General features: G+C 38.2%; 1 long non-coding RNA gene across 1 annotated transcript; it reads left to right on the top strand.

The window, feature by feature from the left end:
- Positions 1-18096: 18096 nt before the first annotated feature.
- Positions 18097-45468, top strand: LOC126955470 (uncharacterized). The gene is made up of 3 exons (XR_007725936.1): positions 18097-18435; positions 37634-38266; positions 44905-45468. It is a non-coding gene; the product is annotated as an uncharacterized LOC126955470 (long non-coding RNA).
- Positions 45469-72089: the final 26621 nt, after the last annotated feature.

Here is a 72089-nt window from a genome sequence, read left to right as displayed (position 1 = left end):
TTAAACCAGAATGATTTCTGGTTAAATTAATAAATATTACTCCACTGTGACCTGTGATCCTATTTTGATTAGGTGTCTTAAACCTTTGATATTTTGAACAAACTTCCCAAAATCAAATTCAAAGTTAAATCTTTCTTACTTTGAACTAACTTTGGGACAATTCGGAAGGACTTTGAATGTCTGAAGAAGACATTTTAAATCAATTAAGCTTATTTGATGTGTTAAATTACAGGACAGGCATCGTCAAATAAGAAATGATGTTTGAGTTATATGTATATGGATTTGCTGTTAACAATGGGTTCCAAAAAGTGTATGAAATTCCTGGAAACTTAATATGTTATCAACCATAATTTCTGTTATTTTGTTAAAATGTTGTATGCCACTGAAATAAACAAATTTCCTTTTCAGTTATAACATTATTATAATGAACTCTCATCAGATCTCTAACTATGGCCATTTTAAGTCTTGTCCTCCACAGACCATGAATTGCTTTAATCCGATGCTTTTCTGAAAGCTTTCTTTTTCTGGCGACTACCATTCTACAGTGATCCATTTTCAAGGGAATTTACGTAAAAGACTTTGACAAACACAAGTTTTGGTAACTTTAAGATCATACTATTAGACAGAGTAAGCATTTTTAGATCTTCAGTAAAGAAATTGATGGATTTGTGAAATTGTTAACCAAAATCAGGTAGAACAAGAATTAATTACATGATACTGAGATAATGAAGAATTATAGGCTTTCATGACTATTTTGAAATTTGAAACACTGCTGGTTCATTTAATGTTTTGTTTTCTGAATTTCAGAAAACTTTTTAAAAGCTTTTTATAGTTACTGAAAATTTGATAAAGTATATTTTTGTAAAAATTGAAATATTCACTTTTTCTTCCTACCTGATCCCTCTAGAATATGGCAACTTGTGAGTATTCTTATTTTTATGGGAATGTAGTTATTTGTATAAGTGCTATAAGAATCTTCTCTTTTTATAATAGGATGCAGTTGGAAATAATTGGTTATATTACTAAGGCTTTACTGGGATGTAATATTTGAACATGCACATAGATGTATCTACAGGTACTGCAGATGAAGTCTGAGGTCTGCTGAAGATTGACTTCCTAGTCACGAGGGTTCTAAAAGTCTAATCGGAGATTCCTAATCAAAAGTTCTAGCAAAAGCGAACTTTACAAAGTCCCTATGTGGTCAATCACAATTCTTGCTGCACTTACATATCAGGCAAAGTTTAACAAGACTAGACCTGTTTTGCAAACAAATTTGTCTTACTCTGATTATTTTGGGTAGAAATGGATACAACTGTAAAAAGAAGAACGTTTATGAAGAAAACTATAGTGCACCTCGCATTATATTTTAGCCCTACTCATTGTTTTTAGCTTTTTATTGCCTACTGGTAGACTGGACTGGATTCTGAATTCTAGTTTCCTCCAATATCTGGCTACAATTCTCCAAGTAAGAATAAGAATGCTTTCTTCCTGAAGCCCTCTAAGCTGGAGTGGGACAACTTGATGTACATTTTTTGGAACAAATCTCAAGCCTGGTGTGTGGACTACACGGAGAGTTCACCAAATTGCCCCATGCCATTGCCAAGGACCCTCAAACTGAAAACCAGGAGAAGCAGCTGACAACTTCATGCTGTGGCAGCTTCCCCAGGACCTGGGAGAAAGTCTCCCAGTCACAGTGAGAGCTGGGCCCCTCTTAGTTTCTCCTTGCTGATGCAGAGCTTTTTTCCTGGGCAGAATAATGCTGTAGGTAGAATTGCACCATCAGGAGCTTCTGCTGGTGATTTGATGAAATACTGGATCTGTCAAACCAAACCCAAATCTTTACATGACTTAAGGGGCCCTTTAGTCCACCCAGCGGGTAATGTTAGCAACATCCATAATACAACTGTGTTTAAATTCTCACTGTGTTTAAAATCGGCCCCTTTTATAGAGTAAGATTTCTAGATCGAATTGTTCTCACTCTCTACTTTAATTTAACTGAGTCATGGGATAGCAGATGATTGAACTGCTACCGACCAGCTGAGCCAGGAGGATGAGTCTGTGCAGTTGCGGACACTTCTTGTTGCACATAGATAAATACATTGGGTATCACAGAGACTGCACTGCAAAAATGAATGAACAAGCTCCTTGGTTAAAATGAGTAGATTTGCCATCTGGCTTATTCTTTGGCTTAACTGATTTCAGCTGGTTGGGTTCATGGGAACCCTGACTAAGGGACATACTCCAAAGTTTTAATTTTACCTTCTGAGAGTCAGAATGGTAGTCTCCCTGGTATTCTGTATTCACTTAAAAAGTCTTGAATGTCTACATGCAGCCACCTGCTAAATGCCAAGTGGTCTCTCTCTGGCTGAAATGATGAAACTTCCAAAACTGCATGATAACAAGGACACCAGAACCTATGAATAATGTGCTGACACTAAAAACCAAAACTGGTGGTGAGTGAGAGTAGCGCTGATGCCCTAAGTTTCGGTCACACTCTCAGTGAGAGCCGTTTGGGCTAAACTCCTGCTCCAGGCCCAACAAACCAAACCAGAACAGAGTTACTCATACCGACATTGCAGCATCAGCCAGCCGACCCTAAGCTGTTTTTCTGACTTTCCAGGAAAGCAGGTGAGAGATCATCTGAGACAGGTCAGTTTTAGCAAGTCCCCTTAGCTTTAACCTGACAATGAAGGTAACTTTGAAATGACAAATCCACATTTTGTGTTTTGTTTCTGCTTTCATCAGCCCTTTCCTGTCTGTGAAGCCAAATTCCTCACCCAGCTGATCAGAACACTCCCTGTATTTTGTAGAATGAGGTCTTGCCTGATTCCAGAATTGCACGTAAAAACCAGTTAAAATCTTTAAACTAAACCCGTTGTAATTTTCTCTTTTGACCAATGGGTACACAATTCACGACCAGGATGTGGCTATTTCTAGGTCGCTGTAGAAGAATACAATGTGGTAGAGGCCTAAGGGGGCTCCAAGGCTTATAATGCTCTAATGCGAAAGCTGGATTGTGGACGTGGGGGTAACTATTTTATTCTACATCAAGCTCAATATGTACATTAAAAATGACCTTATTTTACATATGATTTATCTTATTATAAAGCCTATTTGTGTTGTTATTTAAACTGTGATTACTATCGTATGTTTTTAACATAAATGATTCTGTTAAGTGCTGCATGGGCCTGCTTCTGATATATTCAATATATGTGGCTAGAAAAAAAATTATAGGTAATTTTTATAGAAACTTTGTTTTTGAGCAGAAATAACCCTAAAGGGATATAAAATTCTAGACAAAATAAAGTACTGAAATTATACACTGATTCATATTTTACCCTTTGCATATTCTAGTACCATTCAAAATGTAATTGGCATAATTAATGAATAGTCTGATAGAAGCAGTATCAGCAGTAAAAGGAAATGGTTTCATGTACTCCCTTAAAGCTCTGGAAACTCTATGAAAGTGCTGCTTGCAGAAAGGAGAGATGAATGACCTCTGGCCTTACCTAATGTTTGCGCTTGATTGCTTTATAAAAATTATGCCTTTGAGAAAGGCTTAAGGCAGTCATAAAATTGTAACCACTCCCAAAAAATTCCAAAATTAAAACACAATCCGCTCCAGAAGCATAATTAAATTAGCAATAAACCATAGCTACATAAATCTCTACAGGAAGTGGCTTCCGAAGGCCGAATAAAAGAAATCCTGCTGATAAGTATGTTCTCCTACTTCAAAATTTTACTAGTATAGGCTTCTTCACTTCACCATTGCAGGAAACAATTTGATTCACGTTAAGGTGAGGAAGTGCTCCACTAGTTAAGGTCTGCTCCTTGGAGATGGGGACTCTGGGGAGAAGGGGTGTGTATACAGAAAAAGTAAATGGTGGTAAGTTGCAGCTGTCATATCTTCAAAAAGGAAACTGAAGGAAATAGTAGCTGTTCACCTGCAATTGGTATATATTTTCTGAGCTAAAAGTGAATTATGTCTTCCCCTCTACTCTTATGGAAGTCAAAATTTTTATCATTACAGCTCACTGCAGCCTCACACCCCTGGGTTCAAGCAATCCTCCCACCTCAGCCTCTCAAGAGGGTGGGACTAAAGGTACATGCCACCGCACCCTGGTTGACTTTTGTATTTTTTGTAGAGACAGGTTCCACCATGTTGCCCAGGCTAGTCTTGAACTCCTAAGCTCAAATGATCTACCTGCCTTGGCCTCCTAAAGTGCTAGGATTACAGGCGTGAGCCATGGTGCCCAGCCGGAAGTCAACTTTTTTTAAAAAAGCATCATTATCAGTGTATAGCATTATCAATGCTCATTTCTTTTGAAAAATCATGGTTCCCAATACTATTATTATTTTATCTTGTGTCTTGGTTGTGCCTTTTCCCAGTTGTGGAACTTTTGGCTACATACTTAACCTCTCTAAATTTGTTTCTTCATCAGACAAATATTAATAATGTCTAATTTACAAGAATTGTATGGTTGCAACATACAGGAAACCATCTGATGCTTCTCAAGTCACACCTGTGGGCAAATTGAGGGAGCTGAGAGTTGAGGTGTTATTACAAATGTACACCTCTCACGTGATTCACTAAATGTTTGAAAGTATTGAGTGGTAGTACACCAAGTAGCTCCGGGGACATGTACAGTCAGAGTTAATGGATCTTAACGCTCTCTCTTTTGAGTGTGACTCAGCTGGTTTCCATGTCTTCGTGCACTCATTCTGACTGACTCAGACCCTCAGAGACCCAATTCGTAATTCCTAGAAGCTGAGTCTAACTGGAACAGCTTAGTCATAAAAACCGGCAGCTTGGGATCATTTATATAAGCTTAAGTTCCAGATGTTTAAACCTAAGGGTGAGAAGGAAAGTGGAAGTGGGATTATGGGCTGAGTACTAAACAATTACTGTAAAGTACGTAGCAGTTGCTCAGAAAATATTTGTTGCTCTCTCACACTTGTTATAATTCACTCAGTGAGTTTCTCAATTTGCACCATAGATATCTATTGCTTTCTGCATTCAATAGAAATTGGAGGAGTTTACTGAAGTTCTAAATCATCTTGGGTCCTTTTACCTAATACCTTGATATTGGGCTAATCTATGGTAGGGTAATATTGTTACTTTCTTGCTAATACTTAGATAACAAGAAGCTCCCTCATATAGCATTGTGATGTAAAATGCTTTTTAAAAATATAAAGCAATATTCAAGGTTAGAAGTTACTGTTGTTAGTAATAGATGCTATGGAAAATGTAAAATATAGAAAGGAACATCTCTGATCTATAGGAAGTAAGTAATAAAGTTAAACGAGAATATCTAGGAGTTTAGACTTTCTGTCCAGTGATTTCTCCTAAACGATACTTTCTCAAAATAACTAAAAACTATTAAAATCATTAAACAAGGATTGCCACGTGATATGTAGGGAAGAAAATATGACTTTCATTTTTAGTTCCTAAATGTCTTCTAATTAAATTATGTATGGATTAGACATTGAAAACTGCTAAAAAATTGAGTCATTGAATAATAACACAGAAAGTAAAGCAGTGTAGTGATACCTAATGCTTCTGATTATTATTGTCTTCAAGTAAATATTTTCAAGTTTTACTAATAGTTTTCTAAACAATCATTGCCCTGTTTTTGTCTATGATATGATTATATCAAGAATATCTAATGGTTTAATAAGATAAGAGTTGTCATGACTGGCGGTTATATGGTTTGGCTCTATGTTCCCACCCAAATCTCATGTCAAATTGTAATCCCCTTGTGTTAGGGGAGGGGCCTGGAGGGAGGTAATTGGATCAAGGGGACAGATTTCCCCTTTGCTGTTCTGGTGATGGTGAGTAAGTTCTCTTGAGAGCTGATATTTTGAAAGTGTGTGATACCTCCTTTCTCTCTCTCTCTCTCTCTCCTCTCTCTCTCTCTCTGGCTCTGCCATGGTAAGATGTGCTTGCTTCCCCTTCCACCATGATTGTAAGTTTCCTGAGGCTTCCCAGCCATGCTTCTATACAGCCTGTGGAACTGTGAGTTAATTAAGCCTCTTTTCTTCATAAATTACCCAGTCTCATGTAGTTCTTTATAGCAGTATGAGAGTGGACTAATATAGAAGGGCTCATAATTTATGGTGAGCAGAATCATAAAATTTAACATCAATTATATAGATTTTCTAAAACTCTGATACCTATGGATATAATTATATACATATTTTAAAATGGAACATGAAAGACTTTATCCAGTAAACTGGTATTGCAATGGCTCGACAATAAAAACAAGTGCTTTCTTATCACTTTAAAAAATCAAGTTTTAGATGTTAAGATGAAAACAAACCAAAGGAAAAAGACGATAGGAACACACTCAAGTAAACCAGTAAAATCAGTTACAAGAATCAGCAACATGTTTTAAGTTAAATAGATATTTTCATTCAGCATTTAACCAAGGAAACAAAAGAGAAATCAGCTATGTATTTATTTGTTTTTTATTCAGTTATGATCACCTCTGTGTTAAGTGCTGTATCTGATGTTGGTGATGCAAAAATATAGGCAAACTTTGTGCCTTCTTCCATTATGATAGAAAAGGAAAAGGGAGGAATGAGAATTGGCGCTAGTCAGTTTATCATCTCCTGCTAAGAAGTTGAATGGTTCAATTTCCAAACTTATTACTTTGTCTAAAATGTTCACTACAATGTAACAGAAGTGGTGAAAGGAGATATTCTTTCATTGTTCTTGCCCTCAGGGGAATAAAGCTTCACTCTTGAATTATTAATACGTATCTTTTAGCCATTCTCTTCTCCTCTTAACATAGATACATGTTTTATCATAAATAGATGTTTTATCATAAATTTTATCATAAGAGATATTTTACCATAAGCAGATGTTCAATTTTATTCAATGCTTTATTGTTATCTAATGAAATAATCTCAAGATCATATATTCATATGTGTATTGATATGGCGGGTTACATTGATTGATTTTTGAATGTTAGATCAACTTTCATTCATGAATGAACCCTACTAGAATATGCTGTACTGTAATTTCCATATATTGCTGGATTTGATTTGCTAACATTTCTTAAGGATTTTTCTTTGTATGTTCACAAGAGATATTGGTCTGTAGTTTTCTGTTTTTGTAATGCCTTTTTCTGATTTTGTATAAGAGTGATACTGGCCTTTTAAAATGACTTGGAGAGAGTTTCTATATCCCTTATTTTCTGAAAGAGATTGTGCAAATACTATTTATTTCAGAGCTTTCCAGAAAAGTCTGGACCCAGACTTTAATGTGTGGAGAGGTTTTGAACTAAGAATTTAATTATTTCAATGGATTTATGGTTATTCAAGTTATCTATTCTTTTTAAATTAAACTTTGGTTGCTTGTATATTATCTTTTAAAAAGCCTGTTATTTTCACCTAAGTTATCAACTTTAGTAGCATATAGTTGTTTTCCTAATATTCCCTTATGTTTTCTAATGTCTATTGGATATATAGTAATACACGCTGTCTCATTCCTGTTGAAAGCAATGTGCACCTTCTCTCTTTTATTCTTGGTCAATCTAGCTGGAGGTTTCTAATTTTATTGATCTTTTCAAATAACTAGGTTTTGATTTTGTTAATGTCCTCTATTGTTCTATTGTTTTCCTATTTAAAAACTTTATTGATTTCTGCTCTTATTATTATTATTATTTTATTATTGCTGCTTGTTTAATTTGGTCTTTCCTTTCAAATTTCTTATCATGAATGATTAGATCATTAGTTTGAGTCATTTCTTCTTTATTAATATACATATTTCATGCTAAAATTACTAAGTATTGTTTTATTTAGCTGAGGCCCACAAAGTTTGATATGTTTAAGTTATATTCAATTCAAAATATTTTCCAATTTTCTTTCTGATTTCTTTTTATCAACAGACTATTTAAAGTGAACTAATTTCAAATATTTGCTGTATTCCAAATACCTTTCTGCTACTGATTTCTAGTTTTAGTTCCATTTGGTTTGAAATCATACTTTGTGTGATATTTAATTATTTTAATTGTATTAAAATTTAACTTATAAAACCATAATGATCTATTTTGGAGAATTTTCTATGTGCGCTTTAAAAGAATCTACATTCTCTCCCTCTAAAATTGATCACACAATTGGAAGTAAAACACTCCTCAGCAAATACAAAGCAACAGAAATTATACAGTCTCTTAGACCACAGGGCAATCACATTAGACTTCAAGATTAAGAAACTCACTCAAAACTACACAACTACACAGAAATTAAAAACCTGCTCCTGAATGACTTCTGGGTAAATGATGAAATTAAGGCAGAAATCCTTAAGTTCTTTGAAATCAGTGAGAACAAAGAGACAACGTACTAGAATCTCTGGGGTGCAGATAAAGCAGTGTTAAGAGGGAAATTTATAGCATAAATTTCCACATCAAAAAGCTAGAAAGATCTCAAATTATCACCCTAACATTACAACTAAAAGAACTAGAGAACCAACAGCAATTAAACTTCAAAGCTAGCAGAAGACAAGAAATAACCAAGCTCAGAGCAGAACTGAAGAGAAATAGAGACATGAAAAACCCTTCAAAAAATCAACAAATCCAGCAGGTGGTTTTATGGAAAAAAAATCAATAAAATAGACCTCTAACTAGACTAATAAAGAAGTAAAGATAAAAGATTCAAATAAACACAATCAGAAATGATAAGGAGGATACCACCATTGACCCTGCAGAAATACAAACAACCATTGGAAAATACTATAAACACCTCTATACAAATACACCGGAAAATCTAGAAGAAATGGATAATTTTCTGGAAACATGCACACTCTCAAGACTGAACCAGGAAGAAGTTGGATCCCTGAATAGACAAATAACAAGTTCTAAAATTGAGGCCGTAATAAATAGCCTACCAACCAAAACAAGCCCAAGTTGAGCTGGATTTACAGCTGAATTCTACCTGATACAATTTCAGTCCAATATCCCTGATAAACATCAAAACAAAAACCCTTAATAAAATACTGTCAAACAATCCAGCAGCACCTGCCAAACTGAATCCAGCAGCACATCAAAAAGCTCATAGATCATCATCAAGTTGGCTTCATCCCCAGGAGGCGAGGCTGGTTCAACACACACGAATTAGTAAATGTAATTCATCACATAAACAGAACTAAAGACAAAAACCACATGTTTGTCTCAATAGATGCAGAAAAGACCTTTTGTAAGATTCAACATCCCTTCATATTAAAATCTCTCAATCAACTAGGTATTGAAAGAACATAACTCAAAATAATAAGAGCCATTTATGACAAACCCACAGCCAACATCATACAGAATGGGCAAAAGCTGTAAGCATTCCCCTTGAAAACAGGCACAAGACAAGGATGCCCTCTCTCATGACTCTTATTCAATATAGTATTGGAATTTCTGACCAGAGCAATCACGCAAGAGAAAGAAATAAAGGATACTCGAATAGGAAGAGAGGAAGTCGAATTGTCTTCGTTTGCAGATGACGTGATCCTGTATCTAGAAAACCCCATTGATTCAGCCGAAAAGCTTCTCAAGCTGATAAGTAACTTCAGCAAAGTCTCAGGATACAAGATCAGGCTTATGCTACCTCCCGGGCTGGAGAGCAGTGGCATGATCTCGACTCACAGCCTTGACCTCCCTCCTCTCCTTGACAATGAGAACACAGGGAGGGGAACAACACACACTGGGGCCTGTTGGGGGAAGGCGGTGGGGGGGAAGAGCATTAGGGGAAAGAGCTAATGCCTACTGGGCTTAATATCTAGGTGATGGGTTTACAGGTGCAGCAAACCATCATGGCACACGTTTACCTGTGTAACAAACCTGCACATGTACCCCAGAACTTAAAAAATCAAAAATAATAAAAAAGAATGTTTATTCTGCTCTTGGTTGTATTGGTCCATAGGTTCTCGTCTTCTCTTTATTTGTTATTTTTTTTCTACCTGTTCTATCAATATCCAAGAGAGTACTGTTGATATATCTAATGATAATGGCGGATTTGCCTATTTCTCCGTTCATTTCTTTTAGGATTTTAAGAACTGCATTTTTGAAGCTCTGTAGTTAAGTTCACCAATTCCTAAGGTTGTTAAATCTTATTGGTGAACCAGTCACTTTTTAGTTATATAATGCCCATCTTTTTTCTTGAAAAGCATATTTGTTCTAAGATTACTTTGTTTTATATAAATATTAATATTAATATTTTTTGATTAAAGATTATATTGTTCATTTTTTTCCAACCTTTATTTTTCATGTCTACATGTCTTTGTATTAAAATCAGCTTCTCATAAACAGGATATTTGCTTTTATGTAGTCTGACAATACCGACACTAAATGGTTGTTTTTAGATTATTTATACTTAATGTAATTATTGACATTATTGGCTATCGGTAAATCTACCATCTCATTCTTTTGCACCCACTTCAGGCGTTTTTTGTTTGTATTTCCCTCTTCTCTGTCCTTTGGAAGTGAGCATTTTTCATTCTCCATTTTATCTTACTGTTTGCTTATTAGTTTCACTTCAGTTGTTGCATTAGTATTTATAATATGCAGCTTTGACTTATCACACTGCACCGTCAAGAAACGTTATACTACTTCACATGTAGCGTAAGAATATTACCGCAATACATTTCAATTTCCAGTCATTCGTTCTGGTCTTTTTGTCATGTATTTTATGTCTGCCTGTTACATATTCCCAAAACCTTGTTTTTCTTTCTGTTATTCATAGTCAATTATCTTTTCACATTTACTCTCAATTTTTCTATTTCTTGTGTTCTTCACGTCAATCTAAATTTGTATCACATATATTCTTTCTGTCTAAAGAACGTCCTTTACAATTATTGTATTTTCCTTTTTGAGATGGATTCTCGCTCTGTCACCCAGGCTGGAGTGCAGTGGCGCCATCTCAGCTCCTGCAACATCCTCCTCCTGGGTTCCAGTGGTTCTCCTGCCTCAGCCGCCCGAGTACAGGTCCGCCCGCCTCCAGGTCCCAAAGTGCTGGGATTACAGGCGTGAGCCACCACGCCCGGCCTGTCCTTTGATTTTCTTGTATTCAGGGCTACCGGCAGTGAGTTCTTACAGCCTGTGTTTGTCTAAAAATGTCTTATTTCACTTTCAGTTTTGAAAGGAACTCTCAGTGGATAAGGAGTTCTTGATTTATATTTGTTTTTCTCTCAATATTTTACAGACATCACTATAGTTTTCTAACATGCGGTTTCTGACAAGAAAGTCTTTGCTCTCTTCGAATATGTCTTCTGCCCAATTCTTTAACAATTTATGAGAATTGAAGTTTTTTTTTTAATCTACTTCAATGGTGGCTGCCCGTTCCTCCCATAGTCCGCCAAATGTGAACCAGTTCGCGTTGTCCATCTCTTCTTAAATAAACTTGTCACTCTTCAGAATTAAGTTCAGCTGATTATCTTGTGAAATTTGCTATCTAATATGTTCAACAAAAAGTTCTAATTTTGTAGATTATCTAGTATTCTGTCATTGTTAGGGTGGAAAAAATGTTCCTTGCAGCTTTTTACTTCCCTACTATAAGGAAAACTTATAAATCTGTTTGATGGCCTTTTAAATCTGCACAATCGTAAGTCAAGGATATTGACTATGAGTGAGGAGGTTTCTGATGGCATAAAAAAATTTTAAGAGTTTGAAAAAGCTTGTACATTGCTATTGTAGATATAGGAAGAAAAAGCCTAGAGAAATATGAAAATCTGTCAAACTAAAGCAATGTGCTTGGTGTGAATATTGTGAATTTGCCATGACATTGATCTATATCATTTTGAAATTTTCTCCACATCACTCTGTTTTAAAGAGGAAGTAGGAGGAATTAAAGTAGTGGGGAGCAAAGGGTTAATTCAGGTATGAAGTTTGAGTCCAGTTTTTAGAACAATTAGGTAAAAAAGTTTGAGTATATTGATTGAATTAATGTAATAAAGTATTAACATGCTAAAAAAGCAATTGAAGACAGAAGATAGCTGATGGTTTGGAGAAAAATATAGTAGTCAAAGAATCAGTGGCAGAAATAAAACGTCTCAAGATCATTAGAGTTTAGGAGGACAAATACCTAGGGCACTAATGTTAGATGAATTGCCTGTGTGGCTACGTCTACCAGCTAGAATAGGATGCAAGAGGCAAACGCCTCAGTAAATGAGAACATATGACAAGGGAGTGCACTCAGAATAGTATCTTCATGGGGATGGAAAAGTGGTGGCCTGGTAGTGGCTCAGAATGCATGAAAGACACATGTGCACTTTCTGAGTTGTGTGCAGAGTGGCAGAATTCGGTGCATACATTTGATTCTCAGTGCAAAGAGGTGGAGGAAACATTCAGTGAGGACACTGAGAGTTCCAGAGTGCTACAAAGTCATTAGCCACGTAAAGCAGCAACCCTGGCTAGCTGATGATCAGGTATCGCCATGTGTGAAAAGCAGCACCAGCATCTTGTGCTTGTGTGGAAATTTCACTTCACTCGAAGGCAATTGGCTTTTCATATAGTATTCAAGTGGCAGATAACAGTGACATTTTCCTGGTCTAGGAGCTATTCTCTTTCCTTAAATTGACTTTCCATATTTCAGATATAATTTTAGAATGTTCTGATAACAAATATTAACCATCAAAGCACTATATTATTTCTGCTTTTCAAATGCATCCCATACTTGTTTTTACCTTACTGCAATCCCTAATCTAGGTAATTTTCAAAGATTTCTTCTTTCTTTATTATGAGAAAAACTCTTCAATTGACATAGTTCATCATATTTTCACTAATTCAATCAAGCATTACCTCTTACATATTTCATATTACATTCAATATAATATGTGATGTAATCAGATTTCTGGGACCCTGGATAACTTTCAGAGCCACATGTGCCTACCGCCAAGAGCACGTCCACTGCTGCCAAATGCTAGCGTGTCCCTGATGAGAGTGAGCACAGCTCCAGAGCAAAAAGGGTCTAATATTTTGTTGTTGTTGTTGTTGCTTTAGTTTGTTTTGTTGGTTGGTTTTTAGTTATTGCTATTATTATTATTATTATGAGATAGGCTTATTCTACCTTCTGGGCTGGAGTGCAGTGGCATGATCTTGGCTCACTTTTATTTTTTATTTACATTTTATTGTGGCCTTGACCTCCCAGGCTCAAGCAATCCTCCCTCCTTAGCCTCCCAAGTAGCTGGGCTGGGACTACATGCATGCACCACCACACCTGGCAAAATTTTTTATCTTTTTGTAGAGATGAGATTTTGCCATGTTGCACAGGCTGGTCTCAAACTCTTGGGCTCCAGTGCTTCGCCTGCCTTGGCCTCTCAAAGTGTTGGTATTACAGACTTGAGCCATGGTGCCTGGTTAAAAGGAGGGTTTCATATGCTTGGAAATATTCTGCATTAAAGCCACTGACAGTGGCATGTGTATCTTTCAGAATGGTGTGTTAGCCTTACATGAAATAAGGATGCAGCACAACAATTAATCAGCTTCTCAGATCTGGCAGCATTCCACCTCACAGACATAATGTCACTGCCATTAGATCCTGGGGACCAGGTGTCAACTCTCCTAGATGCTTTTTATGATTCAATAAAATCTTAATCAAAATCTACAGGACCTCTAGTGGAAGAAAAGATAATCTAAAGTTTGTAGAAAATCAATGAAAGAATAGAGGAAAAGGACTTACTCTATCCAATACCGAGACTAGGTTATAAGGCTGCCTTAAAAATAGTCTGCAGAGACAAATAGACCAATAACCTAGAACAGACAATCTGGAAGTATACCTGTACATAAGTGGACATTTGATTTATGATAAAAGTGAAATGGCAGAGCAATGGCAATAGGAAGAACATTACAATAAATTGTTTCATATCAATTGGATATGCCGGTTAAAAAAAAAAACCTCCTACTTCATAACATGTAGAAAAATCAAGTACAGATTGAATGTAGTTTAAGTGTTTTATAATAAAACATTTACAAAAACAAACATAGAAAAATATCTTCATAACTTCAGGTTGGAACATTTTTCTTATTCAAAATGTATGTGTTAACCATGAATAAAGTGTTATAATTTGAGCTTTATCATACTCAAGAAACTCTGCATATCCAAAGCACCCTGTTTGTTGAAAATCCTCTTGAAGAAAATCATAGCATAGCCGTTAATATATGATCATTTTATTTAAAAGTGTCATTTTTTATAAACCTGAAAGCAAAGAGAACTGAGAAAGGCCGGCCATGGACATGGACCTGGACAAGACATTTCAACACATATAATTTGCAAAGAGTTTGCATTCAAAAATAAAATACCTTCCATACAAATATGTAAATACATTTGAATGTATCTAACAGTTGTTTATACAAGAAAATAAAAAGATCACTGAAAGACTGATGGAAATATGTGAATAGATTTATATTAAGTGCTTCCCAATGAAGATCTTCAAAAGGGCAATAAACACGGAAAGTGGTCAAGTCCATTAGTAATTACAGAAATGAAAATTAAAACCAAATGAGTACTTCTATACAGATACCAAAATGATTGTAATTTTAAAAAGTTAAAAACCAAGTATTGGTAAAAATATGAATTAAAGGTGTGAGCATAAATTCATAAATCCACTTTAGAAAATGAAAACACAAACCATTCATATCCAATGACCTTGGAATGTCACCCCAAATGTCTGCCCAATAGAAATATGTATACATGGCACAAAGGACAGATACAGCACTGTTTTTAATTACAAACATGATATCAAACTTTCACAATTGGAAACAATGTACTGTCTCTTAATCAGCATTGATAAATAGTTTTATATTTATGCAACATTATATCATTCAGCAATGACAATGAATAAGCTTCCACAACAGGCAGTAACAGAAATATGTCTCACAAACGTGACAATGGGCAAAAGAAGACAACCAAAAAAGTCCCCCAAAAAGAAAGAAAGAAAAGAAGGAAGGAGGAAGAAACAAAAGATGAAAAAAGAATGGAAGAAAGGAAGGCGAAAAATACATACTGAACGATTCTACCTACGAAAAACTCAAGACAAGTAAAACAAGTCTACCCTAGTAGTTATCTGTAGTCAGGAGAGAGGTGAGGAAAAATAAAGAAAGCTTTGGGGTTGCAGGTAATGTTTTATTTCTTGACCTGGGTGGGGATTAAACAGGTGCATTTGGAATAGAATATGATAACTTATTCAGCTGTACACTTATGAGTTGCAAGCATTTCTTGGTTTTATATATCAATAAAATTTTACCTTAAAATAGGATGCATTTCAGAATCGTGTACTAAACTCAAATATGTGAAAGTCAGGGTTCACTTTCTGGAGAGCTACATACTACCTAACCCCTAATTACCTACTTCCTTTAGACATAGGTCAGGTGGTTTATTTCTGAGCTTTCATCAGTGGTTTTAATTTTGTTCTTTTCTTTCCTGATTGAACGTGGCATCAACTGGCTTCAGTCCAATGAGCAACCCACTAAGTCTAAAGAGTCTCTGTTCTCAGCATACCTGCTGATTTACAACTCCTCTTATTTTTTTTGAAGTTTGCGATACCTTAGCTTTTTCCAAGTATTAGCATTTTTATTAATTTTTACCTAATTATAAAAGTACAGTATAATATTGTAACCCGTGTGCTTCTATTATTTGTGTAGATAATGCCAGCAACAAATCTGTAACTGGTCATTAGCAACTATAATGTCATTAGCATGTAACAATACAGAGTGGTTGTGTCTCAGCTGTTGCATACACTTTTGCTTATAAAATTTTGCATAACTTATTATAGTGTGAGTTATTCAAAAGCAGAAGATGTTAGAATTATGGACATCTGGTATATCCTAAATCATTTTGTAATACATTTTATTTCAAATATCTACATGTCTTAGCTTAATGAGATTCCTGAACCAATGCTTGGTCTATGTATAACTGTTTGTATATTTTGTTCAATTGATTTTTTAAAAATAGTTTTCTTTGGTCATGATAAATAGGTGCTATTCATGAAGCATAAAGAAAACAGGGTTATTTTTATTTATATTTCCCTCCTTTGCTCAGATTACAACACCTTAACACTTTTTATTCTACTGTTACAGTACCACGTCCGCTTAAAGAAAACTAGACATGTCACCATGTCTCTCAGCACTTTGATCTTCAAGCAGGAGGAACAAGTTAATAAACTGTTTCAAACAATGTCTGATGCGTAGCATTACCCTGTATTTGTCCAAATAAAATAAAACACAATAAAAAGTAAGATAAAATAAAACAGCCTGATGTAGTAACATCACAAGTTGGTTTTGGGCTCCCTGAGTCTGGAAAATGTTAAAGCTATTAAATGAATGAGTTTCTCATTAATTTTGTTAATGCTTTTTGGACTAATAAGACTTTTTCTAGAGTTACATGAATTTTCATCTGTTTGATTTTTATTTTTTCTTTCGGTTTTATATTTTTAAAAGCCATTATATCCCTCCCACTGGTAACATACACATACACAGACACACATCTATTTCAAATAAATATTTACTACTTTATCATTTTTGGTCATAATTGAACTGCTTAATTTTTTTGTTGGGGTCTATGATGACCTAGGTTAGTGTTTTTTTAACCTCGTTACCCCCCAAACTGTTTCAGCAGCAAAGTTTGTGTATCTTCCTCCTGGCTTTAACTTGAAATGCCATGTTCAGTCAACACAGATTCTTCTTTCTGTTTCTAGGATTTTGGATCTATTTTAACCAATCTTTTACTTGTGGTCAAGTACTCTACTAATTTTAGTTATTTTTGCTTTGAAATCTACCTTAATATTACATTTTGTCTTTATAAAATGTGAAGCCTTCTGAATTAGTTTTTCTGCCATTACTTAAATGAGCATTAGACTCATCGGATGTGAGCCTTATAGGACGAATAGGAGCGAAAAGCTGAAGACCGCAGAGTTTCTGCAGGCACAGGGAGCCACAGGTGCAAAGACACCAAAGTGAATAGGCAAGGACCTTCTATAAGTCAGGAACAGTGCGGTGTGATTGAACTGGATTGTTTAACAAGGTGAGTGGCGCAAGGTGGTACTGGGTAGGCAAGGTGGTACTGGGTACATGGCAAGGAGCATGTCATATGCAATTTTCAGGGATGTTATTCTAATGATAATAAGGGTTTTAAGCCAGGAAGATACACTGACAGATTCATGTTTTGGGGACCCTCATCTTCATATAGCAGTAGGTGAATCAAGAGGACAGAGACTGAGATGCACCTGTAATCAACATGGAATGGTTGAGACCTGAACTGGGGCAGTAGGGGTTGAGAGAAGCGTCTCACTGATTTAAGATTGGGCAAGAAGGCCCAGAGGGTACAAAGGACATGATTTTTTTTATTTATCTATTTAAACAAATAGTTTAAGTATTTTATTTGCAACTGAGCTTGTTAACACTATATAATGAAAATGTACAAATAATTATGTTGCAGTTTGGGGTTTAAGTCAAAGACATTCATTAATAAGGAGTCTTCAAATATGAATATTCCAGAAACTTCTCTATGCCATCTGATCTTAACAACTGTCTCTGAATATTACCTTACTTTGGAAGATATTGGCATATATTTGAATTAAACCCAGGATTTTTCAAAATGAGTAATTTAAAACAACTATTTTGTATTCAAACCAAAACATTATTAATAGAATGTTGCTTTCCAGAAAGAGTAATAAAGGAAACAAGGTGTATTAGTCTGTTCTCACACTGCTATAAAGAACTACCTGAGACTGGGTCATTTATGAAGAAGAGTTTTAATTGACTCAGAGTTCCACAGACTGTACAGGAAGCATGGCTGAGAACTCAGGAAACTTGAATCATGGTAAACAGGAAGGGGAAGTAAACCCATGTGACCACAGTGGAGGAGGAGAGAGAGCAAAGGGGAAGTGCTACACACGTTCAAACAACCGGATCTCATGAGAACTCACTCACTAAAGGATAACAGCAAGGCGGAAATCCCCGCCTTGATCCAATCCCCTCCCACCAGGCCCCTCCCCCAGCGTTGAAAATTACAATTCAATAACAGATTTGGGTGAGGTCATAGAACCAAACCACGTCACAGGGCATTTTGCAAAATGTGGTTCTGAACGAGTCACAGGAAAAAATAAATGTGTTTTCAACGTGCACCTCCTCAGAATGAGGCTGCTGTCTGTTCCTCAGCTGGGAGGAAAAATGAAACCTAGCCTGTAAGCAACCTCGGGCAGGGGCTGCCGACACAAAGCTCCAGAAGTGAACACGGACGCCTCAGAATAATTTGGGGAACCTGATCAAAAGATCCAAGTACTGTGTGTGATAATGAATACAGACATGGAAGCGGGTTCTGCTGTGCAGCTGCCGAGGCCCGCCCAGACCTGCCCAGGCTCTCCTACCTTAGCCTCCTGGCAAACCCTGGAGTTCTTCCCCCAGGGAGACCTTTTCTCGTCAGCAGCTCAGTGTCAAGGGAGCTCTTTGTGTGAATGAGGTGAGTGCCAGCAACGCCATGTGGCTATTTTAAGCCTGGGTTTGAAAGTATTTTTCTAACACAGCCAGGCAAGTCCATGTATCAATGGTCTGTCTCCAGGTTATTCTAATTCTCACCGTGCCGCTATAGACCTAGGATCACAGACCTTTAGAATATCGTCATAATCACATCTCATGTCTACCCTAATTTATGATTCATATTCAGTGCCTGGAAACAGTCCCTGTATTTAATAATAATACCTAGACCTAAAATCATCCACTGTTAATAACTTACATGGTTACAAAACATTAATGATTTCCTGTAGACCAAGCAAATATTTTTAACTACACTTGGCAAATGACATGACTTTGCTAAGTCATATGCAAGATAATCGTATGCATTGCTAATCATATGCAAGAAGGGCAAAGAACAGAAGAGTCAAGAATTACTTCCAAGTTTCCATCTTGAGACAATGCGGAGACATGTAGCTGTTCACCTAAATTAGAGACGGTCAATAGAGAAACATATTTAAGGAGATTTTGAATTCAAGTTATCCGAAGGGATACATCTAGTGGGTAGTTATGAATTTGTGTCCAAGTTTCTGTCTTGAGACAACGGGGAGATGTGTAGCTATTACCCTAAATTAGAGATGGTCAATAGAGAAACATATTGAAGGGGATTTTGAATTCAAGTTACCTGATGGGATACGTCCAATCCTATAAAAGCGTATAGGGTGTCCCGCAGAACTATTGAGAGTAATGATCTTCATTTAGAGATTAGCTTGTGTAAACTGAGGTCATGGGATTAGCACAGATTACCCAGAGAAATTAGGAAAACGGGACTAGAAACCCGAGGATGAAATCACAGAATTACCAACACAATTGCAACAGTTGAAGAGCAATTAGCAGAAAAATCATGATTTAAGGGAAAAAGGAGTAAATAAAGGGAGTGAGTACCCAGGAAGAATAGCAGGAAAAACAGCGGCCTGAGTTTCCAGCAGGAGAAACAGACACTCACACTTTCAAATGCCGCAGAGCACAGAGAGATAAGAAAAGCAAAGCAGCCATTGGGTAGTACTTTGGGGACTTCGTTGACCCCTTTTACATACGACGTCATCTGTTGAATTTTCACAGAAGTGAGAGAAAAGAAGCCACAGGGATGTGGAGGGAATTGGTAATAAATTCCAATCAACCTTTCGCTCGTTCCTTTGCCTTTTTTTTTTTTTTTTTTTTTTTTTTTTTTTTTTGAGGGCTGCTATGAGCCAAACGCTGTGCTGGGCATGGTCCTAGCGCAGTGAACTAACCAAACAAATTCGCTGGCCTAATAGAGCCCAGCCACTGATGCGGACAGAGAGAAAACATAAACACATTTATGTATGGGAGAACAGAGAAGGCTTTACCGAGGAGCTTTCGAGGAGGGCCCTGAGCTCAGTGAGGGAGAAAGCCCTGCAGGCACATGAGGCAGTGCAGCCTCTCAGCGGGGCCGTGCGGGTGGGACTGGGGAACAATGAAGGGCCCGAGCAAAGGGGAGCGGGCGGGAAGATGAGGTCTGAGGGGCGGAAAACATCGGAGCACGTAGGGCTGTGAACGGCACCGGGTAGGGAACTCGGAAGCGTTCTCATATGTTGGAGAGACTTTGGAGGGTTTTGAACAGTGGCGTGCACTGATCTGAGTTATATTTTATGAGAATGACTCTTTGGAGAATATACGGTAAAGTGATGGAAGAGAGCAAACGTGAAATTCTTACTCACACAGGTTGGCAGAAGGAAGGAAACGGATGAACACGATCACCAGACTGCAGTGAAGGGAATGGGAGAATTTTCAGCAGGAGAGAGGAGGATCTTCTGAGTTGTAGAGAAGGAGGGGCCCACGGCCAGGGGACAAGGTGCAGCGGGGAGAGTGGGTTGAGGCAGAAAGGTTTAAGGTAAAGAAGGATCAGATTTCGGCGAGAAAAAGGATAACTCTTCCACGTTCAATCAGAGAAAAAGGAAAAGAAGGAAGCCAACCTAGGGAATTTCATAGTGAACTCGAGATGTTCAAAAAATCTTCATGAATGTCCCCTATTTTTTCCATAACAAAGATACCAAGGTCCAGGAAGAACAAGAAAAAAGGCAGGAATCATTTGTGGAAAATGGAAAAGTCAAGAAGATGAGAGACACATGGAATGGTTGCCCTTGATTACTCAGGCCCGGCTCAGAAGGGAGACAATGAATTTGTAATGGCAGAAGGAAAACCTTCCCACTTTGTATAACTATTTATTCCAAGTGTGTCTGTTCTTATACTGGTCTTTAAACTATTTTCCTAGTAAACATGGTTGGCAGTCATGCCCACAAAACCCTGGGCATAGGTCATGCTACCATTTTCAGTTAATTTACTGCCTTAAAACTGATATGTTTAAAAGATTATTTTAATGAGACAATGCTAAAAGTTATTATTAGAACAGTGTTTCACTTCTGCCATGGGAAAAATATGATTTATAGAGAAAGATAAATGCCCCATCAGATTGCATGTTGAATCTCTTGCTAGAAAATATGTTTATAAATAGTCTCATGATATGTAACCTACAGCTAATAAATTACTACAGATGACTGAACTATATAGTACACAAGACATTTAAGGACTAATACAAACGTTTTATTGCAAGTGAGAAAATTAAGGTTACACACTGAATGAGTGATTAATATAGTCAGAAATTATCCCAAGATAGCTATAGTTCAAGGGGCCAACAATAAACATATTGGGCGGTGTTTTCATTGAAAAAAACAAAAACATTTATCCTATTACATTAGGTTTTGCCCAGAAAAATAGGTATTGCATTGTAACATTTAATGAAATAATGGCCTTTCATTGAAACACATTTTATTGTGGGAGTATTTTAGACTTGTGGTATATTTTTATTTCTAAGAGTTTAGGAAGCAAGTGTATGTGAAAAAGTCTAGCCTAATAATTTTTACATGCATCATTCCTTTTGCAATATCCTCTGAATTAGCTTAGTGTGGACATTATTTCTGATTGGATACATGGCTGTGCGTCACTCAACCTTAGGGATGTTTTTTCCAAGATACTCATCCCCCAAACAACTGCCATTGGCATGACGATTTCAAGAGGTTTCTCATTCCCAGGTTGTTTGATATGTTTCACGGGTGTGCCCTTGAGCTTCTGTGTAAAGCGAGGGTAGTGGGCTCATCCTTGGAGGAATATAATAACCCACGATGAGGAGATAGTACAAGAGCAGTGTTTCATTTCATAAAAATATCAATGCAGACAGGTCCTCAGGCTCAAGATATGCTCCAGAATACACTGTGTAGCTAAGGTTTGGACTTCGCCGTTTGCTCTACCCGTCACCCCGCGGTCCTCAGCCGCCCTTCCTGCTCCTGGTTTGGCAGCATGTGAAAAAGTGTGGCCACCCAAATGCTAGTTAGGACCACCCAGATGGCCAGGCTGAGCGCGCACCTTCCACAGGTTCAAGACTAGAATTAATTGTGAACATAATGAGTAGAAAGAGACGCCTCAAGCACCCTCGAGAAGACAGATTTACTCCCTCAGATTCCAGGGAATAACAGACGAAAGGAAGACCCGGCTCTGGGTAGGAGATGGAGGGGGCCTCACAAAATATTACTTCACACTGATTAGCTTCAGCGGTTTCCCTGTGACAGTGTTAGTACGTGTATTCCACCTGAGGACCTTCTGCAAATGCTGTTCTCTTCCCCAAACACCTAACCCACCAACGTGTGTCTGCAAGTAAAGGCTGCAGACTGGTTTCTGCACACACGTTGATCTGCAGGGAGCTGGGGGCTGTGAGCCTGCGTGCCGTCTTCAGCTGATTCCTGCAACACCCTGGATGCTCTAATTCCACCCAGGTTTTGGCATACCTATCTTCGAACCTAAATTATCCCCTCTTCCCACAAAGTGAACATTTGCAGCTACCTGCTAGTATTCTGATTAAGAAGAGTATAAATAGGCTTCACAATTTTCAGAAATTCTTCTATTGAACGTGATGGGAATCGAAAGAATCTTTGCAGCTCTATTTTATTTACTTACCATTGCCTCCTCTGCCCAGAGGAAAGAGGCGACTGGGCAGTGCTGGTTTTCATTTCCCTGTACTTGCCCCCAGACCCAGCAAGCACAGCAATTAGAAAACCTCAGTGCCGCATCTATCTCTGTTACTTACAGAGATATCGTAACATGTTCATTCAGACTTTACCACTTAACTATAGCAATTCAAAGGGTACAAAGGGAATAGAAGAATAACACCTATTTTTATCACTTTTCCATTTTCAAGTGAAGAGTTACGATATTTCCTTAACATGTAGTTCCTAAACTTCTGCAAATGGAGCAATAAATCTGAAATACCTGTTTTAAAATAATCAACTTGTCTCATATTGAAAGACAAAATATGCTTTAGAAGATTTCCTTCCTTTCTTCTTTCTTCTCTGTTCCTCCTTCCTTTTTTTATTCCCTCTTCCCTTTCTTTTTTCTTTCCATCCTTCAATTATTTCTCCTTTCCTCCCTTCTTTTCTGCCTGTCTTTCCTTTCTTCCTCCCACATTTCATTCCTTTCTTTATTCATCCTTTCTACTGCAGTACATAGTTACTAAAAAGATGAAGTAATTTTTCAGACATAATATTTTCCCACCAAACCCCCATAATACTGAGAAACCCATCAATAACCTAGCTCACAATGTACAGGATATCATCATTCTCTCTACTTGGAAATGCTAAAAAGGAATGCATATACCCGCTGAATAAATACGCAAGTCATTTAAAAATAGACACAGGAAATGGTCATAAAAGTCTACTTTCTCTTGTCAAATGCAGGATTGGGTTACACATTTTAGATGCTCCCAATTCTGGCATCGACACCTCCCATTGTGATCCAATCTGAAAATAATGCTAAACTATAAAATAAGAGGAGGAAAGCTGTGATATTGTGATTTCTAATAGGAAACATATATTTTGATCTCCATCCTCAATTCCAGGCACAGAGCTCTAAAAACTCCTGTTATTTCCTGAGTGATAAGGGTGCTAGGTGCATCTTTGTTCTCGTATTTGGTCTTTGACCCTGATTCAGGACACAGAGTTCCTAATCCCTTGGAATTACCTGGATGATAGGAGTGTCTTTTGCTCTAACGAGATGTCCCTTGGTGATCCTGGATGGGGGCTGGTCACCAGAAAGCCACGATTAGAAAGATGGAACTTTCAGTCTTATGCCTCCATCCTCTGGAAAGGGGAGAGGGGCTGGAGTCTGAGCTGACAATCAATCATGCCTACATGATAAAGTCTCCATTAACATCCCTTAACTCTGGGATTCAGAGAACTTCCAGGTGGGCAAACATCCACATGCCAAGAGGGTCACACACCCCAATGTCACAGGACAGAAGATCCTGTGTTTGAGGAACCTTCTAGAATTCATCCTATGTATCTCTTCATCTGGCTGTTCAGATGAATCCTTTGCAAATGAGCTAGTAAATGTAAGTAAATTATTTTCCTGAGTTCTGTGAACTGCTCTAGCAAATTAATTGAACAGAGTAGCTAGTTCGTTGGTCAGAAATTCTGGAGGTCCAGACTTGTGATTGGCAACTGAGGTCGGAGGCAGCCTTGTGAGACTGAGCCCTTAGCTTGTGGGATTTGACTCTTACTTCAGGTAGACAGTGTCAGGCTTGCTCTGAATTATAGAACGCCTAATTGGTATCTGCTAGAGAAAAGTATCTGTGCTGTGTTGAGTGTAAGAATAGGGAGGCCAGGTGTGGTGGCTCACGCCTGTAATCCCAGCACTTTGGGAGGTCGAGGCAGGTGGATCACAAGGTCAGGAGATCGAGACCATCCTGGCTAACACGGTGAGACCCCCTCTCTACTAAAAATACAAAAAATTAGCCAGGTGTGGTGGCAGGCGCCTGTAATCCCAGCTACTTGGGAGGCTGAGGCGGGAGAATGGCATGAACCTAGGAGGCGGAGCTTGCAGTGAGCTGAGATTGCACCACTGCACTCCAGCTGGGCAATAGAGCAAGATGCCATCTCAAAAAAAAAGAAAAAAAAAAGTAGGAAAAACACTTAGATTTTTTCCTATCTTATGTGGTAGTCAACCAAGTTCAGATTTGTCTCATGATGACTATGTTGATGTTCTTTGTAGTTTAGATATAGAAGTTCCTTCAAAAAGATTCTGGTTTTTTTTTTGTGATGGTTATTCTTGCACTGCAGGTGCTCAAAGTATCTGTCTGGTCACTTAACCCTGCTACCATTCTTTTAACATTACAGGTCACTGGAGGAGGAGTTGGTTTATACATATGATTCCAGCCTCTTTCCAGTTAAGCCCCTTCTTCGGTGCTCAGCATTATTTTGCAGGTGTTGATGGCACAACTGTAGACTAGTCAGTGCATGTTTATCAAGCATTCCATAAGGGAAACACATTGGGGGATGAAAAAAGGCAAAATCAATTTTTTTCTGATGTTTTAAAAATTCAGTTGCCGCAGTGAAGGAGCATAAGGAAAAGAAACATATTGCAAACAGTTCAAGTGCTAATAAACCAGGAGAAAAATGGGTGGTTTAGGTGATAACGGCTACAGGATATACAAGGAGGCTAGAACTTATTCTGAATTCTGCTTGTTATAGAGAAATTCAGACTTGATTCATCTTGAAAGAAAATCAAGATATTATCTAGGCAAAGAAAAAAATGGTCAAATGTTCATGGTATGAGTGAAAAAATATATACATCATATTTGAGGGCTGGTGAGTCAGATTAGCTGCAGTGAATGTTTTTAACAGGTAGGTAGTTGGGGATACATTTATCGGGTAGGTTAGCTCACAACTGTAAAGGTCTTCAAAAACACCACCAAGGAATCTGGGATAAATGAGGAATCCCCGCAGTCTTGAGCAAGAGCACGGCAGGATTGAAGACGTGTTTCCAGATTGGCCTGGAGGCAACGTGCAGCATGTACCGGAGTTGGGAACCAGGTTATTGTACCCCGCTTATTATTTAGCATTGTCTACACTGTCAAGTTTTGGAGCAAGTTGAAAGTTCCCCTTAGATCCCGCTTGGTAGCCTGAGAGCTCCCTATCGCCTGTAGGAGGCGCCGTACTGCTCAGCAGCAGGGACTTCCGGCAGCGGATGTCAGTCACGATGCTTTCCTCAAAGCTCTTCCGCATGTCACAACTCACCCATCTACGGATGCGCGGCCACACCCGGAAGACTAGACAAGTTGTCCAACCAAGAGTGGAGCTTGGCAATTCCAAGCTGCTGTCATTCGGAACTCTGGAGGTGTATGAAGACGTCCTTGATTTATATGAAGGTTTCCTACTATGATCGGCTCCTATCTGAGGTCAGTAGAAGGCCCAGTGTTATTTTACCCAACGTCCTCAAAAGGCATTGCTTTTCACTATGTGTTATGATAAAAGTCAGTCATTTTGAAAGTTTCTCAAATTGATACAACTTGGCTTCATAAATATCAATCAGTTATATGCATCTGTAATGGATAAAGAACAGTTAAAGCCATTATTCTCCTCCCAATCAGGTGGTCTATAATTTTAGGAAGATTCCTGCCTTCTAAGAGCTCATGAACACAGTGAATTGTGCTACCTATTGTAGGAGATGTTAACTCCTATTTTTAGGGACACAGCTCCACTTATTTTCAAGTCTGCTTTGAAAATAGATGTGGTCATGTAACCAAGTTCAAACCAAAAGAATGATCAGAAGAAGTGCCATCTGGGTCTAGTCCTTAAACTGCACGATGTGACTTCATGTCCTTCACCCTTTATGGCAAGCTGCAATGGAGATAATCCCTAGGTTGACTTTAGAAGCCACACATGGTAGATGACAAATATTTATGAACATAAATCCCTAAATGACTGTGAGGAGATGGATCACCCACTGATGTATCCAACTACTAACTAATGTTACCTGAGTAAGACGTCAACTTTTATTGTGTTTGAACCATTATAAATTCTGGAAACTTCTGTTATATAGCAGTTAGTTTACCATGGGTCATATAGACAGTCAACATTTGGTTTATTCTACCAAGATTAGCCAATAAAAAAGGTTTTAAAAGGAAGTAAATTCATGGAAAGGTAATTTTAAATAATGAATTTTGAGGTCAACAAAGCTTTAAAAATATAGAAATTGAAGAAAATTCAGGTTATGTCATGTTTATAAACATTTGGTGTATACACAAAATAATTAGGCATATGTAGATGATTAATCACTCTCAAGAATTCTTAGTTGTCTGTTTTGTTGAAAAATAATATCTAAAATATTTATGAGTGTTAGTACAAAGTTCAATTTTTAGATTTCTTATCTTTGTATTTTTTGAAACCTACAGAAATTCTGTGTGTGAAGAAATTCTTACCATGGTTACAGCAAAAAATATTTTGAAGAAACCTTCTAAATTATGTCTTTCAAATATATTTTCATGATATGAACTGTAGTTCTCACTTTCTTAGGAGGTTAGCTATTTTGTTTAGTTGACCAGGATTGCTTCAAACGTATACAAGAAATACACTGTGTGAACCACATCGTTTATTAATTAGTCAAAGCTTTTCCAAATTTGTTAAAAAGAAAAAAATTGTCCAGCATGTTGTAGGAATAGTTAGAACTAGAGTAGATCTCAAAACTACCTCTCCCTCTTTGATATGGTTTGGCTCTGTGGCCCACCCAGATCTCATCTTGTAGCTTCCATAATTTCCACATGTTGTGGGAGGGACCTGCTGGGAGATGATTGAATCATGGGGGCAGGTCTTTCCTGTGCTGTTCTCATCATAGTGAATGGGTCTCTTGAGATCTGATGGTTTTGTTTGTTTCTTTGTTTTGAGACGGAGTCTCGCTCTGCTGCCCAGGCTGGAGTGCAGTGGCGTGATCTCGGCTCACTGAAGCTCCACCTCCCAGGTTCACACCATTCTCCTGCCTCAGCCTCCCAAGTAGCTGGGACTACAGGCACCTACCACCACACCCGGCTAATTTTTTGTATTTTTAGTAGAGATGGGGTTTCACCATGTTAGCCAGGATGGTCTCGATCTCCTGACTTTGTGATCTGCCCGCATGGGCCCCCAAAGTGCTGGGATTACAGGCATGATGGTTTTAAAAATGGGAGTTTCCTTGCACAAGCTCTCTCTTTGCCTGCTGCCATCCACGTAAGATGTGACTTGCTCCTTCTTGCTTTCTGCCATGATTGTGAGGCTTCCCCAGGCACATGGAACTGTGAGTTCTCCATGAAACCTCTTTCCTTTGTAAATTGCCCAGCCTGAGGTATGTCTTTATCAGCAGCATGAAAACAGACTAACACACTCTTTAAATATTAAGCTAAATAATTAAAGAGCATCACAACATAATGTTAAGTTCTCATGCACAATTTCAGCTAATAAAATTTCGTTGGGCATCTATTTTTTAACTGTCATATGGCTCCCTATTTTCATTTCATAGTGTTTTTGTGGTTTGTAAAATGTATACACAAATGTGTACATATTCTTCTTATCCTTGTCTTTTTCTGTGTGCAGATGATGAACTTGGGGTAGAATGGACCTTTTGTTCAGAGAGACATTTGGTTTTCATAGCCTCTTTGACATTGGAGTCTAATAATATCTTTCCTAAGGCATTTTGTTACCCTGAAGGGAATTTTAGTGACAATTCACTTAAAGCAGCTTTTTGATGTTGCAAGTGTTTTTATTTTTTTGTTGTTGTTTGGTTTGGTTCAGAAGTAGAGATCACATATGATGAATGCAATGATCTGCAATATTTTAAGGTCCTTACTTTGCAAAATAGGTCAGAGATATAAAATTGTATGTTGAAACAGTAGCCAATAAAAATTTTGACATTAATTAGGGGTGCAATAATAGTCTCAACATATGCCTCATTCTAAGATCTTAATGATAAACTCTCCTGGAAGTTTGATTGATTGTTTATCTGGTTGTTTCACCTTTATCTCAACAATTTTACCATGGCTTCCCTAACATTTATTTCATCTTGTGTGAAGAATATTTCACATGATTTCCTGGGAAATTTTTCCTTTTCTTGTTATTATATCTTCTTTGTATTAACATTGATTATATGAATGATTGAGTTAAATTTAATGAATAATTAATTTTTCCCTAGTTTCTTACATATTGGTGAAGACACATCTGTAATGCATTGTTCCAAATACATTGTAGACTCTAACGGTGAAGGCATCTTACATGTATCATGTGATACTCTTATCCATGTCACTTGCTATTCATCCTGATGGACTCTTTTATGCAGTATCATCAGTATCAAATCTAAACCACTAGTTGATGGCAGATTCTAAAGCAGAAAAAAAATATGTGAACACAGCTAAGCCATGAATCATTCAATCATCACTGTGATTTCAGCATTCAGTACCTAACAACAGAAATGTAGTTGTTCTTCCTCAGCCAGTATTCCTGATAAAAAAATGAATTCCATATTTCGTTCCTTCTTTTTCTTTCAACGTGAAACATTGTTCAGTATTGTCATTAAAAAAAGAAATGCAAAAACTTTGGAATTCTCTGTTGAAATTTTATATTAAGAGAGATTGTAAATGACAGGTTGGAATAAAATCATCTTGGAAGAATGTAAAATATTTCTGCAACCAAATAAAAGGGTTATTTTGATCATTATAATTTCTACTAATAGTATACAATGTAGATTATGTACTATAAAGAATTTAACCAATAATATTTTTTCATTTTTATTTTGGATTTCTAAATGTAACATTACTATATGGAATTTATTAGATGCCAATTTTAAGTTCTTCTGTGTGCATTAGGTGTCTTAATTTTTTTGCATCCTTGCAACAACCTTCTCAGATAAATAGTATGATTATCTCCATGTTAACGTGAGGAGCCTGAGGCACTTTGTAGATCACGTGTTTGAGGTCACACAGCCATTAGATAGCTGAGCTGGGACTGAAACACAGTTTGAGCAAACTTCAGGTTTTACCCTCTGTGCTGTGCTGACTCTTCACATGTTAAAATTGTAATTCTGCCTTAATTATAAATAAATAATCACTATCATCAGCTTTGGTTTCCCTCTCTTTTTTTTTTTCTTTTTTCTTTTTTTTTTCAAACTGACAGCTTTGTTCCTACTACTTCTTTAAAAACCAAAGCAAGAAAAATCAAAGAAACTTGTCTTTTCACTTCTCACAATCAGACTTGAATTTTCCCTTGGAGTTATTTTGTTTATTTTTTGTTGTTGCTGTTGCTGCTGTTTATTTTTATGCTTGTTTTTTGTTTTCTTTTTAACTTGCGATCAAGCTCCCATAACCTAAAGTTTACCATCTCACCCATCTTCACATGCACATTTCAGTAGTGTTAAGTACATTCTTATTGGGCAACTAATCTCCAGAACTCTTTTCTTTTTGCAAAACTAAAATTCTGTATGCATTAAATTCTATACGCATTAAGCAGCTGCCTAGTATCCTCTCCCCACAGCCCCTGACAACCACCATTCTAGTTTCTGTAGATGAATATGAATACTCTAGGCACCTCATATAAAATTGAAAACAGACTGGGTGCGATGGCTCACACGTATAATCCCAGCACTTTGGGAGACCAAGGAGGGCAGATCACCTGAGGTCAGGAGTTTGAGACCAGTCTGGAAAACATGGTGAAACCCTGTCTTTACTAAAAATACAAAAAAATAGCTGGGCCTGGTGGTGTGTGCCTGTAATCCCAGTTACTCAGGAGGCTGGGGCAGGAGAATCACTTGTACCTGGGAGATGGAAGTTGCAGTGAGCCAAGATCACGCCATTGCACTCCAGCCTGGGTGACAGAGAGAGACTCTGTCTCAAAAAAAAAAAAAAAGATAGAAAAAGAAAGTGGAAACACAGTGTTTGCCTTTTTATAACTGGCTTATTCCACTTAGCACAATGTCTTCAAGCCTCACCCATGTTGTAGTGCATCAGAATTTACTCCTTTTCAAGGCGGGATAATATCCATTGTATACATTACATTTTGTTTATCCATTCATCCACGGATGGACACTTACGTTGTTTTCTGTTTACTTGTTTTTTAAAAATGTTTTATTTACATTTCATTTGTCTCAGTTGACACATGAAAAGCTGCCGGAACATAAAATGTTACCACCAATTATATGCCCCCAATTTGGAGTCTCACACCACAGTGGATAATCCAGGATGCTTGAGAATTGAGATTTCTATAATTTACGAACTCTTAATAATGTGTGCTTTAATTTAAGATTTGAAAAAGTCAAGAAAACCATGTCACCTTTAGGATAGATCAACAATAATGGTTTGATTATAATTGTTCTTCCCAGTTAAACAATCACAAAAACAACCCAGGTAAACCGTAAGTAGATTTCCTAGTAGTGGAACCGGACAGAGTGAAAAGAGCTTAGGTTCTCTTCCATAAACTCCCAAGCTAAATGAGTTGGAATAAATATCCGAACCTCTATTTCCCCACTTGTGAAAGAAGGAGGTTGGACTAAAGGCTCATTTAGTTTCTCTCACTTCCTCAGTATCTTTGGCCCTCGTCACAGGCCGTTTCTTTGCTCAAAACAAATATAAGTGAAGTTTTGCAGTGTTTCTCACAAGTGCTCAAACTTACCTAACATCTATCCTACTGGAGAACAAATACATCGATTTGGCAAAACAAAGTTATAAATCAAAAAGGACTTCTGCAATAGAAATTTGCATTTAGAAAAGAAATATATGTGAGCAGGAACTATGAGGCAAGGATTAGGAAATAAGTCGCTTTAACACACCTCAATATTAAAGGGTATATTCACCAATTTGAAAGAAAAACATTTGTTCAAGTGCAGCCCACAGTTCACTACCTCCACTTTCTGTCAGCAGTCCTTCCCCAGCTGTATCCACTCTTCAAAGGCCACATATATGTGTTTTGGACACAGGCACTGGGTCATAATTTGCTCTGTAATTCTAGATTTTATTTTCAAAATCGGGATTTTCAAGGGAGCAACTTGCGTGCAGTATGCTTTTGGAGAGTTCTAAAGGTTAAGTACAGTATCCAGGAATTTTAAAGCCAAGGGACCTCTGAGTTGTCCCAGAGTATCTATTCATCATGAGCCTATCATTTCACCCCAGGGCTTCAGCTAAATATATTGCATATAAAAAGTAATTTCTTTTTCTGACTCTGTCCTCCTAGGACCTAGTCAAAAATCTGCGTGGTATTTCTAAGGAACATACTTCCTTCTCTTATGCCATCCAGTTTCAGATTTTTATTTATGTTACTCCTCACAGTACAGAGACGATAGCTTCAAAATTGGAATCTCACAAAGCGTTTCTTCTAAAATCCCTGCTTCTTTAGTCCATTTTACACGGAGCTTACGAGAGCAGCCCAACCGGCAAGCGTTGCATGCATGTCAGCATTATTTCCAGCCCACATGGTTAACCCGGTTAGATCAAATCTGAAAGAATGTCAAGTTGCCTTGGAAGCGAACAATAGGTGTAGCTGATCCCACATCCCTGTGAATCGGACGGCTTCTTTTCTACCTGCAAATCTCTACCAAACAGTTCCTGGGCATTTAGTGACTAGGTTTGTGTTTTCAAATCAATTTATATGGCTAAATGTACTATTGAAAAGAAAATATTATTATGCAATATTTTAGTTTTGTAGAATGAGAGTTTCATATCTCGAAGGGTAGATTTAATCTCACCAAACCTGACTTTCCTTTGTGCTGCTGCTTCTCTTCTGAATGACTCTTATTTTTTCTTCCTGGTTCTGTGTGGCCCTCTCAGTTTCATAAAATCACCCTTATAAATTGGAAACAATTTTAAATGCATTCCAGGCCCTCATGTGCCTATAATCACGCCGTTTTCCTGGATGATTGGCATCATTAAAGAGTCCCCTTTTTCACTGTCTTCTGCCTGGTCAGTTGTCATGTAAGTTACAATGAAATTGTAGCACTGCTTTTATTGGAAGTCAGTATTCCCTCAGCCCACTTACCTTGTGATCCAGCATCTACAATATAATAGAGTTAAACTCTCAAGAAAACATCATCATAACCAACAAGGCAGAATACCTGAGTCATTTTTTCCCAAACCAGCATTTCCTAAGTAGAGCCTGATTTCAACACCATGTCCATGCATGGATACGTGTAGATACCAACCAGGCTACGGAATGTTTGAATGGATAACTTCCAAGTTCACTAAGTGTTTGTCTTTCCAGTGTAGTAGTGAGGAAATTGGTCTTAGCTTGACTCTCCAGATAAAGGATTTTCTGAAGCCATTCTAGGTCTATTTCTGGTGTCTTTACAAATTAAGTCCTATTAAAGTAGTCCTGGGATGATGCAGTACAGATGCTCCTCAACTTACAATATGGTTATGGCCCTGACGAACCCATCATACCTTGAAATTGTCATAAGTCAAAAATGCATTTAATGCATTTAATACACCTAACCTACCGAATATCATAGCTTGGCTTAGCCTACCTTAAGTGTGCTCAGAACACTCACATTAGTCTTCTCCTGGTCAAAATCACCTAACGCAAAGCTTATTTTATAATAAAGTGTTGAATATCTTATGTAGTGTCTTCAATACTGTACTGAAAGTGAGAAACAATATGGTTGCATGGGCGCTTGAAGCGTGGTGTCTACTGAGTGTTTATTACTTTCACACTGTATAAAGTCAAAAAATCTTAAGTCAAAGAATAAAAAAGTCTGTACTTAATTGAACTAAAGAAAGTTTCAGTCAATTAAAGATCTATGTCAGGAAGAGAGACAAAGTAAGACTTCTGTAGAGAAAAAAAGGGGGCATTCAAAGAGCTGCAATGCTTACACACATTTTTAAATCATTGTAAAACAAAACAAGATAATTTCTGTGATTGGCCTGGAGGCTAATAAACTGTGTTGGTTTTGAGGCCTGCCTACAGGTGGGAGTGTTGCTATCGCGTAATTCATCAGTAATGATTTGGCCTGTGCAGTATTAGAAATCACTTTGAATATACATTGAGTGGAAGTGCTTTCTGCTAGTCATTGTCATCAGCAAACATTTCCTAAATGCTTACCGAGTGTGTGTGCAATACTGTCCTTGGCTTGCCACTAGCTGTTTCCACCTGCAGCCATTTCCAGGACAAATCCTCATTGACTGATGTACCCAGCAAGAAACAAACATTTTAGTTTCTCTTTTTTTTTTGAGACAGAGTCTTGCTCTGTTGCCCAGGCTGGAGTGCAATGGCATGATATCTGCTCACTGTAACCTCTGCCTCCTGGGTTCAAGCGATTCTCCTACCTCAGCCTCCCAAGTAGCTGGGATTACAGGCACACACCACCATGCCTGGCTAATTTTTGTATTTTTACAGAGATAGTGTTTCACCATGTTAGCCAGGCTGGTCTCAAACTCCTGATCTTAGGTGATCCTCCCACCTTGACCTCCCAAAGTGCTGGGATGACAGGTGTGAGCCACTATGCCTGCCCTAGCTTTTGTTTAAATGGCACACTGATATGGTTTGTCTGTGTCCCCACCCAAATCTCATCTTGAATTTCCACGTGTTGTGGGAGGGGCCTGGTGGGAGGTGATTGAATCATGGGGACAGGTCTTTCCTGTGCTGTTCTCGTGATAGTGATTAAATCTCATGAGATCTGATGGTTTTAAAAAGGGGAGTTTCCCTGCACAAGCTCTGTCTCTCTTTGGCTGCTGCCATCCACGTAAGATGTGACTTGCTCCTTCTTGCCTTCTGCCATGATTGTGAGGCTTCCCCAGCTGTGTGGAACTGTGAGTTCTCCATGAAACCTCTTTCCTTTGTAAATTGCCCAGTCTCAGGTCTGTCTCTATCAGCAGTGTGGAAACAGACTAACACACAGACACTACGTTTCTACATAGACCCCCAAGTGTTTTCGTTTTGCTATAAGTATGACAAGCATTTTTTTCCCTTCTGAGTCAATATTTAATTCCATCTATAAATGAACAAAAATGAGAGAAAGCTCACTAGCAAATACTATTTAAAATAACTTTTTTATACAAGGCACTTTCTACAAAATTACAGTCATTGTAAAGAACACAGGTTTAACCTTAATATATTCCTTTGTTTGGTGAGCTAAATTGAGAACCAATGAAGTTTTAAATGCATAGGGGAAAAAAGAAGCAATAGGAAACCAAGAGAGCAAATGCTGTTTCAAATTAAATGAGGGTAGAATTCAAGGAATTCTAATACCACAAATACACCTCTAAATTTAATTCCCATTGGTTTCAGGTACAACTCTTAATTCCTACTTCACCTCTTTTTATGTTGTGGGGAAAAAAAATGATCAAGAGAGAAAATAAATTGGTAATTTCAAAGCTTTTTTACAGAATACACCCTTGAAAGTTTATACAAAGTGCCAGAGTCACTTGAACTTTTAAAGATCTAACTTTTTCTAGCAGTGAGTTGAACAATATTAGAGCAATAATCTATTACCCTTTAGTTAAGTTCTAAAGTTGGTACTTGACTGTAATCACAGGAGACTTTAGCAGCCCCCAACCACAGCTAAAAGTCCAGCCCATGCACCAGCACTTTCATGTACTCACTGGAATGGCCGGTAAGGGCTAATGGTGTTACCCGAGAGCCTACTTCACCTTCACACTGTTGCAGTGAAATAAAAGACAGTGACGAATCTCTAAGCAAAAGGTTTTCCTTGAGAATATATATAAAAACAGAATTGCAGTGCAGGGTGTACGCACAGCCCACGGTGGTCTTGTATGCCCTGGGAAGAAAGGAAGAGGTTGGAGTTTTCTTGGGAAGGAGAAATGTGATGTAAATTGTTTTCAAAGTGAGTTCACTGGTGCTAGTGAAGACTGTCGGGAGCTGGCAAATCCCACAGGGTGAGGAATGGTGGCAGGTACAGTTTCACCTGGACATTCTTAGAGTCAGGGCAAGTCATTTGGGCAGCCTCCGGGCAAAACTGGTCTTAAGGTTCTAACTGCTCTTCTGGTAGCTGGGCTTTCCAGACAGTTCCCGGAGTGGGTGCTTTGTGTCCTGCTTTTTACCAAAACCCCTTCACTCTGATTCTTTGCGTGTGACAGGAGTAACTCCAGTTCACATAATCACTTCTCAAGCACTAGCAGGGCCTGCGGTAATGTGGAGAGTCAGGCTCACAGCACTCCCTGATCATCAGTGGGCACGTATTTTGGTTTTAGATGAGGCATTGAGACACAAAAAGCAATTTTATTCTTAGATACATGGCAACTTTGATGGTACAGCCAATGGCTAAAATGAGGCTTACTATTAATTGGGTTTTGAAAGTAATATTTAGTAATTTTTGGGGTCCCTGTAGATTGACTTTCTTGTACAATTGTTGTTATTGTTAGCATCTTTGCATTTCGTGGCTTTAACACGGGTAGTTTATTACCATAATGAGAGATACCTTTATTTCTTTCTGCTATGTGACTTCTAAAAATCCTCGAGGACGGATTATTAAATTTAGCTGTTTTTCAGTGAATTTAAATATTGCTGAAGAAAAATATTCTAATTTAACCGAAGTCACTGAAAAAATTAAGCAGTTAGAATTAAAATAAGAAGTCACCACTTCTTTGCTGGAATAATTTCTTTATTGAGGAAGTTAAGAACATGAAGGCATGCAGGCTGGTACTTGCCTTCCACCAACAAACTATAAGAAGGGCTTAGAGTCTGTGTATCTTTTCTCGGTGACATAAACAGAATGGTCTCAGTCATATTCGTTTCATGCCATTTCCCTACTCGTGTGCTCTTCTTACTTTGAGGTTTGGAATCACAGTAAGAATCATACTGGAAAGGATTCCAAATGTAGTTTTGTCTTTAGAAAAGCAAACTATGCTACCTCATTAATGTTTTACTCCAAAGGAGATTTTCAAAATATACTTGGCAGGGTTTAAAAACTGCTGGAGCTGCACTTTAGAAGTGTGGTTTTTGAAACCATCGCATAAATACAGATAAACTTTATATTCATCCTTTGGTGTTTACTAACCATACAGAAAAGGAATATTTAAAGCCCAACAAGTCTCATATTGCAGTTTCAGATGCCACATTTCTCCAAGTGTAAACAGAAATAATTAAGGTAATTATTGCTTGAGTCCTCTGGCAGTAAAGTACGTTTATTTTAAGCAATAGATGTTCAAAAAGATGTTTGAAAATGCATGGCTCTACCTGAACCACAATTGCATAAGGAAAGAGAAAAAAATATATCTGCAGCAAGATTTTTACAAGCCTGCTGCAGCCTTTTTTGCCCATGTAAATAGTTTCACTGCTGAAAAGCTGAGTCATTGCTTTTTCCAACAATGGTTTCTCACTAAGTAAAAGAAAACAATCTCTCTCTTTTTTTTTTTCCCCCAGAAGCCAATACACAGAGGCTGTTAATTAGTGTGTCTATGGGTGGCATTTGAGACTCTACCAGGCCAAGCATTCTCCATCGTGGCTAAAGTATCAAATTACCCCCAGCAAGAGGCCCCCTAAAGCCCCTAGCATGCCAGCAACACCCCCAGCCCATTTTGGATTTTGCAGAAAGAGGAATTTGAAGGACTATTAAACACTGTGTAAAATGCTCACAACAGATCAGCATAAAGCCACACAGTGCAGGTGTTTCTGTAATTGGAACAATGCTCTGTGTTCAGTGGCCTCACACTCTCCTTCTTCTCCAGCACTGCTTTGGGTTTTACAAAGCGGTTCAGGAAACCAAAGTGCTGACTGGACTTTTCTGAAAATTTAGGCCTCCACATTTGGTATAAAGTCAAGAGGTGGGTTTTGTTTTTCCACCAACCTTTTCTTAAGGAGCTGGCATTCCCATCAGGAAGATGGGCATTTACAGTTCCTTGAATAAGGCTATTTGAAATCAAATATTCCAGATGCATGACAAGTTGACACATGAGGGATTAAAGAATATGTTGTATGCAGAACATATTGCAAATGGTACAAACCCCTTTATTTCTGGAACTACTTTACAAATTTGAGCTAACAGTATTTGCAGAGTAATCCTTAGATTAATCCAAATAACGTGATTGCATGCGTTATCTGAATACTTACTGCTTCCACTCGAATGTCTTAGGTTGCTAAACACTGCCCCTAATTTCTGTTATGTTTGCAGATAACATGCTGATAGAAATTGTAAAGAACCAATGAAGGAAGATGATCCTTTGGGTGTTTAGCAGGCAGAGTGCTTTCATTTTGCGTATTCTCTCCTCAGCTGTGTAACACCTTTGTTCCGTGAGCCATGCTCTCTGATTGCTACAAGAAGCACCTTGTTTTTCATGCTGCCTTTAGCAGAGTCTGCAGTTTGCTACGTTGCTAAAAAGCTCCCTCTTTTTCCACTTGCAGGTGATGAGTCTATGAAGCAAGGTGTTCTCTTTGTACAATTATCTGGACCCACTGGTGCATTTGAAGGCTGAATACCTTTGCTGTGGGGAAGAGCTGCTCTGACAGAGAAATGGCTTTCCTTGAGAAAACGGCTCACTGCTGGAGAAGTCTCTATTATGAAGAGGCTTCTTGTTAAAATAATTATTTGCTTCAGTGCAGGTTGAGGACAAATAATAATATAAGAACAAATATTAGAACATGGGCTACAGAAGATCCATCTCCAAGCTTCCCAACTTTCTTTTCCAGAGATTCGGGAACAAGATAGAAGACCATGCCTATGCCTCGTCCCCCTGATCGTCAAGTTGAAACAGTGGAGGAATTGGAAGTTAGTTTAGCTGAAAAGAAAACTAAAATGAAAATTTAAAAATTTACAAAGTATCAGTTATGAAAGTGACCTTTAAGAGAAGATTGAAAATTAGGCCATTTACACTCAGCATAACCAAAAGTAGACAAGACCCCTTCATGAATTCCTAGAGTCATCTCTATAAATTATGATATGTAATGAATATCGTCAATAGGACGATAATCTGTTTGATGTTGATGCTGAGGCTTCTCACTGGAAAGGTCGTCTACTTGCCTGTATGGTGTATTATGGTATGATCACAAGCTCTCCTTGTACTTCATATTTCATTAGTTGAAGTGGTGAAAATTTAATGTAAATGACTAAAATATTATTCAACACTGATATCAGCCATTGGACACTTTATCTATCTTGCTCATTTTTATCATTTATACATTACTTCAGGTACTGGTTATTTTTGATTTTATATGTATATCATATAAATGTTTCCCATATAAAATTATCTTTCATGAAGACAGAAACTGCCAAATAGAATTATGGCTTAATGGGGATATTTTTATAATATGCATGGTGTGGCATTCAGGCCACTTGTCTAATAACTTCGGTCCTGATATATTGAAAGCATATTTACGAATATGTTGCACATCATTGAAGGACAAAAGATTCATTTCCTTGTTATAGATGCCATTAGTTTCATTTTATATGAGTGCATTTCATCAACTTACTGCCATTTCCTTGAAATTAGCAAACGAATCCTCTTATTTTTAATTGATAAATTGCAATTTATATGAGTGTGCTTGCTGAGAGATGACTTGAAATGAACGTGAGTAAGTCTGAGTTCGGATTATAGACATTTCACTGTGCATCAGAAAATGAAAAGCACCAATGATGACATAGCAGTTTTTGTTAAAATAAATCAACTTTGAAAGAGAATAACATTCAAAACAATTGATCTTCTTAGAGTAACATTTTAACTCATAATTATGATATGATTTTTTTGAAGGAGAAATGAGAGGATTGGGGTTTTCTGACTTTATCCTTGCAAGTTCTTGTATGTTTCATTTGGCACAACAGATGAATTCTTGTGTAGCTGTTTCTGTGTCTGTCCCAGTAATTTATTCCTAAGTTAAATACCTGAAGGAAGATTGCTAACTACAGGAATCTGATAATGAATTGTTTTGTTATTATAGAACATAACTGAAGTCTTCTTGTTAAATGTGGCTTTTTGCTTTAAAATTAATTTTAAGGTGGATTTGAATTGAGTACAATTTTTTAAGTATAATGTTGATGATTTGCATTAGTGGAAAACCTCAGCCAAATGATGGACAGGACATGGGACATGCAAAACCTCCAATAGTCACAATAGCCTGGAGTCCTTTCTTTGCCTCCAAGAGCGGTATTGTACACTTTAAAAGCTTGCCCAGGGCCAGTGGCTAACACATTTCTATTTTACAAGCAGTTTTGCCTAACTTCTAGTTACTGGTACTAAAAGCAACATTTAGAAAAATAAGTAGAAATTATAAGCTTTGCCAGCTTGAACACGCAAATGAAGAAGTTATAAGTAAGTGAATGTTCCAGACAGGGAAGTGTACGTAGGAGACTGGAGTAGGCCTTTTAACAATGAAAGTGCTTATTTGTTTTCAATTTCAAAACATTTATTCTATCATAAATATGTATACTCATAAGGAAAAATATACAACATGAACCAAAAATGTGTTACAAATTGGTTATTTTATGTGTGATACACAAATGTATGTGTTTTTTGTAACTTGTCTACTTTCTTTACTTGTCTATTTTTATTGTGAGATGTTGTTGAAATTTTATTGTAACTCTTGCATTATAATTTTTTGAAATATACTGAAATCACACAGACACATAGATGCACATGAAGAAGTATCACTAAAATACAACAGAATAAAGAGTATTAAACATGTGAATCTTCCAAAATAAGGCAAGAAAATGGAAGCAGAACAAAAAATAAATGGGACAAAAAGAAAACATCTTCTAAGGTGGTAAAACCTTAAACCAACACATATTAGTGCGTTAACTAAAATACCCTGAGAACAGCATGTAAAAAGAAATTGTTATTGTAAATGAAAATTAGTCCATGAATTGATTAACTGGAAAACAAACTGTACAGCAAGATGCTGTTTAAAGAAACACACTTGAAATATTAAGAAAGAGACAAATGGAATGTGCATGAAAAGAAACCTGGAGACCAAGAAAGCACTCAGCATAAGGAAACGGGGGTGTCAGTATTATTATTTCAAAAAGGCAGACTCCAACACAGTCAGCAAACCACAAATAAAAAGTTGCAGGATCATGTAAAGTACAATTAAATGGGAAGCAAAAATAATTTTAAACGCATCTAATAACAGTGTTTCAAAAACTTGTGAGGCCAAAACTGGCAGAAGTAAGGAGAGGAATAGGCAAATAGAGATTTTAATACCTCTCTTTTAGTAATTGATAGAAAAACAGAGAAAAAATAAGTAATAATATAGAAGATTTAATCAACCCTATCAATCAAACTGACCTAATTGATATTTCTAGAACATTACGCCCTGACTTCAGTGTTGCGGGAAGTCAGGGACCCCAATGGAGGGAGCGGCCAAAGCCATGACAGCAGAACATAAACTGTGAAGATTTCGTGGACATTTACGCCTTCCTATCAATGACACTGCGTGCACAGCGGGACATGGAAGTTCATTAGTGATTCTAGTTTCGCCCTGACCTCCTGCCTTGTGATCTTTTGTCACCTTTGAAGCATGTGGTCTCTGTGACCCCCACCCTATTCATGCACTCCCTCCCCTTTGAAAATTGCTAATGAAAACTTGCTGGTTTTACGGCTCAGGGGGCATCACGGAACCTGCCAACATGTCACCCCGGACACCCAGCTTTAAAATTTCTCTCTTTTGTACTCTTTCCCTTTATTTCTCAGACCGGCCAACACGTAGGGAAATAGAAAAGAACCCACGCTGAATATCGGGGATGGGTTTTCCCTGATACTTCAGAACACACATTTTTCAAGGCACATGGAACTTTAATCAAGGTAGATGATAGGTTGATCAATAAATCAAACCTTAATAACCTTTATAGGATCAAAATCCTCTAAAAAGCCTTTGTTCTGATTCTCTTACTACAACAGTATGAAAATAGATACCAAAAATAGTGAAATAGCTAAACATTCCCAAATACTTTGAAATTAACGAATTTCTGAATTACTTAGGTCAAAGAAGAAAAGCAAGGGAAATTAAAACATTTTATATCAAATTATCTTGAAAGAAATACTAGAAGAGAAGTCTAAAATAATCATCTCAGCTTATGATTAAAAAGCTATGAAATTAAGAGCAAATTAAACAGGAGGTAGAAGAAAGATCCAATAAAAATGAAAGTAGAAATAAATAACTTAAAAAAACTGACAGTGGAGAAAATCAGCAGAGACAAATCTAATGCTTTGAAAGAATTGATAAAACTGATGAACACTTAGCAAGACTGATAAAGAAAAAAAAAATTTTGAGTATGAAGGATGAAGGGAGGGAGGTCACTGTATACCCCTCAAATACCAAAATCCTTATGCCAATTAATTCAACTAGTTAGATGAAATGGAAAAAAAACTTTTTCAGGACACAAGTTACTGAAATAGACTCACCAAGATATAGAAAAAAAATAGATGTGTACACTGGATTCATAATATTAAAAAGGTATTAATGACTCATTGGTAAATTCTATCAAATATTTTGTGAAGAAATAATATCAGTCTTACAAACTCAGAAAATAGTGAAGGAAGAAAAAATTCATAACTTGCCTAATAAAACCACCACATAATTGATATTAAAATCTGAGCAAGATCTTAGAAAGGAAATTACAAACAATATTCTATCTGTCATGAATATAGACTGAAAAGTCTTAAAAAAAAAATGTGAGAAGCTAGAATCCAGTAATCGGTCCAAAGTGAGACTCCAGGATCTAAGATTGGTTAAACAACCAAAAATCTATCGGTTCTTCACCATATTAACATAATAAAGGAAAAAGCATATTATTTTTTCAAAAGATACAGAAAAATAAATTTTCTAAAATTACTAGGTATTTAAGTTTTAAATGCCATGCAGAACATTAAGAATAAAAGGGAAATTTCTTTATGTGATAAAGGACATCTCACAAAACCCTAAAATTATCATACAAAATTATCATAGTAAAATCTGTACATTTAAAATGTATATGACTTACTGTATGTAAGTGAAACTCCAAAAATATGACAAGTTAAATGTTTACATGTTTTGTGTGTACTTTAGAATAAGTGTACTCATGAGTAGTGCAAGCTGTTTTATATGCCTGCTAGGTTAGGCTCATTAACGTGTCTCTGAAATCACACATATGTTTAATAATTTTTTGAGTGATAAATACATTATTTATCAGGAGATGTTTTATGTCTTCTAATTTTATTTTAGAATTTTCTGACTATGATTCTGCCAATATTTGCTTTATTTATTTATTTAATTAAAAAAAATTTTTTTTGAGACGGAGTCTCACTCTGTCACCCAGGCTGGAGTGCAGTGGTGCAATCTCAGCTCACTGCAACGTCCACCTCCTGGGTTCAAGCAGTTCTCCTGCCTCAGCCTCCCGAGTAGCTGGGATTACAGGCACGCGCCATCACACCCAGTTAATTTTTCTGTTTTTAGTAGAGACAGGGTTTCACCATGTTGACCAGGATGGTCTCAATCTCTTGACCTTGTGTTTTCTTTATTTTAAGGCTGAGTTATTAAATGCATTGAGGTTGATTATGAAAGTGGCCATGCAATTTTCCCCTCCCTAAATTCGCGCCTTTCTGATATGCTGTGGCAGGTCCTTCCACCCTTGGATACTTGGAGTCTTGCTCTACCTCCTGAATTTAGCCTTCCGTGTCATTTTGACAGGCGGGATATTAGGAAAAGTGAGAATGGTGGAAACTTTAAAATCACAAGTGTTTTGGTTTTCCCATTTCTTGCTACTCTTGGGATTCCTGTTAACACCGTTATGTGAAGAGGCCATGGACAGACTGCTGGCTCCTAAGAGACAGGTGACCTTGTCCCTCTAGTCACACAAGCTGAAAATCACCAGCTGAATTGTGAGCTACGTATGTGATTGTTTTAAGTCACAAAGCTTCTGGGTGTTTGTTACATAGCAACACGTTCTGATATAAGACATGAGTTTAAAACTGTAACAACCTCCTTTTGAATGGGCAATTTCCTAATTATTTAATGACCTACCTTCATGCTACACTCATCCAATATTAATAGGGCTACCTTGCTTTATTTTGGTTAGTATTTGTGTGGTTCATCTTTCACCATAATTTTATTTTCAGTCTTTCTCTTTTTTCTTAGTGCGTTTCTTGTGAAAATAAGTAAATTTTTGATATTTTTGTTACATGTAATCGCAGAAGATAACTTGAATCCTGTGAATTAGATGGTCAATGACTGTGGTCTTCATTTTTACTTTTGCTGCCATCTTTTGGAATTCCTTCTATTTGCCGTGTTTGCTATGTCATTTTTCGCTTCTCTGTATTTTTTCTTCGATTTCATTTTAAGTTTAACTTGATTTAAAAGTCACATAGCAAAAATCTGTTGTTTTATGTGCTTGAAAGTTTTTATAAGTATCTTTCAAAAATCCAAAATTATTGTTATCCTATATACATCCTCCTCCTGAAAATGTACACATTTTGGAATGCTTTTGGCTCTAATCACGCCCTCAAGCTTATATTTTATTCTTATCCTGATTTTACATACTTACAGATTTTATTCTGTAAATTAAATATTTTTGACATTATATGTAGAAAATATTCTTTTAGGTTTGCCCATGTTTACCAATTTCTTTGCCTATTCCTTTGTGAATCTCAGGTATCACTTTTGAGTTTATTTTTCTTTTCTTGGAATATAAACTTGGAAGTCGCTTTACAATAAGTTCTGTTATAGTCAACTTTCTCAATTCTAATTTGTCTGATAATTTATTTTCCTCTTGCAGTTGTTTTTTAAAGATAACTTGAATAAATACACATGTCTAAGTTATAAGCTGTATGTATATATTTTACTGCCTTCTAGCATAGGATATTATTTGCTATCAAAATTCTGTCAATTTGTCTGTTTTTTAAATAGGTGATTTATTTTCTTTCTGACTGTTTCTAATACTCTTTCTTTATTATTATTATTTTCTATTTAACAGAGTTAAATGTTGACATTTCCACAAAGCAAAAGCAATGGAAAGGAAAGTTTTTTTGCAACTTAGCACCGATCAAAATATTTATACCAAACTGCACTAGTAGTCATTACATTATTTACCAGTACACACAAGCAGTAATGTATGAAATAAAAGATGATTTTACTGGATGATATATTGATGAAACAGTGAAAATTATTATATTGAATCTCAACCCTAAAGTATATGACTTTTTTTAATAGAATTTCATTTTTACATGTAACAAGTTAAAATCTTATTTTAGTCTTTAAATGCACTGGAATTCTCTTCAGCAATTTTTTAAGAAAATAAATAAATCTTAACACCAATAAGTTTGAGAACTTCTTAGATGAATCTAAATTAGAAGCAATTTAGACAATTTTATTTTTATTCTGTTTTCCTCTATTTACCTCCCTGTACTTAGGTCTGTATACTTTTCTCAAAAGGTTTTTATGGATCACTAATTCCTCGTTAGTTGTATCTAATTTTCTCCTTAATCTTTTCATTGAATTTTAAATGTCAATCACTTTTTCATATACAGGCATTTTAGATTCTGTGTCTGATATCTCCATTGTATTTAGTATTATAAGTCTGATAGGCTGTAGTTCCTCATATATTATCATTATCATTATTTTTATTATTTTACTGTTAAATAATAAACGGTCTGTCCAAACTTAATTCCTAGAAACTCTGTTAAGTTTGTCTGTCCAAACTTAATTCCTAGGAACTCTGAGGAGCCTGGGTGAGGAATGGCATCCAATAAAGGTATTCCTTTATTCCTGACAGGAACCAAGAGGGGTTACCCACCTGGGAGCACTTTGAGGTAATGTTTACAGGAGATTTCCCTGATCCTGCACAGAATGTAAATTCAAACCCCAGACTATATGAGGAAAGGCCTGCCAATTTTCAGAGGAAAACTTAATCTTAGTTTTAGAAATCACATGGAATGTACCAAGACAAACCGTTTTCTGGGTTCATACCATTTTGAGCAGTGGTCCCCAACCATTCTGGCAAAAGGAACCGGTTTTGTGGAAGACACCTTTTCAATGGGGGACGGTTTTCAGGGCGAAACTGTCCCACCTCAGATCATCAGGCATGAATTAGATTTTCATAAGGAGACCGCAACCCAGATCCCTCATACGCACAGTTCACAACGGGGTTCGCGCTCCTGTGAGAATCTGATGCCGCCGCTGATCTGACCCGAGCTCTGGTCAGTAATGCTCCATTGCCCCACACTCACCTCCCGCTGTGCGCCCAGTTCCCAGCAGACCACAGAGGGTCCTGGTCAGCAGCCCAGGGGCCGGGGACCCCTGATTTAAATGACAATTTTCAGCCTATGAACGGTTACTGAGGTTAGGGCACCATTAGTTGTCCTGAGTTTATGCAGCAGTCAGAGATTGAGAGTCTCCTGTCTGCCAGGGCTAAGTTCCAGTGTCTCATTTCTGTCAAAGCTCTCTGCTCCCGCCAAAGGCGTTTGCATCCAGGACAGCCCCAATCTCTGTATTTATTTACCACTCTGGGATCAGCTTCCTCTTTTGGGGGTGGGGGAAACAGAGTGGGAGGCCCTTAGGAATGTCCCTTACCTTTCTGTAAACTCAGCAATGCATTTAAAATTTATGATTGTAATCATCCAGTGTCTATATGTTTTATGCCAGAAAGGGGTTTCAGAGTATCTACCTTGCCATTCTGATGGAAAAATAAATCTATATCCCAGGGCCCTCAGGTGCTTTCTGAAGTAATTTACACATGTACCTAGTTTTGTCCTTGTGTTCATGTCCTTATATAATTATATATATTAATTATATATAATTACATTTATATTAAATAATATAAGGAATATTATTTCTTATATTAAATAATACAAATAATTAAGAAATGTTATATGAGGGCCTGAAAACAAGGATATTGCAAAGCATGTGTCTTTTGCTGCATTGAAAAATTTTAATCAAACAGTAACAGTTAACCAAGATTATCTCGTTTACAAAGTTACAAAGTTTACAAAGTTATTTCACTTGAGTTAGGCAAACTTGAAAGCTTCCTGGTTTCAGGCAACCAGAGAAGAGAAGAAAATTACTGTTTGAGGAATTTGGGCCCCAGGAAACATGATTCACTGTGTACCTGCTTTACAGAAAAAATAAATATATACAGCTGTGAACAAAACCACTATAATTTTCAAAACTCTCTCATTTTCTGAAGCGTTCCATTTCTAAGTCTGCTCTGAGTCATCTGGCTCATCAGAACAAAACAAACATTGAGGCTCTCCCCTACTGTATTTTAAACTAAGTGATAGGTTGGAAATTATAGTGCTGACAGGCCTGATGGGATTAGAATGCTGACACACAGATAATCCCACTGTTTCTTTTAGCTCATTCAGCCCATGTGGTTTGATGTAAACAGTGTAATATCACCTGCCTCCCTCTGCATGCCCATTAAAAAATGCAAATAAATCCTGGCTTACTTTGACTTTAATGGTTATGGTGTCTGCATTTTGTATTCTCTACTATCAGAGCATTGGTCTAATTCCATTCAAAGTTTGGCCTTCTAAAAACTTTGACTTTCTAGAATGCACCTTTTTTTTTTTTTTTTTTTTACATTGCACAACTGGGGTGTTTATCTGGCTTTTAGTCAATGACTATGGTCCATCTACTTCCTGCATTGATTACTTGATTTGTGGTGAAGGAATAACGAAGTAATCCAAAGTCAGAGGATTTCTTTTACAATACTGCTTGCAGAAGCAAACCCTGGAAGTTTGGACTTTTCTTTTTAATATTATATTTCTGATGAAGTTTGATGAACCAGAAAAAATTATACTTTTTTTTTCAGATCTGAGGTCTTCCTTTGCCACCCAGTCTGGAGAGCAGTGTGATCATAGCTCACTGCAACCTTGAAGTGCTGGGCTCAAGTGATCTTCCCACCCCAGCTGCCCAAGTAGCTATAGGACTACAGGTGTGCATCACACACCTGGGAATTTTGCTTGTTTGTTTTAGAGATGAGGTTTTGCTATGTTGCCCAGGCTTGTCTCAAAATTCCTGGCCTCAAGCAATCCTCATGGCTGAGTCTTTGAAGGCACTGGGATTACAAGCCTGAACTACTATTCCTTGCCTTGAAGTTTTCTTTTTAATGTTATATTTCCAGAGAAATTTGGTGAGTCTGAAAAATTAGAATTTTTTTTTTTTTTTTTTTTAGAGATGGGGTCTCCCCCTGTCGCCCGGGCTGGAGTGCAGTGGCGCAGTCTTGGCTCATTGCAATGTCTGCCTCATGGGTTCTAGCAATTCTCCCGGCTCAGCCTCCCAAGCAGCTGGGATTACAGGCACATACCGCCACGCCCAGCTAATTTTTTGTATTTTGGTAGAGACAGGGTTTTACCATGTTGCCCAGGCTAGTCTCAAACTCCTGAGCTCAGGCAATCCACACGCCTTGGCCTCCCAAAGTGCTAGAATTATAGGCGTGAGCCACTGTGCCTGGCCAAAAATTAGAACTTTTTAATAATACAGACAATAGGATAAATGAAATAAATAGAATAATTTGGGCGACTGAAATAAAAAGATTCACTCCAATAGTTAAATATTTTAGATTTTATATTTAACCTACTTTATAGACAGATCAAAGATGTTTTTCATAATAGAACACAATATGCCAAATTATGTAATTGTTTGACTAGGAGGTTGGTTCTACTTAATGTCGTATGTTTGCATATGACAAAAGTCTTTGATTACAAGGATAAAATACCCCGGAAGCCACTTCTGCCCCTCCATGAGCAGAAATACTTCCCCTTCTTCTCCTCAGGACTCCGAGCTGGCTGGTATAGAGACCTTTTGGGACCTTCTGGCCCTTTCTTGTGGACTCAATAATGCATTTTGATGTTTAGAATTGTAATTTATTTGGCATCTGGGTGTTTTATGGCCAAATCTGTGTTTGGTTATTCCCATGGAAATGTAGCCTGGACCCACGATGTCTAGGTATTTTTCTGAAATCATTTGTAAATGTAATTTAAGGGCATTTATACACACAGCGATTAAATTATGCATGTTATTTTACCTGTTCTGAGGGCTTGGAGTTTGGTTCCTTGCATGATCAGACAAGCCATTACATAGAGCTCATGTACCCCAGAGAATGTTCTGATGATTCTGCAGTGCTGATTCAGGAAGGTGTGCCCTATGGGATTGTTATGCACTGAATTGTATCCCCTCCAATTCATACATTAGAGCCTGAATCCCCAATGTGAGTGCATTTGAACACAGGCCTTTACGGAGGTCATTATGTTAAATGAGTCCACAAGGGTGGAGCCATAATTCAATCGGACTGGTGTCCTTTTTTTTTCTTTTTTTTGAGACGGAGTCTCGCTCTGTGGCCCAGGCTGGAGTGAGCGGCGCCATCTCGGCTCACTGCAAGCTTCGCCCCCTGGGTTCCCGCCATTCTCCTGCCTCAGCATCCCGAGTAGCTGGGACCACAGGCGCTGCCACCTCGCCCGGCTAGTTTTTTGTATTTTTAGTAGAGACGGGGTTTCACCGTGTTAACCAGGATGGTCTCCATCTCCTGATTCGTGATCCGCCCGCCTCCGCCTCCCAAAGTGCTGGGATTACAGGCGTGAGCCCCCGCGCCCGGCCTCATTATATGTTTTAAACAGATACTTGATTTGCTCTTTCTCTTTGTGCTTTTATTCTGCCTTATATGTGAATTTTGTTTTGTTGTTTGTTTGTTTGTTTTGAGACGGAGTCTGGCTCTGCCGCCCAGGCTGGAGTGAGCGGCGCCATCTCGGCTCCCTGCAAGCTCCGCCCCCGGGTTCCCGCCATTCTCCTGCCTCAGCCTCCCGAGGAGCTGGGACTACAGGCGCTGCCACCTCGCCCGGGTAATTTTTTTTGTTTTTGTTTTTGTATTTTTAGTAGAGACGGGGTTTCACCGTGTTAGCCAGGATGGTCTGATCTCCTGACCTCGTGATCCGCCCGCCTCGGCCTCCCACAGTGCTGGGATTACAGGCAGGAGCCACCGCGCCCGGCCAGGACTGGTGTCCTTATAAGAAGAGAGACACGAGAAATGAGTGTGCGCAGAGAGAAGATGCCCCGTGAGGACACAGGGAAAAGGCGGCCATCTGCAAGCCCAGGGGAACATCTCAGGGGAAACCGAAGCCAGGGGTGCCTGGATCTTGGACTCCCAGCCTTCAGAGCCGCAAGAATGTCCATTGTTTAAACCACCCTGCCCAGTCTGTGGTATGTGTTTTTAATGATAATCCCAGTCAACTAATAAAGGAATGCTCTAGAACAAATAACTATGATGCACAAAGGATATTTTCCAATCATTTATTTCACTGTGTCTTAACCTATGTGGCATAAATAGCATAGATGTTCATATAATTGATTTCATTACTAAATGATGATAGATACATTATTACTATAATATACTGTACTCCAATGTGCATTATTATTATTTTTTGAGACAGGGTCTCGCTCTTGTCACCCAGGCTGGACCAGGCTGGATGGAGTGCACTGGCACAATCTTGGCTCACTGTAGCCGCGGCCTCCTGGGTCCAAGGGATTCTCCTGTCTCAGCCTCCTAAGTGACTGGAATTACAGGCACCGGCCACCACGCCCAGCTAATTTTTTGTATTTTAGTAGAGATGGGGTTTCACCTTGTTGCCCTGGCTGGTCTCCGGCTCCTGAGCTCCGGCAATCCACCTACCTTGGCCTCCCAAAATGCTAGGATTACAGGCGTGAGCCACTGCACCCGGCCCAATGTGCTTCTTTGATGAGGAAGAATTTAGTGAAGTTACCTTTCATAAGAATAACGACAATAGTAATAACTATATATAATAAGTATTCACTAACATATAACTAACAAATCTATAAGATTTGGCCTAATATTATAATAACTAGCATTTGATAAGTATTTCTAATGGCAAACCCTGTTCTCATTCCATGCTTTTCTTAATGTACTTAATAATATAATCCTTTTTCCCGATGAGCAAATTCAGAGTTCAGAGATACTAACTAACTTGAACCACCTGGGCGTGTACTCCACGGGGCAATATCATTCATCATGCATTTCAAGGTAGAATAAAAATTATGCACAAACATGGACTTGGTCCAAGCCTGTATTTAGCAGATGACTAAGCTAAGTATCAAGAAAGTTAAAGACATACACTCAAAATTAGATATCTAGTTACAATGAGAGTCAGAACTAAAACCCAGATTGACTGAACAATTATCAAAATCTCTTTCTGCCACACTGTGTAAAGTCATACATTTTTAAAATACCATTAAAAAAATTACATGTGATAATGAAATATGAGATCTGATCAAAACAAAAATAAAATGACACAAGTAATAATTTATCATTCACCTTCTTTCCAATTTTGATATAGTTACCTCTCGTACAGTTATAAGAACATTCACATTTTTAAGAATATTTATACCATTTATGTTTATGTTTAAAAAACGTAGTCAATGGAGAGGTGATGTTGATGTGAGGCTTAAAAGCAAATTTAAAAACAAATAATAAATTAATAAATTAACTTTTCCATCACACCTCTCAAAAAAATGAGAGTATTTTGTTTATTAAAAACAGATTTGCAAATTCAATTTTGGATTTTCTTTTCTTTTTCGTTTTTTTGAGACGGAGTCTCACTCTGTTGCCCAGGCTGGATTGCAGTGGCACCATCTCGGCTCACTGCAACCTCCGTCTCTAGGTTCAAGCGATTCTCCTGCTTCATCCTCCCCAGTAGCATGCACCACCATGCCTGGCTAATTATTGTATTTTTAGGAGAAACAAGGTTTCACCACGTTGGTCAGGCTGGTCTCAAACTCCTGACATCGTGATCTGCCTGCCTCAGCCTCCCAAATTTCTGGGATTACAGGCGTGAGCACCTGGCCCAATTTTAGATTTTCATTTGAAAATTTAAATCTCTTCATATATCATAAACAGAGAATTTAGGATTGGAGGCATGAAATTGTAAACTTATTTATTAAAGTCATTGGGCATCTTCTGAATTATGGTTTGCTTTTTGTGATTTAATCTTATAATTGTCTCACCCGTTCTTCACTCCCATTATCTGACTCACATAGAGATTAGAGAAAATAATCTTAGAAAGTCAGTATAGTTGGAATCGTCAAGAAAAAAAAATCTTATGGGTCAATTCTAAAGACAGTCTTGATGGAATGTTTTAATCGTATTTTAAAAGGTCAAATTCAAAAAGAAAATAAAAGACTTTGAGAGAAACAGGCTTTGCTTTGTTTGCTGTTGAAAAACCTTTCCTAGATCTGTAATGGTTCCCACATTACAGACATTTTTGTATATGGACATCTTATTAGACAAATGTGAAGTCAGCACCAACCACTCCTGGGGCCAGGGCATCCAGGAATGCACGTGCCATCTCTCAGGCAGCTCCTCTCTGCAAAGCCTCAAGCAGAATAATGTGCATTCCTTCGTTTTTCCAGATATCCAGTGAAGTCAGGTCGGTAACGTGTATTAAATCATACCTGAAAAACAAATTTACTTATATTGTCTTCATATAATGTCCTTCATATAATATGCAAAATAAGTAAAATGCTATTTTACTTATTGATAACAATGAACTAAGTCTCTACTTTTTGCGTATAGGCACATTAATTTCTTAAAGTATAATTTCCACATACATAAATAGACATTCAACTAATAGCTAATTGCTCACTAAAACGGTGCTAAGAATAATGTGAAAAATGGCATTGGAAGAGTAATGGCAAAATGTAAATTGTATATAAGATATATACATATTAAAATATTACATATAAAATATAAATTATATAAACAAAAGAAAGTTGTATTTAACAGTTTTCAAACAAAGTGTTTTTTACTTTACCTCGGAATTTTTATATTGATGTGAATAACAATGATTAGGTGAAGCCAAAAAGCATGGACTTTGACTTTATGTTTTGTATATTCAAATGTTTGAATATATTACTGAAAAAATGGATTATCACAAAATACAGCTGCTATAATTGCATTATTAAAAGTATCCTAAATTCTCAGGCAGCAAATGGCCAATTCATCTGGCACTGAAATAACATTCCAACAAACCTGACTCTGCACTTGTCATCTAAAGGACATAAGAATTGACTTTACCTTGTGTCGGTGGCTGAGGGTTTGTCCTTTCTAAGAGCAAACATTAAATGTAACTATATCAAGTCAATATTAGGTACATCAAAGTCAAGGCGCAGATTTGACCAACAACTCAAATTTTAGCATTTTAATAAGTGGTGACTTCAGAGCATTAAAAACTGAATCATTCCTACTTGTGAAGTTGTTAAATTATGGATTTTTCTTGCCTTATACTTGTGAATTTAAAGATAACATACTATGATTGGTTTTATGTGAGATGGTTTTTGTTTCTAAGGAAACAAAAAAGTAAGAACTTAATTAATCTAGATTTCATTTGTTAACACTACTAAAAAAATCAATGAATATTTATTTTTTAAAAAAACACCTCCCTTTCAAAGAAAAACCATGTGTAAGGACAAGAGCAGTTCTTGTAAAATGCAGGGTCACAAGGGTTGAGAAGAATAAGTAGCTGTGAATGTTGAATTTTGTTTAAAGAGGTGAATATGCTTCACATACAGTCATTGTGGAAAGAAGAATATGTAAGTACCTGTTATTCTTTGACCATCTGTTATTTACTGAAAATAGATTTTTTAGACCAGTTCGTTAAGCTCTGATTTGTGAATGTTAATTTTTTTAGAAAGATTTCATCTGTGAAAATAAAATATGTGGAAAGCAAAGATGGGATTTTTAAAAAATTTATTTAAATCTTAATTAATTTAGCTTTCCATGAACACCCACTTGGCTAAAGAGATCACTAGTCAGAAAGACTTGGAAGGACTTAGAAAATATGAAAGAATTATCTGAGGATAAAAAATTCTATGTATATATTCTTAAAATTGCAAATGATTTTAGTTACATAATTCCTCTTGGAGTTCCAAATTGTGAGTCACTTCTTCTGAGGACAGTAGAATTATGTTTTGGAAATTACTCAGCTCTGAGGTGCAGTATAGCTATGCCATATTCTGGCTTGCATAAATTAATATCTTTCCTATTTATTGATGTACTTTTCTGGGGAAGGCAGGACAGCCATTATTATCAGATCATCATTCGAACTAACAGATCCAATGATGGCAACCATGAAGTCTTGTCATGCACAGCCCATCTCTTTCAGCTTCTCCACCAGCCCTTTCCCAAGCTTAAGTCATAGTTTCTCTCCTACGATCATACCTATTACGCCTCTGCCCGCCCTCACCCACTCCCACACTGCACTTGGCTCTATGTACTTGGGATCACAAAGGCCCTTTGCTTTCACTGTGGTAACTCTTTGCCTCTCATGGCTTGGCCAGTTCTCATTTCCCACAAGACATGTTCACATGTATCGAGAGCTTATTTGTGATCTTCAAGATCTTCTAAGTTATTTTTTTCCAAACCTGCCTCATCAGTAATTGTGATATTACAAACTGGGTAGATTTGAAAGTGTTGTAATCAAGCCATTATGAAAAGACTGCCTTAAATGAACATTGCCCCTTCACTGGTTGGAAAGAGGTGCCTGGGGATTACAGAATGTGGATGCCTTGTGGATGGTGTTAACTGGGACTGACTCAAGCTTGTCTGACAACCTGTTTTTAAAAAAATAAAATAAAATAAATCGCTTCCACGACATTGCCTGGTCTAGGTATGCTATTTTTAGTACATGCATAATATGATTTCCCAGAAGGTTTTAGAGAAAAGCGGGAAGGATCGCCTTGTGGCATGCTAAGCATCTTGGAGATCATGGGTTAATGTTGGATAGTACAATCAAGCTGGCAAACACTAACAACAACCTTAATTTCCTGGTTAGAATTCCCTGTAGGTGGGCAAGTCAATCACAGCCATTTAAATCCTCACACCTGTGCATCTTCACAGTTTGGCTCAATGACAAATTTAAAAACAAAACAAAACAAGCTTCATCCCCAGAAAAACACAATCCTTGAAATGATGAGTGACAAATCCTACAAAAGAAAGTGCTGTGTTGTGGTGTTCTTATATTTTTTTTAAGAGAGATTCATGTTTACTGTAGGCAGGCGTGCCTGTCTTCGCATACTGATGAGTTCTCAGGTGCAGTGTCATTGAACTTAAGAAAGCAAAGCTTGCAAAACGAAGAAAAGCAGCTAAGTAAAACCGCTGCAGATTGCAACCACCTGCTCTTAGCCCAGATTAGTAAGTGCTGGAAGTCCGTTGCCACATTCTTAGAAAACAGATCGACCACCACTCTTACTGTCACAGAATACTGATGAGTGAAATGGTTCTTAAATTAACTCGAATTTCGCTGTCAATAGCTACTTACGAGAGAATAATCAGTGTGACAGTCCCTTCTGAGAGATTTGGTGGGGACGTTGTTTGTGGAACCACTCAGACAACAAGTGAGGTTACAAACCACACTGAAACCCACCTACTAGCCCTACAGAGAGTTCTTTCTGATAAACATAGAGATTGTCCCTTCTGGGTCTTAAAGCTTGAAGCTTACATTGGTTGTATCTGAGTTTCTTCCTCAGGAAATGACCTTCAGGCTGCTCCAAAAAAGCATCAAATAACTGAAACCAGATCACCACACCAGACAATGGGATGCCACCCCTCATTCACCAGGATCCTTTCCTTGCCCCTCCGGAGTTCCTGTTTTCTTACACATTGTTACATTTATTCTCTTCCTTATAAACCCCTAGTTTTAGTCCCTCAGGGAGATGGATTTGAAACTGAGCTCCCATCTCCTGGGCTGCACCCAATTAAAGCCTTCTTCTTTTGCAAAACTCTTCTCAGTGACTGCGTTTCTGTGCTGTGAGCAGTAGGACCTGGACTGAACCTCTAGTGTTTTGGCAACAATATCATAAATTAACTACTTAAGAAATATGTGCTGAAAACATTTTAACCATATATTACATAGGATAGGAGTTATTATTGCTAGATAGTAAGCTCTGAGAAGGTGCATATTTTACTGTTTTTTTCACTGCTGTATCCTTAGAATGAGAAAAGCCTTCCTCATAGTAAATATTTGCAGAAGAACTGAATATATGTACTCAGCACTTACATAATTATTTATAATTATCTTCTCTTTTACTCATATTATAGAATGTCTAAGTAGCTTTGTACTCAGTGGCCTATGAAGTTCAAAATAATGTTGCCCATCATGTATCAGGTATTTTTTACATACAACACATTATTTCACATTCATACAGGGTCCATTTTCTTATTTTATAAATAAACCAAATGAGACTCAAAAGTTATTCAAAGACTCATCCAAGGTTGTTTAGCTAGTAAGCGTTGGATTTAGGTTTTGAGTGGCTTGATGGTGTTGATATAATTTAGATATCACATATATTCTAGCTCCCACTTTGATTCTACTGCATTTTGTTCACCTCTTCAAATAAAGGTATGTGTCTACAGCTGTATTTATTCAGTTGGATTTCTTTTCCTATCTTGTACCAATTATTTGCTCATTTACAATGTACACCCACTCATTTTCACAAGGAAAGAGAAGCACGGTGCTCCTCACTCTGGAGGCTTTGCCTAAAGACTTCACGGCCCGACTGTGTGTGAAACATGAGAGGAGCAGCAGAAGGACAAAGGTCCAACAGGTACTTCTCTCTGATCCACTTAGCATGTGACAAAGGAGGGAAGTGAGTCAAACAAAGATGCACTTCATGGAAGCAGGATAGTGGAGGTGCAGTAGGGGAAGAAACACACACACACGTCAGTAATCGTGAAATTACAAATATGTTAGATTTGAAAAGGGGGACTTGAAATTATTGTAGAAAATTATTCTAATCAAACCATTATGAAAAGACTACCTTAAGTGAACATTGTCTCTTTCACTTCTATTAAAGTGTGTGAGTTATAGCTTGACATTTTCTATGGCAAAACTGTGTAGAGTTTTTTCATTCACTGTAGAAAGAGAATACACTCAGTTCTAGAGGTAACTTCTTCTTAGTCCATATCCAGTGTACTATGTTAGGCATGCATGGGTGAAAATGAAGAGATCGTCGTCGTTGCTGTTGTTAGAAGATTATATTCATTCTACTGTTATTTCAAGAAAACTGCACTAAGGGCTCTTATTTTATCTACCTAGCATTTTACAAGTACAAATGTTACATCACAACTGCATAAATACTAATATGAATTTCTTAAAATATTTTTTGAGGGTAATATCAGTTTTTATTCATATACTTTTGTATTTTACTATATTAATACATATTTTTGCAAAAAGCATATTAAAGAAATTTGAAGTGTTTATAAAAATGTATACTAAAAAAATTCATGAGTAATTATTGTTAACCCTTGGCATACTGTGGACTTCCAAGGAATGTTGGACAAATATAAACATGCACACATACACACATGTATGGCACAATTTTCTTTCTTTTACGTTCAGGAGTACATGTGCAGGATGTGCAAGTTTGTTTTATAGGTAAAAGTGTGCCATGCTGGTTTGTTGCACAGATCATTTCATCACCCAGATATTAAGCCCAGCATCCATTGGCTATTCTTCCTAATCGTCTCCCTCTTCCAACTGCCCCTTACAGGTCCCAGTGTATGTTGCCCCCCTGCCCCACCATGTGTCCATGTGTTCTCATCATTCAGCTCCCACTAAAAGTGAGCACATGTGGTATTTGCTTTTTTGTCCCTGCATTAGTTTCCTGAGGAAAATGACCACCAGCTCCATCCATGGCCCTGCAATGGAAATGATCTAGTTCCTTTTTAAGGCTGCATAGTATCCCATGGTGCATATGTACCACATTTTCCTTATCTGGATTTATCATTGATGGGCTTTTGGGTTGATTCCATGTCTTTGCTATTGTAAATAGTGCTGCAATGAACATATGCATGAATGTGTCTTTATAATAGTACAATTTATATTCCTTTAAAGTATATGCCCAGTAACAGGATGGCAGAGTCCCATGGTATTTCTGCCTCTAGGTCTTTGAGGAATCACCACACTGTCTTCCACAATGGTTGAACTAATTTACACTCCCACCAACAGTATAAAAGTGTTCCTTTTCCTCTACAATCTCGTCAGCATCTGTTGTTTTTTGACTTTTTAGTAATAACCATTCTGACTGGTGTTAGATGGTATTTCATTGGGGTTTTGGTTTGCATTTCTCTAATAATCAGTGATGTTGAACCTTTTTCATGTTTTTTGGCCATACACAGGTATTTTTTGAGAAGTGTCTGTTCATGTTTTTTGCCCACTTTTTAATGGGGTTGCTTTTCTTGTAAATTTGTTTAAGTTCCTTATGGATGCTGGATATTAGACTTTTCTCAGATGGATAGATTGCAAAAATTTTCTCCAATTCTGTAGGTTGTCTGTTCACTCTCTTGATAGTTTCTTTTGCTGTGCAGAAACTCTTTAGTTTAATTAGATTCCATTTGTCAATTTTTGCTTTTGTTGAAATTGCTTTTGGTGTCTTCATCACGAAATCTTTGCTCGTGCCTACATCCTGAATGGTATTGCTTAGGTTTTCTTCTACGGTTTTTATCATTTTGGGTTTTATATTTAAGTCTTTAATCCATCTTGAGTTGATTTTCCTATATGGTATAAGGAAGTAGTCCAGTTTCAATTTTCTGCAGATGGCTAGCCAGTTCTCCCAGCACTAATTATTGAATAGGGAATTCTTTCCCCATTGCTTGTTTTTGTCAGGTTTGTTGAAGATCAGATGGCTGTAGGTGTGTGGTCTTATTTCTGAATTCTCTGTTATGTTCCATTGGTCTACAAGCCTGTTCTTGTACCAGTACCATGCTGCTGTAGTTACTGTAGCCCTGTAGTAAAGCTTGAAGTCAGGTAGTGTGATTGAGAGGTGACAGTGTGCTGGCAGCCCTCACAGCCCTCGCTCACTCTCAGTGCCTCCTTGGCCTCCGTGCCCACTCTGGCCATGCTTGAGGAGCTCTTCAGCCCACCACTGCACTGTGGGAGCCCCTCTCTGGGCTGGCCGAGGTCGGAGCTGGCTCCCTCTGCTTGTGGGGAGGTGTGGAGGGAGAGGCGCGGGCAGGAACCCGGGCTGCATGCAGCACTCATGGGCCAGTGCGAGTTCCGGGTGGCATGGGCTCAGCAGGCCCCTGTACTCAGAGTGGCCAGCTGGTGCTGCCAGCCCTGGGCAGTGAGGGGCTTAGCACCCAGGCCAGCAGCTGTGGAGGGTGCACCAGGTCCCCCATCAGTGCCAACCCACCTGTGCCATGCTCGAATTCTCTCCAGGCCTCAGCTGCCTCCTTGCAGGGCAGGGCTCGGGACCTGCAGTCCCCCATTCCTGAGCCTCCCCCTGCCCCCGTCGTGGGCTCCCGTGTAGCCCGAGCCTCCCCAATGGGTGCTGCCCCCTGCTCTGCAGCACACGGTCCCATTGACCACTCAAGGGCTGAGGAGTGCAGGTGTGTGGCACGGGACTGATGGGCAGCTCCACCTGCATCCCCTGTGTGGCATCCACTAGGTGAAGCCAGCTGGGCTCCTGAGTCTAGAAGGGACTTGGAGAACCTTTAGCTAAGGGATTATAAATACACCAATAAGCACCCTGTGTCTAGCTCAAGGTTTGTAAATATATGAATCAGCACTCTGTATCTAGCTAATCTAGTGGGGACTTGGAGAACTTTTATGTCTAGCTAGAGGATTGTAAATACACCTATCAGCATTCTGTGTCTAGCTCAGGGATTGTAAATACACCAATCAGCATCCTGGGTCAGGCTTAAGGTTTGTAAATACACCAATCAGTACTCTGTATCTAGTTAATCTAGTGGGGATTTGGAGAACTTTTCTGTCTAGCACTCTGTTTCTAGCTAAAGGATTGTAAACACACCAATCCGTATGCTGTCAAAATGGACCAATCAGCTCTCTGTAAAATGGACCAATCAGCTCTCTGTAAAATAGACCAATCAGCTCTCTGTAAAATGGACCAACAAGCAGGATGTGGGTGGAGTCAGATAAGGGAATAAAAGCAGGCTGTCCGGGGCAGCAGTGGCAAGGGGCTCCAGTCACCTTCCATTCTGTGCAAGCTTAGTTGTATCACTCTTTACAATAAATCTTGCTGCTGCTCAGTCTTTAGGTCCACACCACCTTCATGAGCTGTAACACTCACCATGAAGGTCTGCAGCTTCACTCCTGAAGCCAGTGAGACCACGAACCCATCAGAAAGAAGAAACTGAGGACACATCTGAACATCTGAAGGAACAAACTCTGGACACAGTATCTTTATGAACTGTAACACTCGCTATGAGGGTCCACGGCTTCATTCTTTAAGTCAGTGAGACCAAGAACCCACCAATTCCGGATACATAATGGCTCCAGCTTTGTTCTCTTTGTCTAGGATTGCCTTGGCTAGTAAGGCTCTTTTTTTGGTTCCATGTAAATTTTCAAATAGTTAATTTATAATTCAATGAATAATATCAATGATAGGTGAATGAATATAGCATTGAATCTCTACATTGCTTTGGGCAGTACGCTCATTTTCACAATATTGATTCTCCCTATCCATGAGCAGGGAATGTTTTTCCATTTTTATGTGTCATCTGTGATTCCTTGAGCAGTGATTTTTAGTTTTCCTTGAAGAGGTCCTTCACTTTTCTTGTTAGCTGTCTTCCTAGGTATTTTGTTTTATTTTATTTGAGAATTGTGTTTGGGAATTTATTCATGATTTGGCATGCGGCTTGCCTGTTGTTGGTGTGTAGGACTGCTAGTGAGTTTTGCACATTGATTTTGTATTGTGAGAATTTTCTGAAGTTGCTTATCAGCTCAAGAATATTTTGGGCTGATACGATGTTTTTTAGATACAGGATCGTGTCCTGCAAACAAAGATGGTTTGACTTCCTCTGTTCCTATTTGAATACTCTTTCTTTCTCTTGCCTGATTGCCCTGGGCACAACTTCCAATACTATGTCAAATAGGAGTGGTGAGAGAGGGCATCCTTGTTTTGTGCCGGTTTTCAAAAGAAATGTTTCCAGCTTTTGTTCATTCAGTATAATATGGGCTATGGGTTTGTCATATATGGCTCCTATTATTTTGAGGTATGTTCTTCCATACTTATTTTATTGAGAGTTTTTAACATGAAGGAATGTTGAATTTTATCAAAGGGCTTTTCTGCATATATTGAGAAAAATCATGTGGTTTTTGTCTCTGTTTCTGTTTATGTGACGAATCACTTTTATTGGTTTGTGTGTACTGAACCAACCTTGCATCCCAGGGATGAAGCCTACTTGATGGTGATGGATAAGCTTTTTGATGTGCTGTTGGATTCAGTTTGCCAGTATTTTATTGATGATTTTTGCATTGATGTTCATTAGGGGTATTGGCCTGCAGTTTTCCTTTTTTTTTTTTTTTTTTTTTTTTTTTTGCTGTTGTATCTCTGCCAGATTTTGGTATCACGATGATGCTGGCCTCATAGAATGACTTAGGGAGGAGTCCCTCCTTTTCAATTTTTTTGTAATAGTTTCAGTAGGAATAATACCAGCTCTTTTTTGTATGTCTGGTAGAATTCAGCTGTAAATCCATCTGATCCTGCGCTTTTCTTGTTGGTAAGCTATTTATTACTGCCTCAATTTCAGAATTTATTATTCAGGGATTTAATTTCTTCCTGGTTCAGTCTTGGGAGGATGTATGTTTCCAGGAATGTATTCATTTCTTCTAGATTTTCTAGTTTATGTGCCTAGAGGTGTTTATAGTATTATCTGATGGTTGTTTGTATTTCTGTGAGATTAGTGGTAATATCCACATTATTTCTGATTGTGATTATTTGATTCTACTCTCTTTTTTATTAGTCTAGCTAGAGGTCTATCTATTTTATTATTTAAAAAAAAAAACGGCTGCTATATTCATTGATTTTTTTTGAAGGATTTTTGTGTCTCTTTCTCCTTCAGTTCAGATCTGATCTTGGTTATTTCTTGTCTTCTGCTAGCTTTGGAGTTTGTTTGCTCTTGGTTCCCTAGTTCTTTTAGTTGTGATGTTAGGTTGTTAACTTGAGATCTTTTTAGATGTGGCCATTTAGTGCTGTAAATTTCCATTTTAACTTTAGCTGCATCCCAGAGATTCTTGTACATTTTATCTTTGTTTTCATTAGTTTCAAAGAACTTCTTAATTTCTGCTTTAATTTCATTATTTGCCCAAAAGTCATTCGGGAGCAGGTCATTTGATTTCCATGTAGTTGTGTAGTTTTGAGTAAAAGTCTTAATTTTGAGTACTAATTTGATTGTACTATGGTCCAACAGTCTGTTATGATTTCAGTTATTTTGTATTTGCTGAGGACTGTTTTACTTCCAATTATGTGATCAATCTCAGAGTAAGTGTCATATTACTGCATTGTGGATATCAGATCCACTTGCTCCAGATTTGAGTTCAGGTCCTGAATATCTTTGTTAATTTTCTGTCTCAGTGATCTGTCTAATATTGTCAGTGAAGTATTAAAGTCTTCCACTACTATTGTGTGGGAATCTAAGTCTCTTTGTAGGTCTCTAAGAACTTGCTTTATGAATCTGGGTGCTTTGCCTTGGGTGCATATATATTTAGGATAGTTAGCTTTTCTTTGTTTTTGTTTATTTTTGAGACAGAGTTTCACTCTGTTGCCCAGGCTGGAGTACAGTGGTGCGATCTCAGTTCACTGCAACCTCCACCTCCCAGGTTCAAGTTATTCTCCTGCCTCAGCCTCCTGAGTAGCTGGGATTACAGGTGTGTGCCACCACTCTTGACCAGTTTTTGTTTTATTAATAGAGACAGGGTTTTACCTTGTTGGCCAGGCTGATCTTGAACTCCTGACCTCAGCTGATCTGCCTGCCTCTGCCTCCCAAAGTGCTAGGATTTCAGGTGTGTGTCACGACACCCAGCCTAGCTTTTCTTATTGAATTGAAACCTTTACCATTATGTAATACCCTTCTTTGTCTGTTTTGATCTTTGTTGATTTAAAGTCTTTTTTAAACCAACAAAGGATTCCAACCCCTGTTTTTTGTTTGTTTGTTTTCCATTTGCTTGGTAAATTTTCCTCCATCCCTTTATTTTGAGCCTATGTGTGTCTTGCATATGAGATGGGTCTCTTGAAGACAGCATACCAATGGGTCTTGGTTTTTTATCCAGCTTGTCATTCTGTGTCTTTTAATGGGGACATTTAACTTATTTACATTTAATGTTAATATTGTTATGTGTGGATTTCATCCTGTCGTCATGATGCTAGCTGGTCCTTTTGCAGTCTTGTTTATGTGGTTTCTTTATAGTGTCACTGTTCTGTGTACTTAAGTGTGTTATTGTAGTGGCTGGTAATAGTTTTTCTTTTCCACATTTGGCACTTTTTTTTCCAGGAGCTCCTGTACGGAAGGTCTGGTGGGAATGAATTCCCTCAGCATTTGCTTGTCTGAAAAGGATCTTACTTTTCCTTCTCTTATGAAGCGTAGTTTGGCCAAATATGAAATTCTGGGTTGGACATTCTTTCTTTAGGAATATTGAATATTGGCCCACAGTCTCTTCTGGCTTGTAGAGTTCCCACTGAGAGGTCCACTGTTGGTCTGATGGGCTTCCCTTTGTAGGTGACCTGGCCTTTTCCTCTGGCTGCCCTTAACATTTATTCTATCATTTTGACCTTGATGAATCTGATGATTACGTGTCTTGGTGATGACCTGCTCATGGTTTATCTTAATGGGGTTCTCTCCATTTCCTGAATTTGAATGTTGCCCTGTCTTGCTAGGTTGAGGAATTTCTCCAGATGATATAGTGAAATTTTTTTTCAAATTGGTCCCATCTCCCCATCTCTTTCAGGTATGCCAATCAATCATAGTCTGGGTCTCTCAACATAATCCCTATTTCTTGGAGGTTGTGTTCATTTCTTTTAATTTTTTTTCTCTATTCTGGTCTACTTGTCTTATTTCAGAAAGACAGTTTTCATGTTCTGAGATTCTTTTCTCCACTTGGTCTCTTCTGTTATTATTACATGTGATTGCATTGTGAAGTTCTTGACATGTGTTTTTCAGCTCTATCAAGTCTGTTATGCTTCTCTCTATAGTGGTTATTTGACTGTCAGCTGAATTGTTTTATCATGATTCTTACCTTCCTTGCACTTGTTACAATGTGCTCCTTTAGCTCAGCAAAGTTTGCTTTTTTCCACATTCTGAAGACTACTTCTATGATTTCAGTCCTCTCAGCCTCAGCCCAGTTCTGAACCCTTCCTTGCTAGAGAGGTGTTGCGGTCATTTGGAAAAAAGGGGGCACTCTGGATTTTGAGTTTTCAGCATTTTTGTGCTGATTCTTTCTCATCTTTGTGGGCTTATCCACCTCTAATCTTTGAGGTTGCTGACCTTTGGATGGGGTTTTCGTTGTTTGTTTGTTTTTCTTTGAATAGTTTGGCCACTCTTCCATAAGACTTCTGTAGTTTGCTGGTGGTCTTCTCCAGGCCCTAGTCACCTCGATTTTTTCAGTACTTGGAGGTATCACCAGTGAAGCCTGCAAAACAGCAAACATGGCAGCTTCCTCCTTCCTCTGGAAGCTCCGTCCTTGTAGGGTATTGACCTGTTACCCACCCGAATGCACCTGTAAGAGGTGTCTGGAAACCCTGGTTTGGAGGTCTCAGTCAGATTGGAGGAAACAGGATCAGGGATCCACTCAAAGAAGCAGTCTGGCTGTGTTTTAGTTGAGCAGCTGTGCTGTGTTGGGGATCCTTTTAGACTTCAGTTGCTTTGGGCTTTCCAAGGCCCACAGGCTGGACTGGCTGAGATGCCCAAATGATATAGGAGTTAAGAAGAAATTATTTAGGCCGACAGTGAGGGTCAGGAAGTCTTCAGTAGAGTGTTTCTTTTAATGAAAAGCAGCTCCCAAATCATTTTCTTTTCTAACAAAGAGCAGTCTATAAAATCAAGCTGCATACACAGACAAGCAAGCTGGAAGCTTACACAGGTGAATGCTGGCAGCTGTGCCAATAGGAAAAGGCTGCCTGTGGGCTGGGCGTGTCCAACATGGCAGCTCCGTCTTCCCCTTTTTTTGTCAACCTTTTGCACAGTAAGGAGCAGGCAACTTAGCACCAGCCATGTAGAGACTCCATTTGCATAATAAAAGATTAGGGTGGGACTGCCAGCTTCCTCACACACTATGTAAATGTCAGACCTGGTCCAACCAATCTTTGGGCCCTGTGTAAATCAGACACTGCCTCCTCAAGCCAGTCTGTAAAACCCTGTGCACTCCACTTTCAGCTGGAGGTCCCACTTGCGCACCCCTCTCTCTCACAGGAGGGACAGCTGTTCTCCTTTCTCTTTCTTTTGCCTATTAAACCTCCGCTCTTATCCTCACTTCATGTGTGCCCCGTCCTTGATTTCACTGGCATAAGGCAACGAACCTCAGATATTTACCCCAGGCAATGACGCTGCTTCACAAACAGCAAAGGTGGCGGCCCCACTCCCCAGGCACTCTGCCCCAGGGAGAAATTAGAAGCCTTTCCGCCATAGAACACAGACAGGGGTGGCTGGAGGCCCCAGATGGGAGGACCTGCCCAGCAAGGAGGAATGTATCAGAGCCCCGTTTAAAGAAGCAATTTCCCCACACCTCAACAAAACAGCTGTAACATGCTGAGGAGCCGCCTCTGCCTCAGTTGGCTTGGTTTCTCCAAAGCCCGCAGGCTGGAATGGCCGAGTTTTCCAAACAGCAACATGGTAGCATGCCCCTACCCCGGGCATGTCCTCCCAGGGAGAAATCAGAACTCTGTCTGTAGACTACAAGTGGGGGTGGCCGGAGGCCCTGGCTGGGAGGACCCACCCCACAAGGAGGAGAAAGGTCAGCATCCCACTTAAAGAAGCAGCCTGGCCACATACCGGAAAAGCAGCTGTGCCGCTTTGGGGTGACCCTTCCTCCTCCAGACTGTTTGGACTCTCCAGCGCCAGCAGGCTGGAACAGCTGAGTTATCCAAACAGCAAAGATGGCAGCCCGCCCCTCTTTCCAGGGCTCGGTCCTGTCTCAGGCAGGCGCCACCCTGGTGTCAGTGGCTGACTGGAATTCCACGCCAGGGGGTCTTATTTTGTGAGGTGCTGTGAAAGTGGGGCCTGCATACTGATGCCACTCAGCCCCCTGGATTCAGCTCCGTTTCTAGGAGTAAGTATGGGCCTCCTGCCTTGCCTGAGTTCCAACACCTTGGTCAGGGAGCCCAGGGCCGCAGTATGTAAAGCTCCTGGGTCTCTGTGCATTCCTGAGCAGCTGCTCTGTCAAGACTCCACGCAGCTCTGTGTGTCAGACCCAAGGCCCTGGAGGTGGGCTGGCAAGGGGATCTCCTGATCTGAGGGTTGCAAAGTTCTGTGGAAGAGGCGTGGTTTCCCAGGGCTGCACATTCACTCACTGCTTCCCTTGGCTCTGAAATATTTTAAAACCAGATGTAAGTTTTCCTGGCTCAAAATGGTATTTCATTCTGTAACCACACACTCCAGTATAAGATAGAAATTATAATTAGAAATACTTTTGGCATCATGTATTTATATTAAAGGGTATGCAAATGTTTCTTATGAAATTTACTTTTGATTTTATGTATATAGTCTTTTTGAGGTTTGTCTGGAGCCTTTTTCCCTCCCAAAGCATTCAAATGCAGGCATACCTTACTTTATTGTGCTTAGCTTTATTGCACTTAGAGATATTGTGATTTTTACAAATTAAATGTTTGTGGCAACTCTGTGTTGAGCAGTTCTATAGATTGGCACCATTTTTCCAACAACATTTGCTCACTTCCTGTCTCTGTCACATTTTGGTAATTCTCTCAATATTTTGAAAGTTTTCATTATTATTATATCTGATTTAGTGATCCATGGTCAGTAATGTTTGAGGTTACCATTATAAATCTTTTGGAGCACATGAACTATGCCGTAGAAGATGGTGAACTTTAACCGATAAACAGTGTGCATGTTCTCACTGCTCCACTGACCAGCTGTTCCCCTGTTTCTGTCTCTCCTTGGGCGTTCCCGTTCCCCTAGACACAACAGCATCAAACTGACGGCTTACTAACCCTACAGTGTCTCTACGTGTTCAAGTGAAAGGAAAGCACATCTCCCGCTTTAAATTAAAAGCTGGATATTGCTAAGCTTAGTGAGGAAGATAAGCTGAAAAGGCCTCTAGAACCAAGCAAATTAGCCAAGTTGTGAATGCAAAGGAAAAGTTCCTTAAGGAAATTAAAAGTGCTAACCTAGGGGACACATGAATGATAAGAAAGTAAAACAGCCTTGCTGCTGATAAGGAGAAAGTTGTACTAGTCTAGATGGATCAAAACAACCACAACATTCCATTAAGCCAAAGCCTAATCCAGAGCAAGATCCTAACTCTCTTCAATTCTGTGAAGGCTGAGACAGGTGAGAAAGTTGCAGAAGAAAAGTCGGATGCTAGCAGAGATTGTTGGCCCATGAGGCTTAAGGAAAGAAGCCATCTTTGTAACGTAGAAGTGCAAGATGAAGCAGCAAGTACTTGTGTAGAAGCTGTAGCAAGTTATCCAGAAGATCTGGCTAAGATCATTGATAAAGGTGGCCACACTAAACAACAGAATTTCAATGCAGACTAAAGAGCTTTGTGTTGGGAGAAGATGCCATCTAGGACTTTCATAGCTACAGAAGAGAAGTCAAGTCAATGCTTGACTTTAAAGCATCAAAGGACAGGCTGACTCTTTTGTTAGGGACTAATGCAGCTGGTGAGGTTAAGTTGAAGGCAATGCTCACTTGCTCTTCTCAAAATCTTAGGGTCTTAAGATTTATGCTTAATCTACTCTGCCTATGCTCTATGACTAGAGCAACAAATCGTTTATGATAGCACATCTGTCTTACCATAAGCTTTACTAAACAGTTTAAGCTGACTGCTCAGAAAAAAGGATTTCTTTCAAAGTTTATTACTGCTCACTGACAAAGCACCTGTCACTGAGAGCTCTGATGGGGGTGTACAAGGAAATCAATGTTTTTTTTATGCCTGTTAATACAATATTCATTCTACAGCCCATGGATCAAGAACTAATTTAGATTTCCAATCTTATTATTTGAGAATTACATGGGCCAGGAGTGTGGCTCACACCTTTTATCCCAGCAGTTTGGGAGGCTTAGGCAGGCAGATCGCTTGAGGTTAGGCGTTTGAGACCAGTCTGGCCAACGTAGTGAAACCCCGTCTCTCTTAAAAATATAAAAAGTAGCCGGGCATGGTGGCACCTGTCTGTAATCTCAGCTACTCCATAGGCTGAGGCAGGAGAATTGCTTGAACCCGGGAGAAGGAGGTTTCAGTGAGCCGAGATCATGCCACTGTACTCCAGTCTGGGTGAGAGACACTCCATCTCAAAAAAAAAAAAAAGGCCGGGCGCGGTGGCTCAAGCCTGTAATCCCAGCACTTTGGGAGGCCGAGACGGGTGGATCACGAGGTCAGGAGATCGAGACCATCCTGGCTAACACGGTGAAACCCCGTCTCTACTAAAAAATACAAAAAACTAGCCGGGCGCGGTGGCAGGCACCTGTAGTCCCAGCTACTCAGGAGGCTGAGGCAGGAGAATGGCGTGAACCCGGGAGGCGGAGCTTGCAGTGAGCTGAGATCCGGCCACTGCACTCCAGCCTGGGCGACAGAGCGAGACTCCGTCTCAAAAAAAAAAAAAAAAAAAAAAAAGAAAAGAAAAGAAAAACACAAAAAGAAGAAAGAATCACATGTTATAAGCCTGTAGCTGCCCTAGGTGATGATTCCTCTGATGGATCTGGCCAAAGTAAATTGAAAACCTTCAGTAAAAAAGTCATTATTTTTGATGCCATTGAGAGCATGTCTTTCTAAAGTCTAATCACATAGGCTCATCTTTAATAGGGCTGGGACTTTGATGGCAATTAGGAATACGGTATTCATGATCTTGCAAGTCCATACATGAATTCCAGTTTAAAATCATGGTAATTTATTTGATAATTTTTTTTAAAAAGCTTAAAATGAAGCAAAAATATTTTTTGTTAGCTTGCAATCCCCCCATTTTCTATTTTACTTTTTTGACATGGACAATTTCATTTTGTTTGTGTACCCTTTGTTTTTAAATCAGGGATGATTTTTCTTTTCACACACTTAAATATACACTTACCAATTTCAAATTCTCATCTCTTTATTGCAAAGCACTAAATGTGATCAAACTCCAATTAGAGTCATATTTAACCCCTAGGTCATTAGGATGAAAACAGTAAAGGGAGAAGAGATGTTGCTTTCCTAGTACAACTGAACTGGTTTGGTGGCTCATTCATCTTATTTGAAATTGGAGATATATATTGTAGTTATAAGTGGGCTTAATCAACATCATTTCACCTTCTTGTAAAGTCTTACCTAGAAAAGGGAATTGGGGCTTTGATGTGACTCAGTGTCAGAGAAGAGGCCAGGGAAAGACGGATGGAGTATGTATTGCTGAGTAAGTGACCTCACTGCAGAAGACCCATGGTCCACCCTCACAATGATGACAATCCACCAGCTGTTACACGCCAATTTGAAAACAAATTATTATAGACCTTGGAAGCTTTCTCAGCTCAAAGCAGACTTGATATTTAACTGCATGTGAGGACAGCAATAAATCATGTTAGATCAAAAGGTCTACTAGTTAACAACTAAAAAGAAGGATTGTAGTCTTTTTCCTTCATTTTAGTCTAAACTCTCTCTAGAGGATAAGTACTGTAATAGGAGCAGGCAACTTTGTCCGTGTACAAATTTTCATGTGTTTTACATCTAGACTTTGAAATCTTGCTTACCATTTTCCTTCAGATCCAATTCACAAACCTGACATTTATAAATTTAAGAATCAAATTGCAGATCACTTCAAGCTGGATGTGTAGGCTGAATTGTGAACTCATGATGAAAGGAGCTTGCACTGAGATCGGGAATGTATAGTTTTCATATTGGAGAAAATGCAACTAAACCTTTTACCACTTAATTCAATAGGAAATAAAATGTTATAGGATTAATTTGAAGATGCAAACTGATTTCAATGAATATTTATCATTAGTAAAGGCTTAGCTTGGTGATACGATCCAGGGGATTTTAGATATTTCCTTAAAAGAAAAAACACCTACATGTAATTCGAGACCTGGAATATTTCAGAACATTTTTACTTTGTCTATGTTTCATTCACAGAGGGAGATGGAAAACCAAGGCCATAATGAGGTAATTAATCAAATTAAATACCATTATGCTTTCAATTCCCTGTACCCCTCTGTGCTTGTAGATACAGACATTGTCTGAAAGCACTACAGAAAAATGCTATCATTGTACTTACAATGGAGTGAAACGTTACATACATTGCTTAGAAGTTTGCAAAAGCAGTTTTAGTATTCCTAGGTAATTGATAACATGGGCAATGCCAGAAGATTTTTGATATTTAACATTTTGTCCAGAGGTCCCAAATTAACCTAGAATCAAGTGTGAGGCTGCCTCTAAGGTAAAGGAATCTGGAGTAGAGTATATTTAAAATACTCTCAAAATTCTCACTCTTCTAGTAAGAATTTTAATTTGGCAGTATGGGTGTCTGTGTAATTTTATCAAATTATTAAACCAGAAAATTTCTAATTATAGAGAGAGCAGAAAGTTTATCCTTAAGATTCCCATGTGTCAGTCAAACAATGAATGGACAAAAGTGTTCAAGGAATCTGTTATGACTCTTATATTCCTTTATAATAACCTAAATGGATTATCTCAAGCTCCCGAAGCCAAATTATAGCAAGAAAACAATATTCCCTACAGATAGTTGTTTAGTAAGTGGACAAGAGAGCCGTGTGCTGCAAGACCAATCTTCTTGAAGGATGTTAGCTGAACTGCAGTGTCGGCAAAGCGTGAGTGGAAAGGTCATTTGAATGATTTCTCACAATTGAGTTCTACCAACATAGTCTTTGACATTTTAATGTAGTTATTTATTTAAAAATTCGTATGCATTTATAATGCACAGACAGAATTTGGATAATAAAGAGAAAGGGATAGTCCATTCCTCAAGGGAGTAATTGTGTGTGAAAACCTGAGTCAGGACTATAGAGTACATCCCGGCCATGATTAGAAGGTCTCTTTGTTGGAATGGAAGCTTCATTTATAAGAACAACGAAATGCAAATGTTAGAATTTCTGCAACACCACTTAGAGTTGTGGAATTTATCTTAAAGAAGAAAGAGTAAAGATATTTGAGTAAGAGGGTGATGTGGTGAGAGCAATGATTGCAGATTATCTGGAAGCTGTATGCAAATTTTGTTGGAATAGAAAAGACTGGCACCTGGGAGATTAGTGATTCGTTTTTGCTAAAATCCAGCAAAGGAAGCATATGGTATTCATCATGGGAATAAAAAGAATGGATAAATGTGAGAAATATAAGGAGGACTTGACAACACTTAATGACTGGGGTTTAAATTTGAAGTTGATAACTCCAAAATGTTAATTAGCCTCTGTTATTAGAAAAATTATACTATTGTGGACACAACAAGTAAATTGTAAGAGATGAAATCATTATAACTAAGCATGTGAGCTCTGATGAAAACCTACTTGGTCAGTATCTTGTCTCAACAGTTTGAAGAACCTTGGGCAAGTCACATACTCTTTAAGAGATTCTTTTCCTTAAACTTACAAAACAGAATAATAACAATGCCTGCCTGTCAGATTTGTTGTGAAGACTAAGACAGCCCATGTAACACAGTGCTTGGCACATCATGTCTCAGTAAGTGTGAGTAACTTGTTATTGCTGTAATGGTGTTAGTTACCATTGTGCTTTTCAAATCAGCCAAATAATCCATGAAGGGAGGAGATCTGGTATGATTTAAGTATATCTGTCCTGTTGAATACTCTGACAGGCTGATGGAGATATGGGATTCAGACAGTTTCTAGCTTCAGGTATAGGACTGAGAAGTATATTTAATTAAAATGGGGACAGGCTGCTGGAGATGCAGGATTCAGACAGTTTCTAGCTTCAGGTATAGAACTGGGAAGTATATTTAATTAAAATGGGGTAAAAGGTCACTTGATGGGAGGGAATGTCTTAGTAGGATGAGGTAACATGAAAACAGAGGAATCAAATATCTAGTTTTCCTTTACAAAGCAACTGGTGAAATCACAATCACACACCAGGGATTCAGCCCGCCAAGTCTTAGGGAAGAGACCTGGAAATGCACCTGCCAAGGTAGCAGATTTCCTTCCTTAAGGATGCCAGGAGACCATTACCACAGGATGTCCCAAAGAGGTTTTTTTCTTTTTCTTTTTCTTTCCATTGTTTTTGGGGGTAGAGGTGGTTTTTGGTTACGTGGATAAGTTCTTAAGTGGTGATTTCTAAGATTTTGGTGCACCCATCACCTGAGCAGTGTACACTGTACTCAATGTGCACAGTCTTTTATCCACCACCTCCCTTCCAACCTTCCCCCTGAGGTCCCAAGTCCATTATGTTATTCTCATCCCTTTGCAATCTTATAGCTTTAGCTGCCACTTATAAATGAGAACGTATGATACTTGGTTTTCCACTCCTGTGTTACTTCACTTAGAATAATGGCCTCTAGCTCCATCCAAGTTGCTGCAAAAGACACTATTTCATTCCTTTTTATGGCTGAATAGAATTCCATGCTGTATATATACCACATTTTCTTTTTCCACTCATTGGTTGATGGGCACTGAGGCCAGTTCCATGTCTTTGTAATTGGAAACTATACTGCTGTAAACATGCATGCAGTTTTTTGATTTACTGACCTCTTTTCCTCTGGGTAGATACCCAGTAGGGGGATTGCTGGATTGAATGGTAGTTCTATGTTTAGTCCTTTAAGGAATCTTTGTACTGTATTCCATAGTGGTTGTACTAGTTTACATTCCTGCCAGCAGTGTAAAGTGTTCCCTTTTCACCACATCCATGCCAACATCTATTATTTTTTGACTTATTAATTATAGCCATTCTACAGGAGTAAGGTGGTATCTCATTGTGGTTTTACTTTGCATTTCCTTGGT

This window comes from Macaca thibetana, chromosome 5 (genome assembly GCF_024542745.1).
Source record: "Macaca thibetana thibetana isolate TM-01 chromosome 5, ASM2454274v1, whole genome shotgun sequence".
Lineage (NCBI taxonomy): Eukaryota > Metazoa > Chordata > Mammalia > Primates > Cercopithecidae > Macaca > Macaca thibetana.
Note: the sequence above shows the minus strand (reverse complement) of the source record. Positions and strands in the feature narration are given on the sequence as shown.